This window comes from Cuculus canorus, chromosome 2, assembly GCF_017976375.1.
Source record: "Cuculus canorus isolate bCucCan1 chromosome 2, bCucCan1.pri, whole genome shotgun sequence".
In the NCBI taxonomy this organism is placed as follows: domain Eukaryota; kingdom Metazoa; phylum Chordata; class Aves; order Cuculiformes; family Cuculidae; genus Cuculus; species Cuculus canorus.
In genome coordinates, this window is record NC_071402.1 from 33631990 (window position 1) to 33704078 (window position 72089).

The window sequence follows — 72089 nt, forward strand, 5'->3', positions numbered from 1 at the left end:
CATAGTCAAAGAAATACATAAAATGGTGTGGAAGATTGCTTTCATAAAATTGTCAGTGTTGGGCACTGAATCATAGTATTTGTTAAATCTCTTAACTTTAGCCTCAACATGTAAAGAGACAAAATAGATTCATGAAGGGAGTTTTGTGTAACAGTCCTTTCATTCCTCTTATGGAGTGAGTAAGAATTCAATGATGTTTGAGTAGATAATTCATTATTATAAAAAAGAGAGGCAAAGCAACAGTTCTGTAGTTTGATTGTTCTGTCCAATCGAAATGTTCAACAGCTGCAATGAAGTGAATTCTGCTAATACTGCTCATCTTTCTTCAAGGGACAATAGAAGGACTACGGATAACTGTATTGCTTATTGAGCCCAGTAGTGCAAGCAATAAAGTTCCCCTGAATTTCACAGAGGAACTAAATCCCATCTAGAATCTTCACCTTGAAAAAATAGCACTGCTGTGTCTTGTTAGAATTTTTCTACTCCAGAGCTAGTATCCAGATGTGTACTTCAAAAAAAGTCTTTGATGTTACATCTACAATAAGTATAATGCAATTTAAACACATAGATGCCACAGAGCTTAATTTAGAAAACACTGCTTTTATTAAATTTTGCTACTTTTCTCCTGAAGCTTTATATCAATATTGACTTCAAAGTGCTAGTACCTTTCATTAAATTCAATTATTTTTTCCTGTAATTTGAAAAGTAATGAGGCAGATAATAAATGAAGCTGTTGACAAAATAAGAGCAGAGGCTATTAAAAATTATATGGCTAAGTATGGGTCGTAAACAACGATGTTTTAAAGGTGGCTTCAATTGCACAAACCTCACAAAATTAACAGTTGTCCTCAGTCATCTTCTGTGTATCTAAGAAATGTGAATTCTAACTGATTAATTCTTTTATTTCTGTTCTTTCTCAATCAGGTTCTATAACAATGTCCTGGCCGTCGTATCTGAGTGTACCCTTTGGTTGTGCATTAAGTGATACAATCAGCATTTTCTATGATTAGCACCTGTTTCATATCATTTTTTTCTTTCATTATCTTCAGAGAGAAGTGGAGTTTCCTGTTGGAGCAGCATTTTCCTTTCGGTGTGCTTTGGAATTGCCTTTCCAGAGGAAAGTCATCTTGGATGTATAGACAAACATATATATATATGCAAGGTACTATAAACTTGATTAAATAGGCTGTAACCAGTATAGGAAGCAAAGAATAAGTAGTGGCATTCTCAGTAACTGGAGTTTTCCAAATCCTAAAGGCTTTATAGCTGAAGTTGATTTTTCTTGATTTCCGTAATCCTTTGCAAAGATACAGAAATGGGAAACTAAGGCCCAGTCCTCTTTTATCAGGTTAGAAATAATTACCCACTCAAACACAACTAATTTCAGCATACTTTCCTTTGGTTCCGAGCTTTATCTCTCTCCTGCTTAGGGACAGTGTTGGTGCAAACAGCTTTTTCTTTACCTGTTAAATTGTTTTTATCTCAATCCACAAGTTTCTTCACTTTTACCCTTCCACTTCTGTCACCCATCCCACTCAAGTGGAGCAAGTGAGCAGCTGTCTTGTGTTTAGTTGCCTACTTGGGTTCAACCTCAACAAATAAAAACCAAAAATAAATTACAAAAAACAAAGAAAAAAATTATTTAGATTCACTTACTCTTTATCCATGTTCTCATCAGAATTAAAATCACAAAGAACCACCAGTGCTCAACAGCTCTGCATGTTGAGTTAATCATCCATTCACCGAAGTATGGATTCATACACCTCATTTTAGACATTGTCTTTAGAAAATATAAGGATCTGTATCTTTACATAAGAGTTTAAATTAGTGTCAGTTTCTTGATTAAAAGCAAGGATCAGCTTCTCAGCCAGCGCATTTCCATTAATCAGTGTTAACTTACCACTAAAACCTCGCAGAGCAATCAACTCCCCAGAACTGTCCCCACCCCAAGTATTCACGTCAGTCTTTAATGGCCCAATTTAGTAATTTGACTGTCACTCTGGACCACATGAAAATATTTGAACTAAATGCAGTAGCTGCTGTACTGTTAACTGACTCCCAAAGACCTTGTCCACTAAGTGAGAAACCCGTTCATGACTTCTAAGTAAACTTGCATCCCAAAAAAATCTTATTAACAGGTATTACATGTTCAACATTTGTCTGGAAAAGTTCTCTGAAACAGGCACTAAAGAAGCAATCAGTAAGTATGCTTCTTATTTGCTACACTGCAGAGAAATTTACACATGAAAAACGGTTCTTAATTCTGTGTTTCATGGCTGATAGCCAACCCTACTATACTAAAATTAACATATGTGACAATATTATTGACCGTTCTTTCCAGAAGATCGTGTTAAATGCTTAGTGTATAGCCCCAGGTTTGTAAAGGGCTATGGATCTGACAGGAATTTCAATGATTTTTCAGTAGCTGGCTTATTAGGAAGTGCAGACCAACAGGACTCAATAGGATGCCTGCTTAATGGACACTCTGCAACCTTAAATCTTTATACAGTATGTTATAGATAAAGTGTCAAAGAGAGGAAAAGAAAAACTATTAGTTAAATGTCTAATTTTTTTCCCATTTATTTTCTATTCTTTTGATAGGTCTTTCAGTGGATGTTTCATCAGGATTAGAGGGTTTTATTTTATTTTATTTTATTTTAAAGACAAGAACATAAAGTTTAAGGTCATTTTTTAGTATCTTCACTAAGATGAAAAACTACATTGAGGAAGGAATCAATGAGCACTTGAAAATTAAGACCTCTTCTGCCAGCTGAACATAACATTGACAGTAACTGGTTCACCTGAAAAACAACCTCTTGTAATAATTAACATATTTACATTCAAATAAGTAGCTGTCTCTCATGGCATAACGTATTCTGCAAAATCAAACTTTTATCATGATATGTATTGTCTCCATTTATACTGCCGTAAGTATTACTAGGCTAGAACACAGACAGAATAAAGAAGAAAGGAAGGAAAGAAGCGTATTTTTTTTTATGGAACAATATTCTAAGTCTTATGCGTAGTATGTGTAAATTTTAATAAAACACTTGGTTCAGTGCCAGAACCTTTTTCAAGGGACTTTATTATGAAATGACATTCTGTAGAAGCCATAGCAGACAGGATGAAAAAAGTAAATCTCCAAAGGTATCGCAATCGCTTTTACTGAGTAACCTCTATTAAAAACTTTCTTGTGGCAGAAAAAAAGGTTAATTTTTCTTTAAAAACAGACATGTTTTGAAACTTCTGCAGCTACTCATTAGTCTGTTGCCTTTTCTTGGTTCTCCACCTTACTGTACTTTAGGGCAGTGTCACACAGCTGCGATCTTTTCGTAGACAGCTTCGAGATCATTGCCCATGTTTACTGCTTAGACAGGATGAAAGCTGGCATGGTGCAATAACCTTTGTAACCACACTATCATCATGCCCAACCCTATTAATAAGTTTATTTTTGCTGTGTGTACAAACTTTGTAGTTTTGCTTCCATTTCACTAAGCCTAGCAATAACAAAATCAAAATTAAATTGGATTTCTTATGCATTCAAACGAAAAGGAAACACTGTCTATGGGGACAGAACTCATCATATGCTATGTAAACTACCCCTTTAAGGGCAGTTCAGGGGCTTCCAGATATTGAGGGTGCTAGAAAGATAAAAAAACTGTGGGTGATGGTATTTTAGAAAAAGCAAATGTTGGCACAGGAATATAGTTAGTAAAAAAAAGGAAAAGAAGTAAATTCTATTTAAAAAATGATCATGAGCTCGTACTTGTTTCTTAAGCATAACAATCTTTGTGTCTGATAGATGAACAAATAGTCAAATACATATTTTAATGAAAATGTTGGAAATGCTCACACAGCTCTATGTGAGACCCCACCTGGAGTATTTTTTCCAGTTCTGGAGTCCTCCACATAAGAAGGACATGGAACTGTTGGAACGCGTCCAGAGGAGGGCTACAAAGATGATCAGAGGGCTGGAGCACCTCCCATATGAGGACAGGCTGAGAGAGTTGGCGTTGTTCAACCTGGAGAAAGCTCCAGGGAGATTTATAGTGATCTTCCAGTACCTGAAGGGGGCCTTCAAGAAAGCTGGGGAGGGACTTTTTACAAGGGCATGTAGTGATAGGATGAGGAGAAAAGGCTTTAAATTAGAGAGGGCAAGATTTAGATTAGACATAAGGAAGAAATTCTTCACGATGAGGTCAATGGGGCACTGGCACAGGTTGCCCAGGGTGGTTGTGGATGCCCCATCCCTGGAGATGTTCATGGCCAGGTTGGATGGGGCCTTGGGCAGCCTGACCTTGTGGGAGGTGTCCCTGCCCAATGCAGAGGGGTTGGAACTAGATGATCTTCAAGATGTCTTCCAACCCAAACCATTCTATGATTCTGTGATTAAAAGCAAATTGAAAGGGACTTTTTTAGAAAGTTCCAGACTTATTTATTTTTATATATGTCTACTCTATTTTAAAATGCTGTATAGTGAGTTTTCTGTTGGTTGCCTTATTGTTCAAAATGCTATGGTTGTGCATGCTATGCTTGTGCTCCAGCTAGGGTTCCATAAGTCTTCTTTCACTAAAGAAAAATGTGTGTGGTTTTCCTATATTTATTTTCATCAGCAATATGAAAAAGGAAAGACAACCTAATAAGTCATAATAGTCATGTTCTGAGTAATGAATATAAACATCTGTGATAAAGGCGGTATCTCTAGTAGAACTTCTAGGACCTAATTCACCCTGCTAACTCCTGTGAAAATTAGGACTTTGTCAAAACACATCAGTGCAAGAAAAGAAAAATTAGACTTTCAATGGGCAAACTGATCTTTAAATATGTTAGATTTTTGTCCTTTATACATATCCAAAAAGGCAGATCTTTATTGCAATGTCTTCTTGTCACAGGTCAAAACATTCAAATTTTCAAATTCATATGACTGGAGGAAGCAAAATTCTAAAGGCAACTGCCAGATGTCAGAAATCAAAAGACAAAATTTGCAAGAACCGACAAATGAAAACTACCACTTTCAGGTGTTGTTTGTAAGAATAGGATCAGCCATCAGGAACCAAACTAAACTGTCAGTCTGAAACAATGTTGCAATTATGTAAGTTATTATGAGTCAAGAAGCCTCAGACTTCCCAAAATAAAACGAGACCCCAAGTGCTCCATATTCCCACCCCGACATACATCAATGGTTGTATCTGCACTGTACCCAGCAGCCTGCTTGCAACTGTGTTGTCTTTTTGGCAGTCCAAAGTTCTAAGCTGAGGCTTCCTATAAATCCCATTCTGATTTCCACGGCATGCTGTAGAAGCAGGCAGTGTCACAGAAGGTAGAAATACACTAACTCCCTTCCTTTATTCAGATTGTTTTGTCTGGCTAATGTCAGTCCCACAATAATAGCACAGAAATGAATGGGATATATGGGGCAGGACAAACAAGCCCAAGTATGTGGTTGTGCCCTGAAGTGAATCCTTCTCTCTAGATTCCCACTGAGTTTTGCCCCAGAAAACATAAGCCAGAGATGTTTTTAAATGATTCTTGTACAGGCAAACAGTATGGACAACTGGTAAAATTCATCACAAGCCTTTTCTGAACCAGACACAAGAAATACAGTGTAAATGTAGCATAAGATTCCCTGCTTTAAATTCCTAGCATGTTGGCTAAGACCTCAAACTCACTCAGTCCATCATTTGACTCAAAATACTGCAACTTCATCAACTGTTTTAACTCATTCATTCATTCCCCCAAGTTCCTCGTGGCAGGGAGGGATGGGGTGGGGGGGGAATGAGGGGGAAGATACACATAAAACAAGAGATATTTTGGATATTTTGCAGTCTTTCTACTTATTTATATTTTTCATCTCAGTAGTCGTTAAAAGAGGTAACTATTTAACTGCTTTTCAAATCCAGTAAGGGGAAGGCAGTCAGAAAAAGAAAACATGATATCCTACTCCATATGTCAACTGAGAGACTTCAGCAGCAGAAAATCAATCTACAGGATATTGAAATTATATAGTTAACTAAAGTTTGGCAGGAAGAATCCTAGGAATTGTTTAAACAGTCGTGCTGGAAAACATCTGAGGGAAAATCAATACAAAACAAATAAAAAAACCCCAACAACACCAAAACCAACAAAAGAAACAATAAAAGAAATCTGAATCAATTTAATCACATTTTTTTAAAGGGTGTGGAGACCATAGCTAAGGAACATGAGACAATTTCCTAGAGTATTTTCCACCAGTAGCATCAGGAAAGTTCAGTAAGTTAATATGTATGTATATTTTTAGTATTAGAAGTCTTTCATCTCATTATGGCAGTACTGGGAAAGTTTGAACAATAAATGAAACAAGAAATAAAATATTAGACAATGGGAGGAGGGAAAGTATGTTGATAGCAAAGGACATTATGAAAAAATACAGAATTATTTTTCAAGATAAAAAACATATGAGTCAAATTTTTGGCCATAGCCCAAATACAATCATAAATTTGGCAAAACTGTTATGAATACCATTTATATTTTGCCTTCAGATTTTAAAATCTTGTTTCCACCTTGCTTTGTGTCACCCTTGGATTGGTGCAGCCTACTTTGCTAGAGTTAAGAAAAAAAGAAATATAGAATCATAGAATAGTTTTAGTTGGAAGGGACGTTAAAGATCACCTACTTCCAACCCCCTGTGCCCTACACAGGGATATCCCACTAGATCAGGCTGCTCAAGGCCCCATCCAACCTGGCCTTGAACATCTCCAGGGATGGGGCAGCCACAGCTTCCCTGGGCAACCTGTGCCAGTGCCTCACCACCTTCAGTGCAAAGAAGTTCCTTCTTATATCTAGTCTAAATATGTCCCTCTCCAATTTATACCCACTGCCTCTTGTCCTATCACTACAAGCCTTTATGAATAGTCCCTCCCCAATTTTCTTGTAGGCTCCCTTCAGGTACTGTAAGGGTGTTATAAGATCTCCTCGGAGACTTCTCCAGGCTGAAATGTCAGAGGTTTTGTAATTTTTTTTTTTTCCCCTTGAAATTAATGGTGTCTTGTATATATTGTTTTCCACTATTTCCATTGTACGTTTACATTAAATGACTGAACACTGGCACAGATTGCCAACAGACATTGTGGAGTCTCCATTCTTTGAGATATTCATAAACAATCTGGACATTATCCTGGGCAACTGGCTCTAGATGGCCCTGCTTGAGCAGTGGGGGTGGACCATATGACCTCCAGGGATTACTTCCCACGTCAACCATCCTGTGATTCTGGGAAATGTCATGGTTAATAGTGCTTATATAAATTATGGTATACCATCTACAAAGTTATTCCTAAGATTTGAAAATCACCTCAGCAGATGACAGTATATATTTTTTTTGCAGTGGTCAAGTGGTTTGATTTAAAAGAAGTAAATGCCAGGCCAACTGTTAGGATATTTTATTTACTGTCTGATTAGAAAGTGTTTCTGCTCATTCATTCCCAAGCATCAGCAGCATTTCTGAAGTCAGGTGAAGAAAGTTAATTATCCTTAAAGGAAGTGTTAAGCTACCTCAAGTATTATGGTGCCTGAATTCTTGTGACAGAAGGAAAAGAATAAAACAAAAAATCAAAAGCCAAACAGAAAGGGAAGGCAGGTTCCCAGCTGCAGACTGCAGTCAGGAAAAGCAATGCCCAGAGGTAACATTTTGCATAACATCCATCTGTGAGAGCCACAGGAAAAGGCTGATAGTCTTTCAGTGCCATGAAATTAAGGGACAGCAGTCTGGAACTTATCAAAGGTAAAGAGAGACATAGTTTTTCTTTTTTCTTTTCATTTTTTCATATCAGTCTCTTACTCTGTCAAATACTTTGTTCATCTTTGGATTGCAGCATTCACATTTCCTTGTACCATCATTTCTGCTTGATGTTAAGGGTGACTGGCATAACCATAGACATGCTGTTCCTGGCTGAGAAGAGTCCTTTGAAACTGGCCTATAGTCTACCTAGCCCTGTCCCACACACTAGGCCTTAGCGAGACGTGGAGTGCTCTTTTCTTCTAAGCCACATGTGCCAGGTGTTATAATGCAGTGTGACATGACTCCTGATGACAAGTGTTAGCCCGAGTTTCACTGGTGTGCTGCATTTTCCCAACCTTCGTAATTCTCAGAATTAGAAAGAATCACCTGAAGAATTAGGTCAATCTTCTGTGAAGGTTATTCATGTATGTAGAACAGTATTAAAGACTCTTCACTATTCTCCTTTTCTGTTGTCCCTTTGTAAGGTAGATGAAGAGTAAAGATACAGTAAAGGGTTGGGAAAAAAAGAAAGACTAAGATTTGTTCACGAAATACTGGGAGAATTCTTGAGAGTAACAACCACTGTTACCAAAAACTCATGATCAGTTTGTGGGCAATTTACAAAAATACAAAGTGCAACAATTGTTACATGACTTTTATTACAGAAATAATATTGCCAGCACATAAAAGATGTATTTCCTTTTTTCTCTTATCCTCCTCCTTTTGTCACCTCAAAATATTTTCTGCATAGATATAGACATACTGGTTTACTACTACCAATAAAAATTATGCAATCAACAAAGGCTGATGGAAATTAACAGGAAAAAATACGACTATCCCATTGTTAGTTTTGTTACAGCAGTTTAAATGTGTTCATGGCTTAATGTAGCTATTTTTTCCCATAACAATATTATTACAATGACTAGGTTTTCAAAGGACTTCTGATCTCATCTAGTGCCTCCTACAAGAGACACGTTTTCCAAAGGACTAGGTGTTGTTAGGTGTCGTTTTATTCTGGTATTATGTCCTCATCTGTAGTGTTTACCTCTGTAGCCCAGAAACCAGACATTTTAGAAAATTTCTCCCCAAAGGTACAGATTGTGATATGCCAACAATCACATATGAATACCCATTTAAAAAAAAAACTCCACCATCTTTGCTTCATTAACATTCACTTGGGAATCTTTGCATCACTGGATTTTAGTCCTTATTAACAGAAAACAAAAGGTATGTATATTTGCCCTCTGACTGTTCCTGAAGCAGTGCTAATGATGAGAGGTTTAGGTTTTGCAATGCAATACATAATCATAGAATGTAATGTATATTCCACCTAATAATAGCAGAGAGAAATCCACACAAGTAATTTAAAGAAATCCTTGCTCAGGCTCCATAAATATTCGCATGCAAAGGAAAAATCAAAGTACTCCCATGGGCTTCAGGACAATTTTGAGGCCAGGCAAAATATCTTCAAGAACTGACTCAACATGAGTCCCTTATGTCTTTAAAAACAAGTACCTATTAGTTTGTGTGAGACTGTTCTAAACAGCTGGCTATTTACATTATCCATTATTTTTACCGTGTTTAGTTTAAATTCTGGCTCTACGTTTAGCCAGCACAAATAGGCTGTGTGCTGGGGGCTCTGCAGGGGCTGCCAAAAGAGCTCTTCTCTCACATTTAAAGAAAATTAATCACAGTAAAATTGCTCTGTGGTGCAAGCTGGAGTTTCCGTCACACCCATGCAGCAAATTCAATTCTCTCCTCCTTTGTTTCCTGAAATCTTCATGTGGGAAGAGATATGCTCCATTGTATAACCACGTATTTATGAAATATTTATTTCAACAGTAATAATTTTTTAAAATACTATCAATTTAAAGAGAGTTTTGTTCCCTTCTCGCATCAGGATTTTGTGTTGTTGGCCAGGAAATGAGACTGGGAACAGGAAATCTTGCACGCTCTGTTGTATAAATTTATGGAAGTGACCGACTATGAATACAAATTACATATCCTTTTAAGAAACTTTGCCAGTGTTTATATTCTGTTTTTGAAGAATGTAGACAATGTAGACTATACCATCAGCTTGCGTAAATTAGCAAATTTCCCTTGAAGCTGAGAGAACTGGACTAATTGACACCAGCTGAAAATCTGGCTTGAGCTTTTAAAATCACCATGATTGTTTGTGTTATTTTTCTTGAGTAATATTGTTTTCCAAAGTGGAAAATAGAGCAAAAGCTTCAGGGACAGAAAAGTTTCAGCTATGCATCTCAAAGGCAGCTGGGACAATAGGCGATTACAGGGAGTTGCTTCTTTCACAGTAAATTTAGTAGATTTTGGGTTGGTAAAGCTGTGTCCTTCAAACAAATAAACCCTGATCCTCATGCCAGGGTATAAATGCTCTGGCAGAAAGAGGTCAAGGGAGCTTTCAATTGTGTCAAACATAGAGATTGTCTGTAAGCCAAAGAAACTGGAACTTAATTCCCAAAAGATTCAGGCATGTCAAGTTTGAGATCAGCCCACATAAGAAAAAGTAGGGAATGCCAAGCTCAAGGCATATCTTGGGCTTAGAGGCCTCTTGCAATAAGACCATTCCCATCTCTGCTCTATTCCTTCATGTAAAATAAATTCTATCTTGCTTGGAAGAAGATCTATGTTTTAGTGCACTAACACTATTCACAGAACAGGGAGGTACCTGGCATCCAGAGGTACAAACCCAAGAGGATCGTGGCATAGCATCCAAAAAGATGTATGGGGATAAGACCATGGAGAATAAGTATGTAGTGGAGCAAATGGAGCAAGATCTGAGAAGACTAAGCCTACTCATGGGAGTATAAACAATCCTGCTTAGGCTGTCTGAAGTAAAATAAGGGCCAGTCATTCTTATGTGATAGAGAAGCAAATGATTTGTCTCCAAGAGAATTATTTTGAATAATCTGTATACCTCTTTGTTAGGTTTTTTCCTCTGAAATAATCTCCCATTGTTTTGAATGTTATATAATTCATGCCACTTCACATTTCTAACACGGAATGTTTCATTTCCTCTGTTCCACCAGAGCTGTTCCAGTGAAATCAAACAAAACCCATTTTCTTACATCAGTTCATTCATCACACTCAGATCTCATTGTTTAGTTTATGGGGCCAATGTAGAAAAGATTTGCTTTTTGCAGAGTATTATCATCTCATGGTATTGCAAGGCTTCCTGTTTTTAAATTAAATCGTTGGAGTTGAGACTTCAGCGGATGCAAATAGCATGAATAGACAGACACAATACTTTAGGTCTGAATAAGTCTGCCAGTAATTACAAGCCTGAATAACATCTGAAATGGCAAAACTGATCATCACTTGCAGCTGACTGTCCCATTTCAGAAAGGATATGTTCTCAGGTAGTTTTTTTGGATTCCTGGCAGTGAAAATTTGGAACATTGCTAAGAGTTAGAAGATGATTACGGACATATACCCAGTTTGAAAAGTCATATGATGAGACTAAAAGATTTTTTTTATGGAGAATAATGTAAAAACATCACTGTAGTATAACATGGAGAATAATGTTTGTGAGTGTCTGTACCCTACCCCCAACTAAAGAATGAAAACCATCAACTAATCCCTACTAATACCTGTGTTAAACTTGCTGATCCTGCAGTCACTGAGCATGTATGAGGAGATTATTTGCAGACGAGTAGGAAACACTAAAAGTAAGGCATAAAGAGGATACTTTCTGCCACTAGATCAACACTGTCACCCTTAAGATCTTCACAGAGGAGCTAATTAATTAGGACCTTCATGAGCAGACAGTGAGGCAGATTAAAAACTGGCTGAATGGCTGCACCCAGAAAGTGATGATCAATGGCACAAATCTTAGCTGGAGGCCTGTTACCAGCGGTGTAGCCCGGAGGTCTCTGATGGCTCCAAGCCTGTTTAACATCTTCATTAATGGTCTGGATAAGGGGGAGAGTGTACCCTCAGCAAGTCTGCTAATGACAGAAAATTGGGAAGAGTGACTGAGGTCCCAGAGCATTGTGCTTCTATTCATAGGGACCTCAACAGACTGAAGAAATGGGCTGAATCCCATGAAGCTCAACAATGAGAAGTGCGAAGTCCTGCTACTGAAGAGGTAGAACCTTAGGCAGCAGTATGAGCTGGAAGCCACCCATCTGGAAAGCAGCTCTGAAGAAAATGATCTGGGAGTCCTGAAGGACATCAAGTTAAACACGAGCTAGCTATGTGCAGTTGTGGCAAAGGCGGCTAATGTTATCCTGGGCTGCATTGGATAAAGTATTGCTATGTTGTTGAGGTACATGATTCTTCCCCTCTATTCAGCACTGCTGAAGCCATACACAGAGTGCTATGTCCAATTCTGGGCTCCCCACTATAGAAAAGATATGCCCATACTGAAGAGAGTCCACCAAAAGGCCACAGAGATGATTAAGAGATTATCCTGTGAGGAAAGGCTGAGAGAGGTGGGACTGTTCAGCCTGGAAAAGTCTCAGGGGGATCTTATTAATGTCTATAAATACCTGAAGGGATGGTGCAAAGAAGACAGAGCCAGGTTTCATAGAATCATAGAATCACCAGGTTGGAAAGGACCCACTGCATCATCAAGTCCAACCATTCCTAACACTCTCTTAAACCATGTCCCTAAGCACTTCATCAACCCTGCACAAACTGAAACACAAGATGATCCATCTGAACATTAGGAAGCACTTTTTTTGCGGTAAGGGTGACTGAGCATTGGCACAGGTTGTCTAGAGTGTTGTGGAGTCTCCATCCTTAGAGATATTCAAAAACTGCCTGGACACGGTCCTGAGCAGCCTGCTGTATGTGGCCTTGCTTGAACAAGAGGGGTTGCACCAGATGGCCTCCTGATGTCCCTTCCAACCTCAACCATTCTTTGATTTTATGATCACCCTAGGCTTGAATGTCCCAGGAATCGGTTAGCTACCTTTTTACAAAGATGTCTTCTTATTAAAGCACCTAGTACCAAGATAAGATAACTTTCATAACAGGCAATGCTGATCCTTCTTCCACTAAAAGCATTCAAAACACTGTCATAGCTAACACTGTCCACTGGAACAGGCTGCCCAGGGAGGTGGTCGAGTCACCTTCCCTGGAGGTGTTTAAGGAACAGGTTAATGAAGTGCTTAGGGACATGGTTTAAGGGAGTGTTAGGAATGGTTGGACTCGGTGATCCAGTGGGTCCTTTCCAACCTGGTGATTCTATGATTCTACGATTCTGTGATTAGGAAAAGTAAAGGTATCCTTACCCCAGTTTTTAAGAGGCATCACAGATATTGCTGTTTATACCAGTCTAACTGAAAAGATAGCCTAACCTTTCTTTTATCAAATTTGGAGAATTATATCTAACAATAAACAGCTTGACTGCTTAACAACACAGTTTGCTAGATTTCCTAGTGCACAAACTGAGTCTGTTGTCACTACTGCTACTGTGCTGAAGACGCCTTTGTTACCAGGCTTCCTTGTAAATGCTCATGGTACAGCAGGACTCCCTCCCTCTCTGTGATTTCACATGAACATTTCGAGTGACAGAGCCCTGTGAGGAGTCTGCCATCCCTTTAGCCCTGCTGTGCAGTGCAGTATCACTGCAGACATCTTCTCAAGATTTTCTCTTTCTTTGTAACTCCTACCTTTGACTAGGAAGGAAAAGAGGCATTTATGCTCTTGCTGAGACTCAAAGCAGCTGGGTTAGGTGGGAGGAGAGACTCTAACTCTATTACACAGTCACTTCTGTCACTAGGCATGAGTTATGAGTGAGAGTTGGGTAGCAACTTCAACTGTGCAGATACTTATAGTAATGTCAGGGTCAAACCCAGAAGTTGTACTGAATAACAAATCTTTCAGCTAACACATGTCATTTAGTCAGTAGCTTGAAAGAAGTTATTTCCCTTATTTTAGCTTTTTGGGGACACAAACTGCATTCGTAATGAACAGACTATCTTTTTTTTTTGCACTTTATATATATTATTGCATTTTTTATAACTTTTTACGAATGCACATTCTCTGCTATCATACTGCTGCCTGGGAATCTGTATATATGGAGAGTACTGCTAATCAACTAACTGGTAGAGAAACACAGTGAGCTACATATTGGAAGAAACGAGCAAAGGGAAGAGTTTTGAGTTGAGCAGACTACAGAAATTGAAGTTAATTTTTACATTCTTGGTAATTCATTCAAAATAAAATGATGTGTTGGGGCCTTTATATCTGGAAATCTAAAAAATTAAATATCTAGCTCTAGAAATTCAGAGAAATTTGATTTTCAGTTTAGAAGACACCATAAGATGTAATTGCTAACTAATCTAAGCAATTAGGGAAATCTTCTAGGGAAAAAATATAAACTAAACCACACTCCATCCTGTCTTCTGCTTAATGGATACTCTGTTCTGTTTTCGGAAGAATTTGACTTTCATGATCCATAACCTCCAGACTCTTAGGGCAGTTCTAAAACATACCAGTTTTTATTTCGTTGAAGGACACTCAGAGGTGTAGTTCTATACTATAAGCAGTTTCAATGCATAAAGATGTATTTCTGAAATATAACGAGAAGTATTTCTTATTTCACCTTACAGTTATCGCTAAAGAACTCAGTTATAGCTCTGCCGGAGTGGGGCTATCACACCCAGTACAGCAAGCACTAAATCAATTCATACAAAGTACTTCTTTGTGTACTGAACTGGGCTAAATCCCAAATCTGAGACTAAGCCCTTTTGCATAAAACGATTGCTCTGTTTCTGCGCTTGGTGCAGCCTGCAGCCCCAAAGGTCTTGGAGCCGTTCTGACACAATAAAAGAAATGCTTATTCAGAAGACATGATCTTTCAGGAGGAAAAAAAACAGCCACCACCACCAAGAAACAGACGGATTTCAACAGATAAATAAGGAATGAAGATTGAATTGACTACAGGGAGATTTATTTAGCAACTGTTTCCAGTTTATCTTTGGGATGTACAGTAGCAGCAATTTGTAAGAAGTCAAAGCCAGCTTACTATTTACATTGCATATAAACAAGCCTAAGTGAATAATTAAGCAATTCAAGTACTTGTTTTTCAAACTGTAGGTTAAGTTTGCAAGTCTTACTACCTCCTAGCACTTTTTGTTTCTTGAGCATGGTAAAAGTAATTAGTATTACTAGAAATTCTTAGGAGCCTCTCAGACTTTGGAAATAATTCCAAAAAGATATGGAAGCAAATACAATGCAAGTTCTTGTATTTACTCTAAGATGATACTCTGATACTCCTCATAAGGATATTGTCTTCATAAACAGCATTAATTCAGAAATAACTGCAAACACACCAAACAGATTTTGTTAAACATCAGAAGAAATCTTTATATTAAATAAAATTTCAAGGATATTATTGCTAAAATAGCTGGTGTTAACTACAGCAGTTTCTCTCCAGCTGAAGTAAATGGGAATTCTTTGAAAAACCGAATTTCTTACTAAGTAGCATGTGCTGACATTTTTATTTTATTATAATGCTTATGCTTTAAATGAAATTAGTGAACTTAAAAGCCCAAGAGTTATTTCCACTGGCAATTGCAGTCTTTTGTGTGCCTATTAAAAGATATAACATTGCAAACTTATTCATGTTTTTTGGCCAGTGTATCTAAGTTCTCAACCAAAAACTTTGCTGCTAGCCTTCAGACACCGCACTGTTACTAAAGACAAAACCAATATTGGATATAGTACTGGCAGCAGATGCTGAATTGAATAACTAGGATAATTATTGAAGAAATCGATGTGAATAGTAAATCTGGAGCATCATGACTCGCTCTTTTGGCTGCATGTTCTTTATTTTCCTCCTTTGGTCTCTCATATTTTCCTGTGCCTTGTTATATAGAGCTGGTCTAACTGGAGGGCTTTTGTTAGCTTCTGAAAATTTAAGACATGTTACTTTTGCAAAGTGCTACCATAGTTTAATGATGGCGAATTCATCTCCTAGCAAACAGGCTAAGAGGAACAGCACATTTAACACACATCATCGAACAGCTGAGGGCAAATTTCAGGTGTCACATTATCATCCTATGTTAGTATAGGTCAGGAATCACATTTTATTCTATTTCTGCAGCCCCCTAGTACATGACAAGGACTTCTCATTTAACATTAAATAATTATAATAATAATAATGCAAATAAGATCAAAAGTGAACACACATAAAATACTATTTCTATCATTTATTCCTCATAGCAAAGACAGGCTAAAGCTAAGGCTGATAGCATGGATTCTTTTCGCACTCGCACAATGTATGTCTTTATAAAATCACATGCAATTTTCAGAATACTGAATTATGCTATCATTGATATATCAAAAGCTCTATAAGATGCATATTATACATTGAATGAAACAAAACTCTCCAGGCTTTTCATTCCTTGTATAATTCCCCGGAGTTCCACAGATGCTATAAAAAGCCTTAAGACATAGCAGTGTCACAGTACAGTATTTCATACAGTATTTATATACATTTCCAAACAGAATATTGCACTGTATGATCAATCTTTGTAACTTCCAAATATTTACATTTCTAAATCTGACCCTTTGTATGACGACAGAAATTGAAGGAAATAAACATTCCCTTGTGTATTCACAGGAAGATGGGTTATCTGTGTTTTAAGCCAAATTCAAAACATACTTTAAAAACAATTGCTACACAGAAGATTCTGTTTATGTGTGTTACCTCTCTCTTATATGAAGTAAATTGGCATGCATTTTCCTGAGCATATGTATCAATACATACATAAAATGTGATTTTACTTTGCTTCTTTTACATCCACTGAGAATTCATAGACAGCTGACAGTCTGACATTTATATAAAACCTTAAACTGAGTACTTTGCAAGTTAAAAATCTGCAGCCTTTCACACATTATCCCAACCTGTGTTACAGCCTTGGTTCCAAAAATACTGTAAGCATAATTTCTAGATCAGACTGTCATCTATGCAAAAATCAGACACAAAGAAGTCTGTAAACTCTCTAAAATTCCTCAGTTACCACAAATTTTAGGAAATGTTTCTTAGTCTCCTTAGTTAACATTCAGCTAGTAGTATGAGCTGTCTGCTGACGTGAGCATAGGATGCAAGTTTCCTAAAACTAAACTATCCTTGTGTAGCTATCAAAATGGTGAGAAACTGCTAAACAATTATCTATTTGGATCTGACCATTTTCTTTCATATTAACTCTTGTTTAGTTATGAAATTAGCTGTCCCAGTTGGAAGGGATGGGGCACAGCAGAGAAATACTTCAATTGGTCCATACTAAAAAGCTCACTAGGCAAGTGAATTACACTTGACAAACACTCGACTCCTCTCCGAAAGAATCCTATGTTTTTCTTTCTATAAGATTCTTATGGAGCAAATCATAAAGGTAAATACCGCAGGATAATAGGAAAAGGTTTATATGTGTGCTTCCCTGCTTCAAATATACTTTCAAGGACCTACTGCATTTAGCGGGCTAAATTTCTTGGTATTTTAGCCCTTTCAGAATTAAAAATGGTGAATATTATTGTACTAAAACAGCTTTTTGTTCATTTTTGGGGGAATGCAGAGGATTGTTATATATCAATTGGCTACTTAAAGGTCTTTCCTGGGAGGCAAGCTAAATATTATACATAGCATGAATTAAACTTTACTTTCTTATTGTATATCCCCCCCCCCCTCCTTTCCCCCCCCCTTTTTTTTCACTTCAGCTTGAGTTTGGGAAGACAAATAACTCTCCACAATCTCAAATTTGACTTCTATTTCTTTTCATTAGGCTAAAACAAGTTTTCTGATACTGCTAGTTACTCACTATGGCCTTCTGTGAATCAGTTGTGACCATCTCGCATACAATTCCTGCTGTGTATCTCCCACACTACAACCGCGTGGAAATGTTTATTCATTGATTCATTACTTACAGTAAATATAGAAGACAATTTCACAAAAAGCCGATGTAAGCTGCAATAGGATAGAATCATTGCATATGGAAAAGCAACAGGACTCTAAAATGTGTGCTACATAAGATGTAAGGAGAAAGAGCTATTCACTTCCCTTTCTTCTTGTCACTGTGCTGGGTAGTAGAGCTGCTGACAGCAAGCATTGACACCCACTGGACGTAGCTCCCACTTCTCCTCCCACTAAGCACCAACTTTGTTGTTATGGCACCAAGGGTCCGCCCCTGCCCCTTTGCACAGGAACTCCCAGCAAATTTAAGTGAGACTTCACAGATGAGAGAAGAAGCAAAGATACAAAAAAGGCATCAGGAACAAAGCAAGAAAAAAGGCAGAAAATCGGTGTGGTAACTGCATTTCCACACGGCACCTGACTCTCCCATCTACACAAATGAGGAAGTCATGGTTTTGATTAAAGGTGTGAATGCCTTGTTATTTTCCTCACCCCAGGCTCTGCACTGCCCAAAGAAAGGGATGGATCCTGCTGCCTGGTCAGAGGAGCAGGGAACTAGCTCACCACCCAGGCTCTGCAGCACCAGACAGGCTTCCATGTGCTCCTGAGGCAACTGTTGGAGACCATGGTCCAGGCACAGGACATGGGAAGCTGCCAAGCTACAAGAAAGTGTCTTGCATCTGTGAAAAGTGGCACAGTTCACACTGTTTTGTTCCAAATGTCTTCCTCAGCAGTTCTGCGTGTCCTTAGTTTCAGAAATGTCCTTACTCTGTTCTGATAACCCCAGCTCTAAGTATTGCAAGGCTTTTCTGTGTTCCTGCTTTGTTGCTTTTAAGGAAAGGTGGTGCCACTTAGTCCTTTGAGTAACTTGGACTCTCATTACACAGTCTACTTGTACTTTGTTTTCAATTCTAAAAACCAGTTAATGCCAGTATTGCAACATCTATATAAAGCTTCATTCAATGGTCTCCTGCCACTGCCTGCAAAAGGGAGTTATACATCAAAGACACTTTGTCTTCTTCATCAATTACGCAGATATCCCAAATGGAATTCGCTAGTTGACCATTAGTATTATGCGGCAAAGAAAGGATGTGTAATATTAAAATCTGCTTGCTCCCAAACAAATGTAGCTAGGAACATTCATGTTAAAAACATTTACCACAACGGTAAAGTGCTGGACTGGATAAAAGGTGGTGGGCTTTTTTATAACCACTTCCTGACCCAGAGTTCCCCGTTAAAATGAGATAGCAATCTGTTCCCAAAGAAGCTGATCAGAACTTGAAAAAATAACAAGGTTTATCTATAAAACTACTGACGCAATTAATAGAAGTTGTGTGCTTGAATCACCTTCACAACTTTTATAATCTCAGATGACGTCTACTGCTTAGTCCTACACATGCAATGTAAGTTAGGGAAAGAAGTATATTTTGTGTGGGAGTTATTTTTTCTTTCCTGAGGCAAAACAAACAATTAAAAAATAAAGGCTGTCAAAGGTATTTTTACTATGTAAATTAATTTTATTCAAAACAGATTAAAAAAACTAACAAAGCTTGCCTAACTACATGAGGTAGTATATGTAGCAAAACAGAAGGCAGAATATAGTATTCTGAAATATGAAGAATACAGATAAGTTTACAAGTTGGAAGGAAATAAATTCAACAACAGAAACAAAAAATACCAAAAATAAAGTTTAACAGCTTTTCAGTCTTAAAGCACCAATACACTTTTCATAGAAAGAAACATAGTATCACCACCAAATACCATATTCAAATACCATAACATGGTAAAATCATTGCACAAGGCGGTTCACCATAAATGAATTTTTAAAAATGGTGAAAAAAACAAATGTCGTAATCATCACTGGGCTCTGTACCACTACACTTCCTGGCCTGCAGGCATATTTGCCAGGTCATGAGGACCAAAGTCAGCCTTTGTTACTCTTTTTTTTTTAACAAAAAATTTTCTTTTCAAACATTTACCCTCATACTAATGTATAGTATACGGATACCATGCACAGCTTAAGGTATCAAGCCTGTAAAATTTTAGGTATGTGTACAGCTCTACGTTTTTGCTGAAACCCAATATAGGTGAATTGAAAGAGTTACTTGGCAAAAAATAAAAAGCATGTATGTGTACAGATTTGCATTGCAGAACTGATGGCTTATTCCTTAATTTCAGGCTATTCTGCTTCTCAATAAGAAAATTTTCTCAGATCTTTCAAGGTTATATATGTCTATCTCACTCACCCATCCCAAGATAGCTGAATATCTGTGAAGGATTGGGCCATAATGAATTGATTATTTCAACTAAAGAGCTTAGCAGCATCCAACAGACATTTTATTCATTAACATTTTTTAAAAATAATAAACATGAATGGTCTAGTCTCTTAAAAGTATTTCTTTAGAGGAAAACATGTTAATATGACCCAGGTCTTTCCCATATATTTTCCATTTTACTTCAAAATAGGTATTTGTACTTTTGATTAGTGTGAAATTGAAAACAGTCTAGCTCGTCATTTATGCTTGCATGGCTAATGTTACTGTAAATCATCAAAAAGTTATATATATTTTTATTTTACTTTAAGGCATGATTTAATATATTGAATTATTGGTATGGCTTCTTTTATGTACACTGGAAATAAAATTCAGGCCTCCCTATGGTATAGTTTTAAGGTTACTGTTAGTGGCATATATATAGCACCATACAATAATATATTCAGATGAAGGAAACAAAGAACATTTATGAGCTTTGAATTAACTGTGTAGGAATAACTGCTAAGAAAATATAGCAATATTTAACACAGGATTCAAAATACTGTTATATATCATTATAGATTTTCAAATGAATTTTTCTCCCATGTTTACTTTTACAGATTTTTTTCATTAAGATATATATGTAATTTAACCATTTTGGTGGAAAGCAGTATACATCTTCTGTACAATAATGTTACAGCTTTATACAAATTTTAGTTATTATAAGCAATCGCCTTTATTATTCTCTTCCAAGAGCTCTGGTTTCACTTGCCTGTTTTACACTTTACTTGATATACTCAAACGACAGCAAATACTCTGAATGCCTTGCTTCCCGGAGGATTCTGTAAACTGAAACATAAAAACAGTCCTGTTGTTATCTTTAAGACTGCAACACTCCAAAGACAACTTTTTGAAGTTGTTTAATACAATCCTAGGATCCTGCAACTCTTCCTGTGACTACTCATAACTTTAACTATCTAAGAATGTTTTTAAAGCTGACACAAATAAAAATTACATAGATTTCAAATTTATTTTTCTTCCAAACAGCTTATTAGGAACAAAGAAGATTTCATAAATAAACTAAGTCATCCATTAAACAAAGGAAATCTGTATTTTTCAGATTTCCAGGTTTGCTGAAAGGTTTGAGGGGCAGAGGTAAGACATTCTCCCATTCCCAATTAAAAATAAGAAAAAAAAAGCTTTATCTTTTTCTGCTTCCAAGTTCTCTACAGAAACTTTCAAATTTCTTGAAAATCTTATAGTTTTAGAGGTAACAATCATTCTTAGCATTACAGGACTAAGAGAGTGGTACAAGATTTTTTTTTTTTTTTTATGGTTATTTTTCATTCTTCCTGTAGAACCTGGAGAATTTCTTCAGGGATTAAATTTAACCTGCAACACACAGCCCTGTGTTATCACCCCTGACACACAAATATACTGAGTACAACTAAATGAGCATCTCGCAGCACCTCCATGTCTTTCAGAAAAACACTTAAAACCAGTCAAAACATTAAAAAATAGAAATTAAAAAATATATTTTAATGATGTGAATTTTTATGTTTGTGAATACTTATGGTCCAGGCTCATTGGTTCAATACCACACAAATCAGTAATGACTATTTCATCATGGACCAATGAACTTGCATCGTCTGCTAGTGGCTGTCTATTGTAGACCTTCTAACTTGGAGAGAATATATAAGTAATGTTAATTTTAAAAACATCCAGAAGAATGCAAAGGCAATTTTCTTATCAAATATTGTGTTAGTTGCAACAGAAGCAGCAAAGTCAACAAGAGGATTATTTTTTTTCGTAAGCAGCTTTTTAGAGTAATGATTTATAAGCTTAGAGGAGGCAGGCAGTTCTGGTACCACAGCTTCTCCAAAGTCACCATAGCTGTTACATAAGCTCTGTAAGTTACCCATGTTGACCTACTTGTTCAGTTTCTAGCACTGCCCCAGGTACAAACAGACACAATGCAAGACTTTGTAAATCTTATCGAGGTGAAGGGTGAAGTAATCTTTGAAACTGGGCTCTGTACCTTTCAGAATATATCCCATTTTGAAAGGAAGCAATGTACACCTTTCTTTTGTCTACTGGCATAACATCAACATAACCGCCCTGGTTGCGGACTACACCAGCATGTACTGCTGCCCGGCAGATACTGGATATCTAAGAAAGAATGAGGAGAAGGTTAGTTTCCATTCATTCTCTTATTTCAAAATTGTTTAAAAGAAAACTAATAAAGGCATTTAAACCAAGTTTTAGGAAACATAAAATAATTATATTTATCAGCCCTCATTTAAACAGCAGAGGTAGTAAAACTCAAACCTCAGTCCTATTAATCATTATAGATCAGGAGATTCAGTTTAATCTCCCGCCAGAGCCAAACAGAGGAATCATAGAACAGCAAAAGCACATTGCAGTCTCAGACTGCAATAATTCCCCCTTTAGGTGCAAAATCTCAAACAGCAGTGGAATAATCCATAGACAAAAGAAACACAATCCTTTCCTATTTAGGCATGGGCAAATATTAAAATGACACTTGATTAATGGAAGACCAATGGTTTTAGCTCATTAAATCTGAGTGAGGAAATAAAATTAGGAGGAAAAGACTTCAAAATTTATTGAAAAAAAAGAATTTTTAAACCAGGATCTAATTCTACAAATTATACACAGGCAAAATTCTCTGTGAAGTTAGCAGATTCATCTGAGCAAAACCTACATTCTTTGGCCACTGATTCTTCTTATGAACCCAAGTAGCATAAATAATAACTACAGAAGGATTGCTCAGTGACAATCTTGATAATATTGATTTAAATAAATGATTTAAACTTGCAGTTGTCTATTACTCTTTCAGCATTTTAAAAATTAATTGATAGAAAAATTAAACCTCTTAGAAACTAGAGAATGTAGGTCTCAATCTTCAATACACGGCAAAGAAATCTTCAATACACTGTAGCTCCAGCTACAGTGAATATCCACTTTAAGCCAAACTGTTTTGTGGAAAAAGTCTTCACTGCAACAGGTCTCCTCAACCAACCTTAAAAGTTTAGCCAATATAAATATCAATAGTCGGTCACAAAGATCACTATTAAAACAAGAATTGCGTTTCTTTCAGTTACAATTGGAATAACTTTTTATCGTCTACCATAGATATTTTGTAATCTCAATATATATAAAATCAGGAATTTAAAATAGCAATGATTTTCCTACTCTCAATCCAAGCATGGAACTTGCTAGTTTCACTGTTAAGTAGTTTTTCTTTTAATGATACAATATTTCTAGGAGCAAAGATTTGAAATTGTCTGTGCAAGGAATCTTCTGCGAAGATGCTTCAGAGTTTTTGTCATCACACTGCTGGCTGCAGTTTTTGAACACACCAGAAGGGATGCAATTTATGTTCCCCTGTACTTACACCCCTCTTCCTAGGGTTACTAGGCATTTGTCATACCCTGAACACCAATAGTCACTTTATTTTTAGGATTATAGTGTTCTTTATGTACTCATAGTATGGGAGTGACTTCAGATCAGATTGACTGCACGCAATTATACAAAGGGAAAAATGGCCTCTGCAATACAGGATTACAATCTACAGAAACAAGAGATTCACAAGCAATTAACTACAGTGAGGAACTAGAAGAACAGTATTAATTATCAGTATTATATATAGTAGGAAATTGGTTTTAGTTCTCCTTGGGGATATTAAAAAAGCTAGAGGTACTATTGGGGAAAAGAAAGATCAAGGCTTGTCACCTCTGTAGCAGTAACCAATTTTGTATATGTCCAATTTATGTATATTAGATAGGTAGATACCTTCATAATTGCATTTGAGGGTAGCTAAGATACTGACTGGTCAAATGTTATTTACAAGTTTCTAGTCGAGCAAAAAAGAAAGGAAAAGTCAAGGGATAGAAATTCTGACAGAAGACTGTTTGACTATTTGTTGGAAGCTATTTCCAGAAAAGGATGGGTTCATTGTTAGAGTTGGTAGCACAACTGATTACTGGATAAATGAAGTACAGCTAGGTTAATGCACAACATTTTAAAGCTAAAGGCAAGATAATTCTGTGGGATACGTGAAAAAAGAGAGGTTAGAAGAACAGCATTGAAGAGGCCAACTCTGAGACTATTTTCAGAGGAAAACTAAACTGATATCCTGATGCTGCTTTCCAGATGAGACTGGAGACCAAGTATGCATATTTTTTGAAGGTGTGAATAATTAAGATTATATTCATAATGATGAACTAGGTCATAAGATACAGATTAATAAATGCATATAGTTTTATTAATATATACAGAATGTATCAATAGACGTAGAACATAACTTTTTTGAGAAAGTATTATCTCCTTTGAGCTTTCAAGAACTACTCATTGGGTTGTCAATCTTCATCTAAATAGAATCAGATTTCAGTACTAATGCTATTCTATTTCCTATATTTAATAATATTATGTCATCCTGATCAGATTTCCTTGAACTGTAAAGGTGAGCCTCTTAAGCTCTATTTCACACTTAAATCCACCACAAATTCCAGCATGTTATTCATAAGTTAATTTTACATCAGCAGCTTTATTCCACTTTCTGGAATTCTTCATCAGAGATTTGGGATGGTTTCCTTAATTTTGATGATCTCACTCCAAAAGATGCATAAGGAAGTATTTTTAAGTTAATATAAACATTTCATGCAGCATTATATGACCTGCTTTGTTGCTGTGCTGTGAACCTTCAGAAATTTGCTAATATTTAACAGCTCATAGAATCTGAATACCAAGCTGCTTAATTATTTTCCTTCTTCAGCTACTCGGCAAAAACATAACACAATTCTGAAATTCCAGAAATAAGACTCAAAAAGTTTTACACAAAATGAAATAAACAAAGCTGAAAGGTGGAACTAACTCTTCAGCAAAACACAGGAAGAAACTTTCTTTGTTTCCTAGTCTCCCAAGAAGACAAAGCATTGCCATCTGGAAACTTAGCAGTGGGACAAAAAGCACAAAGGTGACAAAGCATTTGGACCATATGAATAATGAGTAATTTGTACTTCCTTCTGATGAGTTTTTATTCATATGATAATAGCTCTATTCATATAAGAAACTAATCATACCATAAATTCAGAATAAGAGATACTTTCGTTTTAAAGAGCTTGCAATCTAACCTGAGATAAGTGAATTTTAAAAAAATAGAAATTATAGAGCACAGGAGGGTTGAGTATTATGTGAAAACTACCCTCCTACACACCCCGGCCCCAAATTTATAGATGCTGGCTGCATGAACCGTGGCCGTGATTTATCTGCCACAGACAAAGAGACAATAGCTGGCAGACTGGAAGAATGGAGGATGAAATAATGAGGGGTAGGGCTGTGTGTGTGGGGGTGTTTCAGTCAAGTTAGGAACACTGATTGCAATGTCACAGTTAAAAAAGAAAGGGAGGGAAAAAAGGGTGACAATTCTGTGGCGCATTACTGACAAACCAGAGAACAACCCTTCCCAGAAATAGGGAGGTAAAGAAGTTATAAAATATAAAAGGAGTTTAAGAAGACCAAAGGCAGAAAAGGAAAGGTTTATGATTCTCATAAATACTACAAAAATGGTTTTGTAAACACATCTCTGTGCATTAGTGACATCTGTTACTGTTATTTGCTTTTCTTCTTAATATCTCTGCAAAATCTTTTTCATTTACTGATTTTAAGTGGCCTAAACAGTAGTGCAAATTAATAGTTATATGCATATATGCATACATCCATATACATATATATGCATTTTTGAAACAAAAGAATTTGCAGGAATGTCACAAAACCCCCACCTGTTCTGTGGAATCAAGTAGATCATGGACTGAAATTTCAAATACATGTGCTATGACAAGTGGGCAAATGAATTCTCTGTGATCAAATATGTGTGTGAATACATGAAAAACTGCAAGAGGACACACTTATTAAACAGATTATCCCCTATAAATACTTCACCTGGAACTAGTACAGTAATATATTACAATGCAGAAAATACCCAATCATATTATTCAGTAAAAATGACAATTAAAAACATCTTAGTTTTAAATAATATACACGTTGGCAACAAAGAAATGTTGCAGAAAATCGCCTGTCAGTCTGATCTTGGTACTGGGAAGATCGTGGAGCTATTCATCTTGAATGCATTCACCAGGCATGTGCAGGGCAACTAGGGGATCAGGAGCAGCTAGTATGGGTTCATGAAAAGCAAGTCCTGCTTAATCAGCCTGATCTTTTTCCACAACCAGGTGACCCACCTAGCTGAAGAGGGAAAGTGGATGCTATCTACCTGGACTTCAGTTAAGCTTTTGATGCTATTTCCCACAGCACTCTCCTAGAGAAGCTGGCAGCTCATGACAGGTGAACTCTTCACTGGGTTAAGAGCAGGCTGGATGGGAGATCCCAGAGAATTGTGATGAATAGAGTTAAATCCGGCTGGTGGTTGGTCACAAATAGTGTCCCCCAGGGCTCAGCACTGGGGCCGGTTCTGTTTAATCTCTTTATCAACGATGTGGATGAGGGGATTGAGTGCTCCCTCAGTAAGTTTGCAGATGACACAAAATAGGGTGGGACTGTTCATCTGCTCAAAGACACGAAGGCTCTACAGAGGGATCTGGTCAGGCTGGATTGGTGGGCCAAGGCCAGTTGTATGAAGTTTAACAAGGCCAAGTGCCAGGTGCTGCACTTGGGTCACAATAACTCCATGGAATGCTACAGACTTGGGGAAGAGTGGCTGGGAAGCTGCCTGGAGGAAAAGGTCTTGAGAGTGCTGGTTGACAGCCACGTGAACATGAGCCAGCAGTGTGCTGAGGTGGCCAAGAAGGCCAAGCATCCTAGCTTTATCAGAAATTGTGTGGACAGCAGGACCACAGAAGTGATCTTACCCTTGTACTTGGCACTGGTGAGGCTGCACCTCAAATACTGTGTTCAGTTTTCAGTCCCTCACTACACTGAAGACATTGGAGTGCTGGAGCACGTACAAAGAGCAAAGAAGCTGGTGAAGGGTCTAGAGCAGAAGTCTTATGAGGAGTGGCTGGGGGAACAGGGTTTGTTCAGTCTGGAGAAGAGAAGGCTGAGGGGAGACCCTATTTCTCTCTACAACTGCCTGAAAGGAGGCTGTAGTGAGTTGTGTGTTGGTCTTTTCTACCGAGTAACAAGTAATAGGACGGAGAAAATGGCCTCAATTTGTATCAGGGGAGGTTTAGATTGAGTATTAGGAAAAATTTCCTTAATGAAAGAGTGGTCAAGCTTTGGAATAGGCTGCCCAGGGAAGTGGTGGACTCATCATACCCTGGATGTGTTAAAAAAATGTGTAGACGTGGTTCTTTGGGATGTGGCTTAGTAGGCATGGGGGTGCTGGGCTGACAGTGAGACTCTATGATCTACAGAGGTTTTTTCCAGCCTTAATGATCACATGTTGCTATAATGCTTATACCACTGAAGGGAACATCCATATGAATACAGGTAGGACACATCTGTTTACATCTGAGCTAGATGCCCTAGAATCCTTCTGCAGAAAATGGAAACAATCAGATTTCTATATTAGGCAACTAATTTCATACTGATGTAGACATTATGAAAAAGTCAAATTAATTCTGTTCTGCATCTGTCTATTTATCTCCTTTACCCCTACACTGTATGCACTACAAACTACTATAAACATAACCTCGAATAGCACCTTCAGTGTAGATATCTACCCTGACAGCATCTGAAGTTGATGAGAAGACTCCCATCCCTGTTTTCTGACCTGTTTTTATGTCATTTCTTTTTCCTTAAAGCAGTACAGCTGCACACATTTCTATACAATGGAGATGGATAATGAGATAACACATCTAAAATAGTTTTAAAGCATCTGGGACTTCTCCAACAGAAACATATAGATATTCTGAGATGCTCTCCTACATAGGCTAAACAGAAATGAGTCTTCTTTGTCCTACAACAAAGTCTTTTCTAATTCCCTGGGAAACTTTGGCTGTAGCCTTTCATTGCAACCACAGAAGTGAAAGTAAATCATCTTTTTACAAAACGAACTTTCACTGAATCCATTTTCATTGTCCATCTTATATTCATTAGGGACCTAGTTGCAAATGCACAAATCCATTTAGTTCCTGAACTGGAAGTACTTCTCACACAAGTAACACTATTTATGGACAGGAGTGTTTTCAGAACAAGTTACTCAGGTAATCTAATGGATATTAGTTGGTTTCAAGGTAATGATTAATAAATATTTGTATATTATTTTCACACATTTCAAAGTGCTGGAAAGTAGTGAAAATCATTATCTGACTCAGCTGTTTGCCATACTGTTCCTTATGACATCTAAAAGGCAGTTAAAACAAAGAGCTTACTGGCAAAAATGTAAACTGTTTTCTCTGTCACTACACCCTGACTTCTCCATAGCAAGATGACAAAAAGGGGCCTAAAAGAGAACGTTTTACTTCTTTCTATCCCCTTTTGAACTAAACATGAAAAGACAGAAAATAAAAGTTGACTAGGAAACAGAATGACAAAAACAAATACAATATTAGTCTGTTGAAATAACAGGTGAGATACTTTAAACAATTATATCACAATACTGCTGCAAAGATTTAGCTGTATGCACAGATAAGAAATATCCAAATTAATGAGACTGTGGACATTTATTTTCAGAATAAATTTTTTTGGTTAGTTTAATCTGACAGAAGTTATGGTCGCATCAGAGTCCAAAGAGCAAAAATGAACAAATTGGTTGGAATTTTGATTAAAAATTGAAAATAAGGGCCCAGAAACTACTCAGGTCTACACTGAGTTTTCAGATAGCCTTCTCTATCTTCAGCAGCTGAGTACTACTGACTTAAATGGAAGCCTTTGAAAAAGATCTTTTGAAGAATATGCAAAAAATAAACATATACAGGAAAATTTGATATCTATATTGTATCTTATCTATACTTCAGAGCTTTTCACAGGATTTTATATTTCATTATATAATGCAATGTAAATCACTATACTTACATCAGAATAAATTCGTGTTCCAATTACACGAGCATAGTGTGGATTTGCTTGCATACAGTTGTGAGGACAATACACCCTGAAGTATCAAAAATAAATCATAAACAGTTAGGAGGAATTATATCAGAATATTACTATATCATATTTGACACCAGTGTTACTGAACATAAGCCAGTTCGATGATGCATACATATGAGTCCATACTTATACCAAAAGGCAGTCAGGTTTTGAGGTTTTGGCAAATATGAGTGAAAGCATTGCTGATTTAAGTTGTGGTTCCTAATGAAGTACTTGAAAACATACTTCAACGGGTCTGCTCTTCTTCCCTTTGGATAAGCAGATGAAGCTCTTCAACATATCTGAGACCAGTAGGAAAGCCAATGAGAAGAGGGACCGTTCACTCATATTATTATCTGTTTCTACAGCATCCTGTACAAACTATTTTATTGAATGCCTTCTCAGGAGAGGCAGATCTGAATGAGAATCTGCTATGATTATGATGACCTAGAGACGCAAGACAATTTAACAACTTACAATGAAGGTGAGCGTTTGGCATCTCTGGCTAAAATGATAAACTTTGGAAAGCAATGAGACTCCTAGCTGATTCTAGGAGATCAGAAAGCTACTGAAACAATGACTGTCTTTATTCAACTGCATTTTGTTAACCTTTGAGAAAAACTCTGTCATTTGTGCTAGCTACAGTTCCAAAATTCTCAGGAAATCCATGTGGAAAGCTAACAGTGGTATAGAAGGTACAAAGTTTCTTGTTTGCTAACTGTCAAATGCTACAAGGAAGAAGTGTCAGTCAGCTCCAGGTCTACACTGTGCTATTTCATTTAAAATACGTGTCATGTCCTAATGGCTTTGGAAACACCCTACACAGGGCAGCCCTGGGCAGACATTTTTCTCTGGGATGCCATCCGTGCTCTAATCGATATTCAGCATGATATACCATTTGGGCATGCTAGTCTTACCAGATGGGAAATCAAAACTGTCTGATGCAGCAAGGAATGAGACTTTCGTCTGAAGGAAGCAAGATGTTCAAGAGGCCTTTTGAAGACACGCTGATTTATTATCAGGGCATCAGAGGGAAAAATGAGGTTGTGCAATCAGTGTACTAGCTGATTACTACTTGTAATTCTTGAAACTATGTTTTCAGATTTAAGTTAAGAGCATCCACAAAGTCTTGAATGAATCACTGCTGTTGTGCAGTTCCTTAAGTTGATGCATCAAAATTAATAGGTCATTTTTAACCTTATTTTTATTTTTAAATTTTCTTAAAGACAGACCCTATTTTTAGTTTTTAGTAATGAAGAAAAGAAGAAAAAGATCGAGGTATGATATTGTACCCATCCGTTCCTGCATTCCACTCCTTCACTTACTTCTCCACATCTTCCATCTAGAAAACCAGGAGTCACAGCCAAACACCAAACAAGTCCATGGACCCAAGTGCTACATGAAGGGATGTTTTTCTAGCAGTTCTGGCTTTGTACTGGCTTCCTGTATTGGCTGTAGGACTGCTATGAAAGTAATCCTGTGGATATCTCCAGCTTAGCTTGCGGTAAATCATGCTACAGTGTATTTACCTTTGACTCATCTATGGTTTTAAGAACTGTTACCTATTTAATTCCTCAAAATATTGCAGCACAGGCTCTTTTTGAAGAGTTAAAACATAGTCTTCAAATAAATGGCACATCTATTTAAAGTTGTTAACTGAAATGTAGATCACACCTTACCTTCACAGAATCACAGAATCACAAGGTTGGAAAGGACCCATTGGATCATCGAGTCCAACCATTCCTAACACTCCCTAAACCATGTCCCTAAGCACTTCATCCACCCGTTCCTTAAACACCTCCAGGGAAGGCGACTCGACCACCTCCCTGGGCAGCCTGCTCCAGTACCCAATGACTCTTACTGTGAAGAATTTTTTTCTGATATCCAACCTGAACCTCCCCTGACGGAGCTTCAGGCCATTCCCTCTTGTCCTGTCCCCTGTCACTTGGGAGAAGAGGCCAGCTCCCTCCTCTCCACAACCTCCTTTCAGGTAGTTGTAGAGAGTAAAGAGTAATAAGGTCTCAATTAACAACACATATTTCAATTTTTTGCAAACATATTTGTTCACTCTGTCCTCCGAAATTCCCCAACAAGTTGGTAACTTCTACAATAAATATCATATTTTTTTTTTATTGTATCTGCTCTACAGGCAAATAAACTGAAATAAAGTATATTTTGCCCAAGGTGCATAGGTTTAGTAGTGAATAATGGAAAAAAAATGCATTTTACTTCACACTCTTTGGTCTAACCAACAACGATTTCACTAAGATTTGCCAAGGGACTGAAGAAAGATCTTTATGGGCAAAACAAATTGAGACTCTCCTAACGAAAAAGCCTGTAGATCATCTTCACTTACCTTAGACCAAAGACTAAAATATCAATAAAATATTTCTGGCTTCACTTTTACTGCTACTATTGTTACCTTTATCAATGACAACCAAAGGCACTTAGTAACTGACAGAAAATATGGCAATAATTTGAATTAATAAGACTCAAAGAATTTTACCTTGGGCAGTGTGAGGCTGGTTTTTGAAATGGGCACAACTGTTCCACTGTTGTTTCACAGGTGATAGCTTGAACTGAAGAAAGGAAAACAGAAATGAATAAATGTGTACTTTTTAGATAAAAACATAACTCAACATAGTACTGAGTTTATAGGAAATAAATGCTAACCTGTTACTTTAGAGACAGTGAAGGAGTTAGCAGACTGGTATTTTCTGAAAAAGAAATAATAGAAATAGTCACCAAACATCTCTCAGTGATTTCTTCTAGCTAGGAGAATTGTTATTAGATAATTTGGAAAAAAAAAAATAAAGACATTGTCCTAAAGCAATTTTCAACCTGCATCCTTCTCCCCAGTTATGAATCTATTTATTGCAATAACACATTCGCTGGGTACTCCCAGTGAATCAGTTTAAAAATCAGCAATGCATCTTAAAGGCCTTCATTCATGTAATTTGCTAAGAGAATAAGTGCGCTAGGAACAAATTATGCAATTTATTTGTCCCTCAAAATGTAGCATCTATGGTTGAGAATTACTCAGAAGCATCCATTTAGTAGCAGAGATTATTCGCGTCCCCTGAAATATTCATACCTACAAACAGCTCGAACACTGAAAAGAGTTTCTCGTGGCAGCCTTTTTGAAAAGTTTCATTAGATTTTACTTTTGGATTTTTTTCTCTGTTAAGTTATCAACAGTATCACTAGAAACTCAGTAACATGTAACAGTCTGTTTTTCTCAATAATTATATGGCACTTATATGTATCTGTTTCCTGTTATTACATAAAGTCAAGTATATACATTCTGCTGTTACATTACAATAGAGAAACATTTCTATTTTACTCCTCTTTTAACTAATTTGGTATGTCTTCATTTGTAACAAAGAAGCTGATGGTGCTTTCACACCCATGAAGTTATTTATTATTTAAAAAAACAGGGAAATGATTCCCTGTTCATCTTCGAGGCAAATTATTGCTGTGTACTCCATAGCACTGCAATTTCTATTCAGAAACTGTTTGCTTGCAATTGTTTGCTTAGTTGTATAGTTCATCAATTTCACATTTGCTCATTTATTGGATTCCAATTTGCTTTCTCGGAGTTAGCTCACACACCTGTCGCCCTCGCATTGTCAAGCGCTGATCTGGGAATAATTCACTGTATTCTGTTGTTGATTAGCTTGCTGAGATATAGTTAAAAATTATATTCTATACCACAAAAATGCAACAGCTGAAAAAAAAATCTGTTAGCAATCCTGATTGTAAATCAAAGCAGTTGAAATTTGGAAATGTGATGTATGTTGTTCCGACACCCCGTTTTCTGCCTTTCTGTTTCACAATATGCAGTAGAAGTGAGATCCACTTGATTTTGTCTATTCCTTGAATAGATACATAGTTTTTGCAAGTTTTTTCTCTCCAACTAGACACTCTGGTGGGAACCAAATAGCTGCAAATTATGCACGGCTTTATTGATGGGCTTTTTGAAGGCTGGAACTTTGGTAAATTATCTTTATTTAGTGCAAAGACTTTGAATTACAGCCTGACTTTGGAAGCTGATGCCTGATCACAGTCTTTGTAAATTCACTCTAAAAGGTCCTAAATAGTATAGGACATTAATGAAGAATTATATCATCTGTTGCAATGAGAGTTTCCTGAATATACCTCTAGATAGGAAGATATAGATTTAGTCCTTTAACGGGTTTCTATCTACAAGTCATCTAACTTATTTTAGGAAATCTCAGTAACAAAATAAAAACAGCCATAACTGCTCAGCAATGAATTGATTATCCCTGCCCACAGCAAATAAAAACAAGTGTTACTACCTCGCTCTTAGTTCTGATTCTCGGAGGACAGGTGCTAAATACACTGTGTAGACTGGACACTGATACAGTTTTCTTTCAGTTGGCATAGAAACACAGAGATTCCAAGTGATGTGAAATCAATTCATTCTAGTTTAAAGATTTTCTACACTTTAACTACTGCTACATTTGTAAGAAAGCTGGCTTCTAATATGTTAATATCAATATAATCAAGATTTACTTCTCTCTTTGTCTCAAACCATTTAAAAAGGAGCTATCTGTCTTCATCTTTATATTTATGGGTCATAACTTAAACTACAGTCAGATCTTCAGATGACCCAAAGAAGCACGTTGATGTAAGTTCCTTAAGTGCTACCCAGGTAGCCCAAATTACAGGCCATTGAATTCATTCTACCTGGTCAGCGTTTCTTTCTATCTTAGATTAGATAAATCTGTTGAAAAGAAAAATTATGAAAGGTATCACAGTACATGGCATTTGTTGGCACATCATAGAATGAGAACACAGCCTCTAATGATGACATATGTCCTTACCCTTGGGTTCACACCTGAGCCAAACATATCACTCAGATAAATTCTATTTTCTTTCAGTTTGATATACATGAACTGTTACATATACTACTATTACAATATCATAAAAAACTTGTGGAATTTTGATGAAACTATCAAGCATACAGGAAGGGTTTTATTTTCCACTTAGTTCATATCGTTTCTATGCACAGTACAAGAGAATCATTTCCAAACACAAACTTGAAAGAGTATTGCTTTGTTAGCTGTCATAGATCAGGGTGTCCAACTTGGAATTACTACCAGCTTTTTCCATAACGTGTGAAACAATCTAGTTAAGAGCCAGTATGTACCACAGTTTTTACAAGAAATATGTACACTTACAAGTAAATTAATGGAATATTCCAAACATTGAGAGTATTAAACCAGAAATACTAACTCACTGCTCAAGTGATTTTGTAAGTTATTTCATCTTCTTTCACGTCACTATTGCATCAGTTTTCTTTTCATCATTAGACACAGGCTAAAGTTTCAGAACGGATACAGTTCTTGTATACCTGCATATATTTTTAAATACAGTACTTGTATACCTGCATATATTTTTAAAGCATTTTCATATTCTTTATCATAAAAAGTATGAACAAAATGTTTATATTGTGATATACTTTGTATGAAAAAAAAAAAACAGGTGAAAAACTTTCCACAAATTTAAAGAAAACTTACCCAATTGACTGAATGCCATTTCTGTAAGACTTGATAAAGTAATTTTTCCTTCCTTGCCTAGTGACATCAACCCAACCACCTTCATTGTCTAGAATGCCATAATGTATGGCAGCTTTACAAATACTGGATTGCTGAAAAATAGAGCAGAAAAAGCAGTTCCACATTAGACAAAACCACTATTTCACATTTGTAATTTATTTGTGATAAAGTCAGGTTTTAATTACAATGTGTCACTAAAAACTTGGTAGATAGTATATTAAGTTTGGTATGATCTACGTAGGTATTATTTCAAATGAAGAAAACATCACCTTATTCACAAACTACACTCACTTATAGTATACTTATTCACAGTAGCTGTTATATCCCACACTTTTTCAGTTACACAGATTAAATTATTTATTTTCAGCTGGCATTAAGCTTACACAAGTACGCCTGCTTTGGTGAAACAATTTATGGGATGTACCCACAAACTGCTGTACTTACTCCTTAAGTCACACTTTTACATATTTACACCCAAATATGTGGACAGAAAAATTCTACTTCTGCTCATCCATAAGAAGTATGAAGTGCATTCAGACAGAACAGCAGATGTAAATTTAAGATTGCCTGATGCTGTCTTAAATATTCAATGTAGGCTTTTATTTTTGGTGAATATTGTTTTCTTCATAACCCATCTTCATAATCCAATATGATTTTAACTAGTATTCCAACAGAAAAGACATTTCATTAAACAATCTACTGGTAAAAAAGCCTAATTTAAAAATCTTTACCATTTCATAATGTACACTTCCAATAACTTTGGCTTTGCTATCCAAACAGCCAGCAGGACATTCATACCTAAGAAAATAAAATGCAACTTGATCTTAAATCCTAGGATTACAAAAAGAGAAAATACTCCAGCTCACATACAAATATAGCCTTTTATAACAATTTCAGAATGACAACTGTAAAATTTCCCATACCTATTGCAAGTTGTTCCTTTGCACTGATCTCTTAGCCTTACTTCACATGAAACAATCTGAGCTAAAACAAGCAAAAAGCAATTTTACTGCAATGAATTTGATACTATATAATTTAAATTTATTGGCCACTTGCAAATCAGGTAAATTCCTTACACATTTGCTGAGTGCTTATTACTTCATTTTTCTCACTGTCATCACTGCCTGTTGAGCCTGAAGGTGAATGAGTTCTTGAACGGCTTTGCACGGTTGTATCCTGGGCTTTGGATCTCTGCCGTTCAATCTCATTGGTTTCCTCTTCTGGTTCATGGGGAGAATAAGGCCTTTCTGAATCCTCTGTTTCAGAAAACAGACAAAAGTAATCTCTCAGGAAAAAAAAAATCAGTATTTGTGCAATGTAAATCCCTTACCATATTTTGACAACATGGCTTTATTCTCACAAAATGGTGTATGAATATAAGCAAGAAAGCAAGGAAAACTTTCCACTGCTTCATAAGATGATGACCTCAACCTTAATAATACATCTCAAGTATCCTTCTGATCCTGAGAGAAGGTCAAATTTTTCTAGTACAGGCAGCACAACTGAGGTACAAAGTGCTGTTAACAATCCTGGTTTGGTATCTTCTTTATGCCATCAGAAAACCATAGAAAAAATGTGATATTTATCTTCTACATTGGAAGAGTTTTAGCAATTCATAGGTAACTTGTAATTAAAGATGATTTCATAAAAACGTGCACCTGAAAATGAGACCTTTCTATTGATATATAATGTAAAAAAATTAAAATATTCATTACTGAATCTACATTTCTTACTTAAGCAACGAAGGTATTTGGGCACACTGTTGCAGCTTTTATGGCCTATCGGAACAGACAAAAACTTTCAAAAGTTACTAACAAAAATTTCTAGATTACTTGTACATAGAGAAAACCAAAAATAAACAGCAGTTTCATAATATGCTATAAAAAATGAATAGCATTATCAGGATTATGACAAGTTAATACTCATCCTATTTGACATTTTGTTCAATTAGTAATGGCTTTTTAGTCTTGATCTTGATTTTTCTGCTAGCAAAGCACATGGCTACATCACTGAAATAATGTTTCCCTATAAATAAACAGCTGCGTAGACTTCAACTTTAATTAGAGGAAGGCATACAAATAGCAAACAGTCACAATTCACAACCTTGTGTACTAAAAACCCTGGCTCAGCACTTATATCAGCAGGAGTTCATACAGTTCATTCCATCGTCTGAAGCTCCGCCTCACGTATCGTAAGTACATGACCTCATTCATCATAGTAAAGTCCTACCAGGTCTTTGGGTGTGCATAATATGTTCTATTCCATTATGTTAAAACATAATGAGGAAAGAAAGCTAAAGAATATTTACATTTCTCTGCCCATTTATAGTTGCACTGTTGAAGTAGTACATACCTCTGTAACAAAGATTTTCTCTGCAACCTCCTCCAAAACTAGGGGGACATGCAGAACAAGGGCGGCCAGGTTTATAAGGAGCATGACCCCACCAATTACCCCTTTATAAAAAATAAAAAAAAAAAAAACTAGCAAAATGTGCCTTAATACATGAATATTTTAACATCCAATAGTATTTAGTCTGTGTACAAATAAATGATGGAAAATAGCAAACACTTAGACTACAATATTGTTTCAATATGCCAAATGCACAGAAAGTAATTGAAAAGATCATAATGAGAAACACTGAAGTAGTTCCACAAGCTACTGTACAATCCTTTTAGACTGGCACAGCACCATAAGATTAAATTCCTCAGCTACATGAGAACAGGCTCCGCTCTCCTATATGGATTATTCCATAGAATTTGATCTTAACCATGGGCTTTATTTTACACATTCTTTACAGTCACAATGGGGATATACATGTATTTTTCAGGCAAATATCACAATACAACAAAGATCTCTGATTTTGTATGCTAAAACACAGGCCAAAAAACTAACGCTCTAGAAAATCACAAGAATATTTGTCCAGCCAAAGGCTGCCTTGGGAACAATGCTCTACTTTGTAATAGTATAAAAAAAAAGGAAACCCATACCGATTTCCTTTCAGATTATTTCCTGGATTATTATAAAGTATCTTGCCCACTCAAGATATTATTGGGTGTCAGCAGACTTACTTAGGAGAATAATTGCATACAAGATAGACTGCTTTTGGCCAAATCTGTCCCCAGATGTTCATGTTATGACACAAATTAATTGCACAACCAATTCTGCTACTTGTAGCCCAAACAACCTATGGAAAAAGAAAGAGAAAGGCATTTGAAAACCAAAGCTGATTAATATAAAATCAAAATTGTCTCTAAACTTCAACATATAAAACTCAAATCTCTGTTACAAAGGAGTTGAAGTGACCTAATTACAGCTGTCAAAAGGCTATTTAATTATATCATTAATAGAAAGAAAAGCCTTACATTGATACAAATCATATAGCTCTCATTTTATATAAATGTATTTCAAAGTGTAGCAAAATATTTATAAGGCATGATCTGAAGAACTAATTCTTTGAATTACAATTAATAGATAACTGTGAGTTAGAAGAAGTTAGGTTCCTGTGCCCTGGAGTTCTCAACACAACCTAAGGACCCAGAGGAGTTCAGACTGGCTAGATAGATGTCAGCAGAGAAGAGAGGTAGCATAAATAATAAAACTACTCCCAAAAAACTCATACACCAAAAAAAAGCTCAAGTAATGGATTTTAAATGCATGTTTTCATGCCACTGCAATTTAAGGAAGCTGTACTCGTTTATTCATCTGCAGAAACCCTTTTCATTGCAGAGCTCGAGAAAGACTGGAATGTTTAAATTAAACAAATGGAGGTCTTGACCACTCTTTTCAATAGCTGACAAAAATCAAAACCACCTACATACCTGTGTGTAATGTGTACAAACAGGACCAGAGCATTTGTAAGGACAGTATGGGTTGCATTCATGAGGATGGGGATATGTGAAATCCTTCACTTCATCATACCATGCTTGGACGTGAAATGTTGGAGGTCTGTACCTATGAAAGGCAGTAGCAGTCTATTAGATCATTCAAAAGGTGTAATTTTGATAATTCTACCTTTACGCAAGTTTTGTGAGATTTAAAAAACCCATTATGGAATATAAAACAGTATCTTAAACTACCTTCCCCAATGTGCCCCCAAATTCTGCCCAATTGAGGGAAGAAGACTTGCAGGCCCATGTTCCCATAAACAGGTTTCAGCCCACGACTCTGCAGATCTCTCCAGTTCTGTGTCCCATGTCTGAAATTTGAAAGAAAAGAAATGCTCTATTTGTGTTACATTAACAAACAAACAAACAAACAAATACACCAGAAGAAAAAAAAAGTTTCAGTTCTTGCACAACATTCTCTTTAAAAGCATGTGCAGCCGTGCTGCAGTGAATAAAAGACAACCATGAAACTGAAAGGCTTAGTTCAACTTTTCAAGCTAAATTAAGTGCATTTTCTATCCTGTAAAATTTCTTTTTAGTAAGCCACTTTCCTTGACTAAAAGGGTATTATCCAACACACTTCCAATGTAAGGCTTTAGTTCCTCTATACCAATAGTTTCTTGAAAGTGCTTTTTTTCTCCCTTTTCTGTAATCAGCTTTTGTTGAAACAATACACAGTGCAAACACAAAATATAGAAACTAGAGTAAGGTTGCCATTCATTGTTTTTATGGCTTGGTTGGCAAAAAAGGAAGTATTCATGTTTGTAAGAGGCATGCTTACGACAAGTTAAAGGAAAAAAAAAGATTATGAATTACTGTTTATCACAATTGTTTATCCTTATTTTCTATTCTTTATGGAACAGAATCATAAGCTTGTAAGTGAAAGGCAAATTCAAGTTTTTCTTTCAAAAGCACAATAAATCCTATTATTCTTGAAAGAAATATTATACTATGTAAGCATAGTTTTAACTGCATTAAGCTGGGGTTTGTGCAAAGTGGTCTCTCTTGTGCAATGTTTCCCTACTGGTACTCGACTTCTAAAATTTCCTGGTAGTTGCAGAAGTAGTTTCCAGATACCTAACCTCCAATACCAATGTTCAGGTTGGGAAACTGACATATTTCGAGGAAGAATACATATTTCTTGATAATAGCTTAATTACTTAATCATAAGTTTACACTAAGTTTCTTAGAGTGAGATTGTGTTATCTAAATAACAGTACTTCAGTATTTCCTAACCCAAATTCCCTTGAGGGCACTAGAGATCATGTCTACAAATTTTTGGCATAGATTAAAGGTAAAAAACTCCTTAATATAGCCAAAGAATGCAGAAATATAACAGACAGATTCCATGTGCTAGAATTTATTTTTCCATTGATTTTGAGACGCAGTTTTTACCGTATTAATCATAGTACATATTAAAAATAAATACATCCTTGGTTATGCAAGGTCATGCTTATATAAAGACTTTAATTAATCACCTAGTTTAATCCTGGAATATCTATTTTTTTTCTCTTTTTCCTAAGCCTTTAATGTATTGAAGTCCATTTTCTCTGTTATTAATATTATCAGCAAATAAGAAATGTACGGGGTACTTTTTGATTAGCAACACTCCCAGCTGCTGCTGTGTACGGACTGAATTCACCCAGCTATACTGGCTAACCCAAATGCATGGTAGGCTGATCAATCAACAGATAACCTCAACTTCAAAATGTTATTAGATATGTGGCATGAATCGGATGTCAAAAACCTGCATATATATTTTGGTTTTGCAGCAAATGATGCCACGTGTCTTGCTTTTCTCCCTAATGCATGTAGCACACAATAAAGTCACTTCAGAACAGTGAGCTGTTCAGGAAACTCTCTGTGTGTGCCATAGAAGAAAGGATTCATTCATTTGGTTCTCAACCTTTAACACCTAAATCCCTTATTTCTAAAGCTATCCACGAAAAGTAGCTGGCATGGATATAATGCACAGATAGCTAACGTATTTTATTGTCAGAAACCCTCTTATCCTGCCAGGTAATGTTTAGTTTGATCCAGGGTTTTCTGGGATGAAAAGAAGGTCATGAAGAAATATTGATCTAGAGTACAACTTAAGATTGCTTCTTCTTCATCAAGATCATATTTGAGTTCAAATGTGCTCAAATACACAATGGTTATTGTTGCTAATGGAGCCAGTTATTTCAAAGCTACTTCAGGTATCTCAGTGTCGAATTGAATTCCACAGTATGCAGGGTACACCAAGTAGACTACCCAGAAACAGCTTAATTTACTCTTTATTTTAATCATTTAAGTATTGTTTTGGGGTGATGGAATAAATCTCAAAACCGTTAAGCTATTCAGATGTCAAAAATCTGTGAGTGTAAACAACATAGTGGAAATAACCTCTTTAATTGCAGTATTCATCATCCAACTGCCTCATTTTCTCATGAAAGCCACTGCTTCCTTAAGTGTCTACAACAAAGTTAGTATTAAAATAAAACTTCTCCTAAATTACATCGAATTTACAAAATATTCCAGAAGAAATGACCCAAGTCCCAGCTCCAAAGAATTTCCTAGAGATCCAAGTCACCTTCCTGATTGCCAGGGAGTTGCAAAAGAAAATTAAAAGGGGATAGACACCAATAACGTCCTAAAGCCAGTAATAAAAGTTAGAAGGCATTTTAAGTCACAGGGCCTCCAACCTCTACCAAGACAGAAGAAACACAACACAATGCCACAACATAGAAATTAGAGTTTTCTCAATCTCATTCTAATGATTTTTAATTAAAAAAAATAAGAAACTGATAGCCTAATTTCTGATGTAATTCGTGAGAAGACTTTATCTTAAATTTATATCTGACAACTCCAGTGATGCAAAAAATTATACACAGGTGTTAATAACATGAACAGTTATGGTATTTCTCAAAACAAACTAAAAACTTACAAAAGAAATCTGACTGACTGGAACACCATATTGCAACTAACAGAGGAAATTAGCTTAAAGGTACTTTTAAAGCTCATGTTTTCAGTTACATGTATTTGGAACTTAATTCAAAGTTTCCTACTGCTTTGCCAACATGCCTAATCATTGCTTCAGAAACTGGTTCAAGAACAGGAAGAAGCTACTTTACATCAGTGATGCCACCTTCAGTTTTGTCCTTCACTTCCAGTAGTTGAAAAAAAGAACCGAGCATGTTTATTTTAAGGACTAGAGGACTGTTAATTTTAAGGTATTTTCATACCGGTCCAGTCAGATAAGCTCTAATATTGGTTCTGTGTTTGCCCATATAGCAGGCTAAATGAAACAGACTCATAAAATCAACTATATGAGTATATAAAACCTACCTCTTTACTGCAATAGGAGTTTTATTCTTGTGCTCTTTATAGCATTCCTTTATTTCATTTACGTGATGGCAAGCTTTTGCCTTCAAACAACGAAAGCATATCCATATAAAAAGAAAGATAAATACATACATTTGCATGTTTCATTGCATAAAATTCAAAAGGCTTTCTTTTCCTAGTGTTCCCTTCCTCAAAGCAGTGAAGAAAAAAAGATAAAGGCAGGTAAGCAAACGTGTATGGAAATGTTTCCAAAAACACAAGGAAATGTACAAACATTACAAATTACACAACAAAGAACTTCAAACAAATATACAATAATTAGTGAATCTTTAGACTCTCCAGGTGCTTAGTATTTTCAAAAAAGCAAGAAAGAAAATGGAAAAACATGAAGAATCACAGCAACACAGGTATTTTACATCCTATCAGAAGCAAGTTTTAACACAATGTCACTCATGATATAAAAATCTTGGTACTGAAATATATGCTGAGCTGACGTAGTTCTGATGCTTTAAAATTAACTCAAAAAGTTCTTCCACAACATTCATCAACATCAGCTGCTACTTTACATATTTCAACTAAGGATGCTTCTAAGACAGCTTAACTCTCTGAAACAAATGGTACAGGATAAATTTAAATAAATCTCTCCATAGCTATAGGCAAGGATCCTTTTGCTTGACGAAGGATGAATACCCTTCAAACACAATGACTTAAAAAACCCCAGGAAATTTTTGTGTTTCATAAAAAGAGTGACCATGGTCTTCTGACGTGTAGGTGTGTGCATGTGCAGCACCTGAATCCTCATCTGCTAGTTCCCTAATTCATGCTCTGACATGACTTGATTTCAGTGAATTTGCATTATCACATTTCTTTGGTAAATACAGGATACTGATGGGAGGACAAGACGATGGAAGTGCAATGAGGCAGCTGACTCTCAGGTCTGACAAGCATTTTGACTGGCAATAGTTTGGTGCTATGTGCAAGGTAATGCAACTTATTTATGAAGAAAAAGTATTGCTCACATTGTTGGAAAACTACATGTGGTCTACCTTTCAGAGAAGGGATCACCATCAGGGTTGGGTTTCCACATTAAGATAGAGAGATAGGTAGATACTGAACATATCACCAGCTGCTCAGCAACACAAATCTTCTTGAAGCTAGTCCTCTTGTTTCACAGGACTCTGTTAGAGTAGCAACAAATGAGAAATGAGCAGCTAGCGTGTCTTAAATTGAAAAAATCCTTCTACTTTTCTACTTTCCAAAAACTTCTGTATTTTTACTTCCAAGAGAAAATCACTCAGTGATGCTAATTTGAAAGACCAAAAGATGCTACCTAGGAATGAGAAGATGCAGTGCTGCTGCAGACATTGGAAGAAACTAAAATGGATTTTTGCCATCTTATCTATCCATCAATAGTCACAACATCGAAGTATCAGGTTCACACCTGCACCCAGCTTGAGAAATGCATGTTAGATTTTTGTGCTTCAAACATAAGAAGACAAGACATGGGAAAATCAACACATACTCAAGTCTAAGAAAATGGTAAGATTTTGTACTCCACAATCTGTTCAGTGACATAGTTTCTTCCCTGAGACTACTGAACACAGGGTTTTCATGACAAGCACAGCTTTCCAGCTCATAAACTACATTTCCCTAGAGTGAAATTTTTACGATGGCCTTTGGTTCAGTGCTTTCTAACCTTCTGCATACACAAATAAGCATGAAACAAAACTCCAGGAAGTGAGCGATCATCCTTTGAAATGTTAAATTTCAGACTGTGAAAACTTCATCCTGTTATAAGATCACAGAATCATCGAATGGTTTGGGTTGGAGGCAACATTCATCTTTCACATTTTCTATATTATTCTCTTTCTTCTTTTCTATAACATACTTAGGCATTGAATCCTTGCTAATTTCAGCTTTCACAGACAACTGTTTGTATCAATTTAACTCCTTTACAACTGCAGTCCTGCAGACTTTATCAACTTTTACAAGTCATGTACTAGTTTTATGAGTTCATGAACCTAGCTTCAACTAGAAGGACATTAATCTCTCATATTCCAGTCTGTATCTGATATTTTATCTCTGAAATTTTTCTTTGGTTTTTGTCCATGTCTGCTTTAAGGATGGACCATAACTTTTTTTAAAAAAAATTATTTTAATTCAGCTACAGACAATAGTACCACCACAGGTTTACATTTGCTCTGTGGCCATACGTGTATACATTTCTTCTGACTCACACAACTAATTTAGACATCTAGTACATCAAATGGTCCTAAGAGCCAAAGGGGTTTGGGTACTGGTATGCCGATAGCTGGCAGATGGAGCACTGAACACACACGTATTACTGAAGACTGCAACAAAAAGTGACTTTAGAGATCTAGGTTTTTATGAAGGCAAAGTATGATATTCCTACCTTCTCCATTACTGCCTACTGGTCTAAGTTCTAAGTGGTGGACAGATTCACTATTTTGAGACCTTCCTCTACAAAAACAAATAATGGCTTTATTATTCTAATGATGTGTGTGTGTGTGTGTGTGATTCACAAAAGCATGTCTATGCTTTGTTGAATAAAATGAAAAACTGAAATATTTGGCAGAGACTGATGAGTTCTAGGGTAGTGATGTTGATTGTAATTTTAGAGATGCTCATTGTGCTTCAATTTTTCATATAAAAAGTTCTAAATTCAGGAGAGGACCAAAACCCAACAAAACAGGCATAGGTAATATTGCATCTGCTGGTACTCAAGATCAAGACACTGCAAGACACACATCTTCAAGCAAGTGCTATCCAAAACTTAACAAAGATAGTCTCTTAGCTTTTAACCTTGCCAGATGTACTTTACCAAAAATGCCTAGGTCATGCAGACATGACCAAGTTCTCAACAAATACTCCTCTCTATGACAAACAATCTTTTCTTCTAATGAACAGAAGATCCATATGCTGGAAACTAGCTTCTTAGCCATCTGAAAGGACTTATCTTTCTCTGTAGCCATCCAAGAGGGCATATCTTTCTCTGCAGAAAGTTACCAGCATAACTACTACCCTTTCACTCTTGTATTCCTCTGTGTGACAGAAATGGTCTACATTAACTTTTTAGGCACCGCTACAGTGAAGTGTGTTCCTCACATGGTATAATTCATCCACACACAAACCCCCTTAGTTTAAGGTTCAGTGCTGCTCTGGACTTGATTTCATCATCTACTCTGAATAGTAGATGATGGCATGCTTCTGCTATACAAAACAGTATACCCACACAGAAAAACAGATATTTCAAACTCATATTTGAGACACTATATAGAGCAGGAGCATTGGCTAAACTTCCAGCCTCTGCAAGCACCTATTTTACAGTAAGAGAAGAAAGCATCTAACTTTACATGCTTCAGCCTTACTATCTCATTAGGGTTGTATACTTTATCTAGTGTCTTCCTGTTTCAACTTTGGAAAACAACTTGCATACCATCTGAGTATCATGAAGTATTTATGGTATTTATGCAGCACATCTTAGAGTTCACACAGATCTGCTATGTAAAACATTCCCTTTCATGTAGCCAGCAGTCAGGAAACAATGGTTATCTTTTGCTTATCAGACTGGGTTGCAATACCACCATGACTGAACTCAAAACGGATTAGCATTTTGTTTTGTTTTGTTTTTAATTTACATCAGGAATGTCCTTGAAACATGTCAATGTTTCACAGATGTTGCACCTATGTTAGACTAGTTGAGGCTAAAACCCAGGTGGCAGATTAAACTGAAAGGTAGTGGCAGTTATTGACTCCCGCTGCCAACTTTTCTTCTACCTTGGAAGGCTACAAGTTTTGCAGCAGAGACGCTGCATGCAATATGGACATTCTGAATGCTTATGGTTTACAACACATCACATTAAAATAAACCACAACTAACACCACTTTAACTTTACAGACTGGACTACAAATTGTGGTATTTAACCTCTGTCAACATGGGGTTCAAGTAGCATGTAGACTGAAACCAATGTTCTGCTTATAGAGGAACGGATGTTTCAGTGAGGATACCGCAGTTTAAATTACAATTCATCAACAGCCAAACTAATCACAAACTTATCCGCTGAATTTAAACAGCCTCAAAGCAGATACCTACATCTGAGCTAATCATCTAAATTACCTTTGCAGTTATATAGGCAAATAAACATCTATAGAGGGAGATAATTTTCGCTACCCACCTTTAATTAGGATAAACTGTATGTTGGAAATTCTCATTTTTCTCTACTAATTATAAAGGAGACTGGTTCAAATGCAGACATCTCCACCACAGACATCAAAAGCTTGCTGAGATGAATCCCACCATTTGTGTTGTGTGAGGGTTAAATCAAAAGCGTACATTCACACACAAGGCAGGTCAGCATAAGTGAGTCCACCAACTATACCACTGATATTCCAAAAGAATAGGCAAGCCCAGTAGCACAAAAAACGCTGTCCAGTAAAATACAAAAAATACATGGATAACAATTAAATTGGGGAAGTTTTCATATATGTAGGAAGGCAGAAAAAATAATATGGGATAGGACTGTATGGAAAGAAAAAAAGAGCTAAAATGTAAGATCAGTAAAGATGGAAAAGTACAGTGGGCACCACTGAAAGTAAACATTTACCATGGCATAGTATAAATATCTCATTTCTTTATACATTCTAAACATAGAGAAAGTGGTAAAGCAAATACCACAGTACAGTATGGGTATTTATCTACTTGTTAATAGAATACACTGTATTCTTTAAGACTAATGACACTGAGAAGGAAAAAAAAAAGGAAAAATGAAACATAGAATGAGAAATGTCATAAGCAAACAAGTCAGAAATACAGTTAAGAAGTAGAAATCAACAACATGGCACCAGTATAGAATGACAGAAAGGTATATCAGAAAATTACTTCAAGAGCCTTATCTTGACTGTAGTCTATCTAGCCTCTTCCACTGAGCCAGAATTAAATATATGTGCATTACCCACATTTTTTAAATTAAAATTAGTAACTGTAGTTTAAGAATATTTACTGTAATTCTTTCCTGGAGTTTTATGACTGTAAAAGTAGCAAGGATTTCCTTGGTATGCAACCTAAACCTCCTGCTCTGCAATGCTAGCTAATGTTTTATTGCCAAGAAAAAGGAAATCACTCTCTTTCCTGTAACAACCTTTACTTTTTTCCCAGATTAAAGAAATTCAACTGTTTCATTCCTTCAATCTTCCTCATAAATCATATATTCAGTGTTTATAATCAATCCCATTAATCTCTTTCGTTCCCTCTAGAATGTCTAGACCGTTCTTAAAAAATGATCAAACTAGACATAGCATTTCAGACAAGGTCTCACCAGTTTCTCACACAGTGAAGTCTCCTTTCAAGGACTGTTGTCTCATACTAGTTTTTAAGTCAGTGCAATCTCTGCATCTTTTTATTGCAGTGTTACCTGTACGTTTTGTTCCTTGCATTTTACCTGTTTGATTTACCTTTTTCCATACCCTGCAGTTAAATTCATCATGTTGCTTCCTGGCCATTACTTCCACTTGTCAAGTTCTTCTATTTTTGATCATGTTGTCTAAAACAACACCAACCTGTGCCCACGTTAATGTATTCTGAAGTTTACGAGTGTATTCTTTACTCACACAAGTCATAATTGAAATGTTTAAATAAAAAGGGATAGGCTTCAACAGCATCAACACCTTCAGTCTTCTGGCAGTGCTTTTATTCACAAAAATATCAAGGTAGAAAGTGTCAAAAACTTTCCAGAGTCGAAAATATGATGCCTACGGCTTCCCTATGATACACTAAGCAGGTTAATTAATCAAAAAAAAAAGTAATATAGATTGGTTTGACATGATGAACAGGCATCGGCAGTTTTCATCAGGTTAGCTTTCTGTTACACTTCAGTGAGGCATTTTCATCTGTACCAAGGCTGCTTAAGGAAGTCTTAAAGGTGCCTTCTAACCTAAACGATTCTATGATTCTGTGACTATTGCTTGTCTAGAAATGAAATGGTAAGGACTTTACATGCTGCCATGAGGTAGACAGAAGTTTATAGTGCTTGAAACCGGGCAGAGATCCCTGAATAGACCTTGAGGTTTCAGCCACTCTTTTGGAAAAGAGTAAACGGCAGGAAAACTGCGGCTTTTACCTGGAAACAGGAAAGCAGTACGAGGCCAAAAATATTGTTCCTGAACACTGAATAAACTGCACCAATATTTAGAAGTATCTTCCTATTACAGTTTCATGTGTTTGAGCTTTTTGTGTTCAAAAAGTAAAACCAGGAATAGGAACCAGCAGACATGACTAATCACATTTAATTCTATGTGTACTCTAAGCACGTTAAAAAAACCTTGCTGGAATATTCAGCTTTCCAAGGTGTTCTGAAACAGTGCATTTACTTTCCTACTTCTTAAAAGCAGTGCACAAAGACTTTCTATTAGAACATGGCTAAAAATCATCTATTCACTTCTATATTCTGAAACGAATGGAAAATAAGCAAGAGTGATGTGAAAGCTAATCTTGATTTCTGTGATTTGTCCATTGTCAAAGTATGAATTACACACATTCACTAAAAACAGTATTCATAAATATTTATAGCTAATTACAAATTGACCAGAGCATGGGTCCTTACCTCAAATCCTAGTAGTGATTACCACGATAAACTAGCTGTAACTGATTGCTTTCATAGAGCAGTTTTAGAGATGCTGCAGAACTTCCTGGACTTTGAACATGAATTAACCACAATATCTCAAATATGTGTCACAGTGAATGTTTGCTTTTAAAAAATGAACACTGTGATTTGACATAAGTGAATTGAACTTGCTGTCAGAGAGCACCCATTGATCATATATGACTTGGCACAACTGTTAGAAATATGTTTAAATAAAATCTAAAAAAAGATTTGGAAAATGTATTAAAGAACTTCCTGACTGTTTGAAGATCCAACAGGCAATTCCAGACAAATATATTGTGATACATATCAGGCAGCCAAAATTCTAGATTTAATGAGTGAAACAGCCTCATTTTAAGAAACTGCTATCTTCCTTCATAATAAAGTAAAAGCTGTCCTTCTCTATGTGGACAGAAGATATCCTTCTCCATGAATCGCACTTTTCTGCTTATGACAGACAATCTACTTATGCCAAATCTTATAGATAACAGGAAAAAATCATAACTAGGATTTCAATGAAGTTATGTTAATCTTTTTTCCTCAATTAAATCTTAAGTTAAAGCAAGTTCCCAGGCAGATATCATGAAGATGACAGGCTACGTGGAGTTACTTTTATAATTGATTCTTTCTAAGTTCAGTTTGTATTTCGCATTTAAGCTCTGATTCTGCTACTACTAATTAATTTTTAATAATCTTTTTGACATGAGTAATGAAGAAGTTCTCTGACAACAAAAATAAAAGATGCCTTGTGTTGTTCATTATTTAATTTTGAGAAGTCTCCCTTAGACTTTGAGACAGTAAGCCTTTCTGGTACTTTCCACTTTCAGTTTCTTTACTTGCAGTTGCTTAGTTGTTGTTGGCATTACATCAATAGTCATAACGTGGACTTATCCACTTGCTTTCTCGGCCAATTCACATTGCTCAATCCTTTGCTAAAACTGCCAGAGAGAATAAGAGGATAAGTCAACGTCACTGTGTTCTTTGATGCAGTGTCATAGGCTTTGAGCACCAGCAAAGGAGCTGAAGCACTTCCACCAACCTTTGAAGTGGAGCAGAAAAGTGGAAAACCAGAGGGAAAGCAGGCAGTTTCACTCTGAAAAGAGCTGTTCTGTTCTTGGCACCCAAAGTACTCTCCAGCCACTTAAGGGATTCCACAAACCAAAGTCCTCTGCTTGAAAGGAATGGGAATTGTTTTAACCAAGCATCCCTAATGAGTTTTGACAATACGGACAAGACACACTAAAGAGAGACATAAAGTTTTGTCAGAAAGGTATATTTAATTTAACAGGGCACTTCTATTCAGCACCAAAAAATTCACCAAAATGTGTAAGATCACTCCAAGGCCTTCCTTTATGTTTCCTAATGCTGCTTCAATTCTCTTATGTATAGTACAGACAAAAAAAATCACAGCTGGGAGCTGACAGATACACACAGAAAGAGAAACTGCAACATCCAGTTTTACACAGGTCATAGGACCTAAAAGCATCACATAATAGCCAAAAATGTATTCCAATCCCTATTCATCACTACATGAACAACCCATTAGTGAGTTCTTATGATCTGAAATCCAATGATCTGTATTTAAAAACAGTAGGAATTTGCCTGAGGAAAAAATAAAGAAAAATCTAAATGAAAATATTGACAGTCATTCTTAGTTTTCTTCTTCTGAAGTCTTCGTGAAGTTACCGAAATAGAGAAGCAAACTTTCAAGCCTCCCAAAATATAAGGCTCCACAGCAGTCAGGAGTCAGTCACAGTTTTGAAAGGAATGACATGGTATCAACACTTTCAACACGTCGCTATCAAGGTTTTCAAATTTAAGACCTTCAGTGGTCCCAACACAAAGTATGAATGAATGAAGTTCTTTTTCCCCCCATACAAACAAAATAGGTATTCAATACTGCTGTTAAATACACAACCATAATTCTCCCTAAGAACTATGCAGCTATACCAAATTATTCTAATGTGAACTTTAAAACACCGTATTTTCTTCACAAAGTTTGCAAAATAAAACTTTATGGAAGAAAGGCATGGGCTTTGTGGTGCCACCTCTAGCATGTATCAGCAGGTTCTGGACAAAAGGAGACTAAAAATAATTAAACAAGAAAATACTTCTTTGCCCTAGAGGACACTCATGTTCTCCAATTATTGCTATTGTCAAGCTGGGAATCTAAACTCATTTTAGTACAGGAAAGGCACATGCATGGTATGAGGATCTCACGTGAGCTGTTTGACTTACTCATTTGTTTGGGAAAATATGTATGAAATCAAGGAATAAATACTAATAGAATGGTTTAAAAGAGAATACATTAAAAATTCATTAATCAAAATTGCTCCTGTAAATTTTATTCTTGGTGGGCCCTGTTAGTCTGCAGCATATAACAGTTTGGAATATAAAGGACCAACAATTTCCACTATCCAAATAATGACTACTTTTAAAGTGTTGACTGCAATAATCATGAAAAAAAATCTCCGTTTTCATTAATATGTTCGGATTTATTAAGGTGCAATAATCTCAATGGAATTATCAGCGGGGAAAAAAGGCTCTTGCAAATTCAGTTTACTATACTCAAATAACGCTTACCAAAAAAAAAATATACCTTTTCTAACTGAATAACATAGAATAAGGTCTTTCACATCAGTCTGGTAGGAACAATAAAACAATGTACTAATTTTCTGATTTGGTCACAGTCTCTTGAATGATACTTTTTTAAGGGTGAGAGTGATGGCAGTAGAGTGCATAAGGTTGTCTAAAGTCAATATGACTTTAGCCACAGAAAGAAGCCTCATATATTCCAAGATTATTACATACATTGACAAGTATATAACAGAACACGATGGTTCTCGTTGTTTTAAATGCTACATCTTCACCAGGGGAGGCTGAGCAGGCACAGACAGCTCAAGCACAGTAGAGGAATAGGCAGAGACACCAGAGCAGCTGCATAGCAGCAGAGCCACAACAGCACACTGCCCTGGTCAGACTGACTACTGCGGTTGGCTTCAGTTTCCAGCACTAGCTCAGATATCTCTTCCATACAGATGTACCCCAAATGTGTGAAAGCCACGCTGGTGTCAATGGCCTATGGTGGGAAATGTCAAAAGCGTGATATCTTATCTTATACAATGCTTCTATAAGCGTTCTTTGGGTGCACTGGAAGGGCAGCAGGGAAACATCATCCCTCTCTGCTCTCTTTCCAGCACTGTTAAATTCTTGTGCAAGCAAAAAATAAAAAGTTCCTTACTCCTTTCTTTCTGGGAAAGAATTGTGTACAGGATATGGCAGGACAAACATATATACAGCATGCTCCTGCTATACATTTTCATAACAAACTGTTCATCGTGACCTCAAGAAATATTTTTTTTTCTATTAAAGTCATAATGTAGTCAATTCAAAAGCTCTTACAGCACTGAAGGAAGAGGTCTAGAAAAGATTGATCTAACATGCAGTCATAAAGTCATATAAAGCCACTGCAGAGGAGTTAATTTGTTGGACTATCGGAATGTTGTTGGAGGATCCATACCAGACTTAAGAAACATTAGATGAAATTAAAAATATCAACAGCATTGAATTGCTAGGACTAGACAATACGCTTCAAGAACTTGGTCACGGAACTTCTGAATTACTGTGTGGTGCACAATCTCTCTTAAAATGAGATATACTTCTCTTAAAATGAGAAAATACTTGGCCTCATTACCACAGTAACAATTAACAGTGGATGACTGTTAAAGTTTTAAAAGTTTCCAGTAGATCCTGAAAACACACAGACTAAAAACTGACTTCCATTGGGATGATTTCATAGGACAAATTAAAAAAATATTAAATATACAGATAATATGAATTCCTCCCAAATATATCAGACTTTGAAGTTGTTAACATGTGGAAAAGGACTAAGTGCAGTTAAGCTTTCCACAAAGTTCCTAAGTTATTAATAAATTAATAAAATTAAGCTATCACGAGATAAAGAAAAAGTTGCTAAAAGACAGGAAACAGCTTTAAGAATATGACATCCATTTTCTAAATTCCCTGCAAGGTGTGACCGTGGTTCCCTGCTGCATACCTTCTTCACAATACCCCAAGAAAAGGGAACGTGAGATGGTATTAATACTTGAGGCAGTTAAAAACAAGATAGGAAAATAAAGCTAGAGATAGGAAAATAAAAGCCAGAAATAGGAAACTTGATAAGTGATTGGAAGACAAAATGATAGATAGCATTCAATGTGAACATATACAAAATAATGAGCACATTGCTAGGGATTATGGCCAACCATACATATACTGTACTGTAGTAAATAACCTCAGCACATTGGAAAGATCTTGGAGCCATCGTGAATCACTCTGACAATGCTGGCTTTAGTTTAGCCACATTCAAAATGTAAAGGAATGTTAGAAATTACTAGGAAGTGAAAGAAAGAAACAAAATACAACTATATCAAATTGCAGTATGCCATAACTACCAACAGCTTGGTTTGTCCCCTTCAGATTAGAAGGAAAACAGTAGAACCATGGCAGATAGAGAAGGAAAACAAAATGGAATAGCTTTTCAGATAGAAATCTTTTCAAGTAAGAGGACTAAGGCTCTTCAGTTGAAAAAGATGAGACCACCCACAAAATTATTATTTCTCACTATAAAGAAAAACAAAGTGTCAAAGAAAAGAACAGGTTTAAAGCTGTTCATAATTAAATTTATAGTGCTCTGCAACTTGATGCTATGGATTCAAAGAGTACAAATGGACTCAGAAGTGTTCAAATTCATCCATCAAAGATTATTGGTCACAAAACATAGAACAGCAGATTTAGGAAGTCCCTAAGCTGTAGTTTGCTGGAAGCTGGAGGGTTTCACTGCAGAAGTTTCTCTGTTCACACGCTCTGTTCTTACCCTCTTGCCCTAGGAAGCCATTACTGCTCACCATCAGAGTCACAGTATTTGGGAAGATGAACTTTTCATCCAGAAAGTTCAGCCAGACAACCATGAGAACGTTCTGTTCATCAGAGGTATCTACTGTGAATCTTGGCGCAGTTAGTAACTTTAGGCCTCTGAATTGTGATAGCCCTGTACACTTCTTTGTTTTCAGGGCATAAGAAGAGAGCGTACAGCTGTACAGAAAATCAGTAATCCAACCTTTTCATTTTCCTTTTTCTTTAGATAGTCAAGATCGTATATGAGGATCACCCTCAAAAGCCTTTCTCCTCTGCACAACTCACACCAAAATGAGGCATTAGTCCTGTAGTCCTCTCAAAGGTAAGGCCAGACTTGGCAAGTAAGGCATATAACCAACAGCTCCTACCCTACGTGTGGTTGTTCATCTCTCCCATTCCTTAGCTATGTATTCCCACCCTTTTTTATCAGAGTGGTACTCATCAGATTCAGCCATGTTTCATGACTCAGGCTGAAAAAAAAAAAAAGAAAGAAAAAATATGTTTAAAAAAATAAAATCTGATTCTTTAAGCACTTGGGTCAATTTCATCCTCAACTCATGTAGGTGGCAGTAGCAGGAGCTGGACAGAGGCATTTCAGCCAGAGCAGCCTGTTGAGTTAGCTTAGTTCTTACACACCAACAGTGCCATGAGAGCACACAGACAACCTATACCTTCTCCCAGCTCCTAGCACACTTGCGGATCTTAAACTTCTCAGCTATACAGAATCACAGAATCTTTTAGGTTGGAAAAAAACCTTTAAGATCATCAAGTCCAACTGCAAAACTAACCCTCCCAAGTCCACCACTAAACCATGTCCCTAAGCACCACCTCTAGACATCTTTTAAATACCTCCAGGGATGACAATTCAACCATTTCCCTGGACAGCCTCTTCCAATGCTTGCAATCCTTTTGGTGAAGTAATATTTCCTAATAACTAATCTAAACCTCCGCTGGTGCAACTTGAGGCCATTTCCTCTCATCCTATTGCTATATGACAGACTTCTAGAGATACAGGTGTACCAGTGAGACACCTGGACCTTGATCACTTCCATTCATATTCAGGAAGACACAAAACTTGACTTCCACAAGCAGAGCTAGCTATGTTTACAAGTAAAAGTTTTACTTGTGTAAGGAGCAGTTTATAGTGACATGACTGTGCCCATAGAAAGGGATTTTTTTACCAGCATGTCTATACTAATAAAACATCACAAAAGTAGACCAAAGTATTTGGTCTATTATTATCTAGTATTATCTAGTATTATCAAAGTATTATCTAGTTCACTAAATATCAGGCAAATATTTAGAGGCATTGTTTCCCTAGCCTAGAGTACTGGAACTCACCTCTGGTAAGAGGAAATCCATAGGGATTTTTTTTTTTAGATCTATCTGCTATTTTTTTTTAATGACACCTCCCTGTTTATCCCAATCCTTTATTTTACAAAAAATAACCATGTACAGTTTTCATCTGTCAATACTTGAACATTTGAACTTTCTGTCGTTAACAAAATGGACCCAGAGGTCACATACCCTTGAAAAAAACCAGATCTAAGAATGCTTGTTTCTTTATCTGGAAAAGTGGAAACTGTATTTGCATCTTGAAAAGTGCAACTAAGAGTCAAAGCAGGCATTCATTTTGATTATGGACAAAATGCTAGTGGTGCTAGTTATACAACTCTATCTGTCAAAAGTTATGAAATTATAGAGTAGTGTTTGCATCTGTAATTTATTTCTTGCATACAAGTACTATGATAATGACCACACAGTAGTTTTTCCAAAGGAATCTCTTTCCACAAAATAAATCATGTTCCTTAATGAGCTATTGTTCCTTCTTTGCTGTTCCATCTGTGACTTCATGCTAAATTTACAATTTTTGACTCAAATTTCACTCCTAATAAACAAACAGCCCCGATTCCTTCATGACACTCTATATAGAAAAGAAGGTGGACAACGGCAGAAACTGTAACATAAAAACATATGTGCGAAAAGTCACAAACCCCATAATTTTCTCTTTCTGTTCAAGCAGCGGAGGGCTCCCACTGTCTCCTAAACCATCATCTCTTGATTCCCAATATTGACCTTCTCCTGCTTTCTCCATGTTCAATCTCTCTTGCCACTCACACTCAGGCTTAGTCTTTTAAATAGTCTCTTAGTAACTTTCTGTGCTCCATAAAGTTCTGCTCCCAATTTTTCTCTGCCCAGAGTCACAGTTCTTTCCCTAACCACATCTATTCATCAAACGTTCTTTCCTGCCATCCCACTGATTTTTCAGCACCTTCTTAACCACAGTCTCAGCCTCTCTTGATGCCCTTCTCAAGGCTCCCTGTCCCTGAACATGTATCCATCTGCCTTTGACCAGACACTTTACACAGATCCCAAATTCTTGCCCATCTCAATCCCTGATTCCCTTGCATATGATGCCAAAATTGAATTCCACTCTCTTGGTGTGTCCTATTCTGAACAATGGGATATAAGAATATCTCCTCAACATTAAAATTGGGTAATCTCTTTTCCATGCTATTTGTTCACTGGGTCAGGGCTCATTGAGGAGCACAGAAAACAACAAAACCAAAACAAATCTGTTCTAGATGTAGACCTAACACAAAGTCTAGGCCAAAATGTGTGTAGTGCAGGCAGAATCTTTGAAGAACACACCTGTCAAAGATATAACTTCAATCACTATATCCAAATTCTTCTTTTTAAGATGTATCACAAAGGCAAATGTAGAACAATGTTAGGAACAGAAAAAGGTACGTAATTAAAAATAAAAGCTACCCTTTTGTAGAATCTTGGGAAAAAGTTTTGTGATATTTTAACATGTGGAAAAGCTAAAGCCTTCTCTATTCTTGTTTTACAAAATGGCTGGACAGCTCTTTCTTAAGTTTTCCAGAAATAAATCAACCTGAGTTATTTGGAACAAAAAATTAACCTGTATTATAACAACATGTGAAAAAGTCACAACAGAAAACAAAGGTTAAGGATACATGCAGACAACTGTAACTGAGAGGGCTAAAGAGGTTTCAGACATTACCATCCCTTTGTTTGGAGATTAAATGTGGTAAGTAATTTTCTGGTGGCTCTTAGCCCAATACAGTAATGCTTACATAGGTAAACTTAGGTTAAACCACCTTTATTGATGGTATAAGCAAGCATGGTTTCTCCAGGACACATACATGCTCAGTTCAATTAGATCTCCAAGTTGAGAGACATCACTCCAAGCTAGGAAAGATATCTACATCTTGAAATGTGTTAAAATGATCTCCTATTATAACCTGTCATAAAGTGTCAGGAAACCTGTGTAATATTTGGTATAAACAACCTAATCTATAGTAATGCTTTCTCTGCTGCCCGGGCAGATACATAAATAATACACAGCGTGGACAAAGGAAAAAGATTCAAGATTTTTTGCAGAAACAAGAATACAGAAGAAAAGTTGTGCATTCTTGTCAGACCTTTGGACTTCTTAAAAACGTTTAAAAAATGACCTGATTTGATATCATTAGCAACGAGAGATAGACTTAGGCTTGAATTCTGACATAAAATCAAAGCTCAAAATATGAGAGATTTAAGTCTACTAATAACAAACCAAATATAGAGGCTCCATAAGGGAAAAATACAAATACAAATTATGTATTGCTGTATTAATCTGTTAAACACAGGAACATGGTCTCCAGTCCAGTCCAGCAACACATGCCAAGTTAAATAGAAGACTTTCTTGTTATAGGAGCCTCATTTTGCTGAGAAATTCCATCCAGCCTAGAAGCATGGGAGAGAATTCATATTACTTTGAACCTTCACAGTTCAGTACTCTTCTTATATGGTAAGTTCTTAGGCCACAATGAACTATTTTGAGTTATGCAGTTTTGGAAATTGCCCCACAACACTGAGGAATTGACATTTAAATTCAGGAGGGCGATAAGAGATTAAACCTATTAATATCAGTAGAACATGATACTTGATCCACAAATGGGCATTTTTATCTCAAAGTCCCCGCCTGTACAATAAAAAAAAAGACAAACAAGTAACAAGTGCTTTAATTGAGCAAACAAGCAAGCTAAGACTGAAAGTATGCTATTTTATAAAGTGACAGTAACTATTCTAAGAACATTTCTTTCTGCATGTTGCTATCAGTTTTTCCTTACCATATATTCCATATTGGAAGCTGGTGGATACACCTGACCCCGTAATTTATTATGAAGATCCAAGATACTTTGCATATCACTGTCTGTGATAGCCCTTTTCCCTCTCTGCTTGGCGATCCACCACTCACCATCTTCATCCATGTACTTTTCCAAAAGTTCCTCTAAGAGCGTGGCATTGGGAAGAACCATTGCAGAAACTGCTTGAGCTATGAATAGCAAAGTAGTTACTCTGAGCCATTTCTGTACTACATACTTCATGATGAATGATCTCAAAATGCTCAGGAGTTAGCTCCAAGACAAGTCTTTCTTCCAGGTTTGTTGGCTGTAAATGCATAAGAGAGAGTAATGTAATTTGGAGGCTGAAATACTGGCCTGTATGAACTTACTAACCAATAAAACCTGTAGTTTATGCAGAATTTGCCACTTTTGTTTAGGAGGAAAAAACAGGACACTGCTCTATTTTACTCTAATAAGTATTCACTGTTACTTTGGGAAGATAACTTCTATTCAACCTTACCAACTAGTTTGTTCAAATGGTTTTACACAGTACACGGGCATGCACATGTCATTCCCAGCACGCAAGAAAGCACGCTTTCCATGTCTACTTAAAAGAAGGCAGACATCAACGAAGGTTAGACTGTAGATAAGGTCCTCCAGTATTGGAATTTAAGAAGAAAAGAAAGTTTAAAGGCTGGAGTTCACTGTCAAATTGTGACCTGAAATACATAGGAAAACTGATACAAAATATCCCCCCTTCGCGCATTTCAACATAGGACTTTGACAATAAAGTTGACTGAAAATACCCCCTCTTGGTGCATTACAAAATAGGACTTTGATTAAAGTTTTTGCTTTACGATTTCCAAAAAACTTAATAAATGGAAAGGTATTCAAATCGGCCCAGAAAACGGGGGGGAGACGGGATTATTGCATTCACCAAACAAAGGAAATCACCGGTAGCTCTCAGGAAAAGCACTTCCAAGAACAGAGTATTCCAACACCACCTACTCCGCGACTGACTGCTTTAGGCAGGCAAACCACGGTTCTGTCCCGGGGTGAAAAAGCGCGACCGAGCGCCGGGAGGGAGACACAAAGAGGCGAGGGGGCAGAGCCGCTCTCCGCAGCCCGCGGGGAGGCTGCCGCGGGTCCCGCCGAGCCCTTACCGCTGCTCCGCCGCCTCTGCCCGCAGCCAGCTCCGCTCCGGCGCCCGCCGCCCGGGGGCCGGCTCCGAGGGGCGCAGGCACCTCGCCGGCGGAGCTGCGGCCGGTGGCGCTGCCGCTGAGCGAGGAGGAGCTGCTGCCGCCTCCGCGTCCCGGCCGCCCCGAGGAGCTCCAAGCTTTTCCTGCGGGCTCCCGCCCCGCCGGGCATTTATCGCGGGCGGCGGTGACGTGAGGCGGACAGCCCTCCCCGGCACCCGCCCCGGCCCGGGCCGTGCCGCGAGCAGGGGGAGGGTCAGGGTAGGGATGAGGGGGGAAAAAGTCTTTACTAGAAGGGTGGTGAAGTAAAGGTTGGGACGGGCTGCGCAGGGAAGTGGGGGAGTCTCCATCTCTGAAGATTCAAGAAACGTGTAGATGTGGCTCTTCAGGACATGGTTTCATAGGGGTGTTTGTGTTGAATCATAGAATCACCAGGTTGGAAGAGACCTCTTGGATCGTCGAGTCCAACCATTCTTATCTGCCGCTAAACCATGTTCCTGAGCACCTCGTCTACGTGTCTTTTAAATACCTCCAGGGATGGTGACTCAACCGCCTCCCTGGGCAGCCTCTGCCGGTGCCTGATGACCCTTTCTGTGAAAATCTTTCTCCTGACATCCAGTCTGAACCTCCCCTGGGGCAGCTTGAGACCATTCCCCCTTGTCCTATCACCTGTCACTTGGGAGAAGAAGCCTTCTTTCAGGTAGTTATAGAGAGCAATAAGGTCTCCCCTCAGCCTCCTCTTCTCCAGGCTAAACAACCCCAGTTCCGTCAGTTGCTCCTCACAAGACTTGCTCTCCAGCGCCCTCACCATCTTCATTGCTCTTCTCTGGACACAATCCAGCACCTCAACATCCTTCTTGTGGTGAGGGGCCCAGAACTGAATACAGTATTCGAGGTGCGGTCTCACCAGTGCCGAGTACAGGGTCAGAATAACCTCTCAGGTCCTGCTGGCCACGCCATTTCTGATGCAAGCCAAGATGCTATTGGCCTTCTTGGTCACCTGGGCACACTGCTGGCTCATGTTCAGTTGTGTTGATGACTTGACGACCTTGGAGGTCTTTTCTAACCTGAATGATTCTACGATTCTGTGTTTCGGATGGACTTAAGCCTCCTGCCAGAAACCAGCCTCGGTCTTGCAAAAGCTGTCACCCCTAAAAGGCAGACAGGGTTCCCGTCCCCTGCTGCCCACATCTGCTGGTAGCTGGCAAGAGGATGCTAAGACAGCCTGCCCCTGCCAAGACACAGCAAAGCGAAAAAGCTGCATGTTCACATGTGAGCTCCACAGAAGTCCAGAACATGTGAATATAGCTGGAGGTATCAGGATAAGAATTTTATGGTGGATTCAAACCAGCCCCGTGAGACTTCTTGTTATGAAGCAGAATTCAAAACTTTGTAACTACTCATTTCTTTCTGCAGTAGGACTAGACATCAAAAATGTGGATCTTTATTGTATTGTATTAGAATCTTCTGGCCTGATTTTTTTACGCAAGATGATCAGGACAATGTTTCATTTATTTAATATCATTTGGTACCTTGACCTAACTTCAAGACTGACCAGCTTCCAGTCTTCACAGGACCGCTGTACGAGTTTGCGAAGGTTTTCTGTATTTTCATTTTCATAAACTGAGAGGCTGAGGTTAAAATTCAACAGAATCCAGCTGGCTTCAGATCAGCTATATAAATGCTTCCAAATTTCATGAGCCCAAGAGAAACAATGCCATGCAAGTAACACACTGCTTCTTATTGTACTCTGTTTCAGTTATAATTTCTCTAAAGTCTTTGAACCTAACTTGTCTTGCAGGATGCTATGGGGACTCTGTCACTTACACACCGCAACATGCAAAAATTATTATGGTCTATACTGGGTGATCATGACTTCTTCTTTGTGATGCTGAGATATGGATTTCTGTACTCAAGTATTAGGCACTATACTTTTTTCTTAGCAAAACTGTGAAAGTTAAAGTGCCACTGTACAGCTGGATACACAAATTAAATGCAAATGTTTTCAGGGTTTATGCACCAAGATGCCTTAACATCTGTCATTTTTGGCATGGAAAAATGAGCCTTATTTGTAGTCTGGCCATTCCAGAGTTTGAAAGGAAAGGAAGCCAAAAATTAGAACTTGCTGGAGTCCTCATGTCAGATCTGTAGTTTTATAATACACACATCCCATATGTCTCACTAGAGGAACTTAACATCCTCTTTAGACCTCTGGAGGCCAAGATGTAGATTCTAGCAAGATGTAGATACCATCAAGACACTCCTTCACCGTCATCACCTAGAAGACAATATGTGTTGTAGTGAAACATTTATCCAGTGTACAAGAGCTATTTCATTATAAAGCAACAGAAAAGGTTTGCTGTTAAAGTCATTAATGGCTGCACACAAGAAACTGAGTAATTCTACAGGATTGAAGGTATCTGTGGAGTTTCCAGCAGTAGCTGCTGCTTTCTATCAGCACTGGACATGTATTGGCTTCAAATAGAATATAGAGCAAGCATCACCTTCCATCTTTCATACTGAATATTCAAACATACGTTTTTAGAAAGCACTTGATCATGTTTGGTGTTTGTCAGATTGAAGATCTTATTGTATTGTAATGAAGGTTTTGCATTCAATGAAATAAATACTAGGACAAAAAGAGATAGACCTCACTCAAATTGATTTTTTAAAAATGTTCATAATTTTTTTTATGAGCAAGAGAACAAATTCGTAATACTCTGTGACTGTACTCTTTGTATTGCTTATGACTGTAAGATATGTGATCACGTAAAAGTGCTTTGGCTTTGACAAATGATCTTTTGACCAATTCTCTACCATTGCATATATAATCAAACATAATTCCCTGGATTTGTTGTTTTAATGAGCTTGGGAGAGACCCTTTTCTCCTTTTTTTATTATTCTGATTGGTTTCAATCTCTGTCATTGAGGCTATAATTGCAATCCATAATCAAAAATTGTTACAATAAACAGTTAAGCACTATTACATTTCCTCAAACTGAGACTAGCTATTCTCTTTTCCCAAAGGCACATGCAGACAGGGTGTGTTCAGGCAGACAGATTCGGTAACTGTTTTCTGAATAGCTGTAGCAGCAATAAAAATTGCAACAAAAAAACTCACTTGAAAGAAGTAACTAGGGGGTCACCAGGTATATGCTGGAGAAGTATTGATAATTTGGCCCTGAGAAAATTCTAGAAAGGAAGATTTTTAGCCTAAACATTTCCTAAAATAATTTTAAAGTTTGAGGGGAAAAAGTATCTAAAATTCGAGGGACAGAGTCTCTTCTGCTGTTTGAGTCTTCCTGGCTTTGAGAAGACAGAATTCCAGCAGCCATTGTAAATAAACAAGGGCCTGAATGAAAGATATTTTACTTCATCCGCAATTTGTTTTCCTAATAGAAACAATACACAGGGGCCCGAAGTGTGTGTAATTCTGTTAAGAAAGGATGACACCACCAAGTAAGAAAGACAGAGAGAAAGACTTTAATACATATAAACACATATTTAGCGGATCTGCTAAATTATAAGAGCTGGACTTTTAATTGAAAACAGAAGGAAAAAGAAAAAACGAGGCCATCTTTCTGTTGATTTTAAACATCTTTAGTTAATATACCTTTTGGGTTGCTGTATGACATTATAGTATCACAACACCACATTGACTAACAAAGAACTATTAAAAAGTTTTATCCATTAGAGGACTTTGGTGGCACTTTTTATTTCCCAAAAATTAGACCCACAAAAACAGTGTTTAGTTGTTGTCTAGTCCTGTAGACAGCTATAATCATGGAAACGGTTTTTGCAAGAAAATCCCACTGTACACATAAAGTTCAGCCCCTGAGGTGCACATTACAGTGTATATCACAAACCTGCTATCAGCCACCTAAATTCCAGTGACTTTCTCAAATCAAGGGACCCCCCTGTCTACCTCTCTTAACAATGTGGTAAATTGCTGTAGACTTCCAGAAAAATGGCCAAGCAGGACACATTTCCGGACACGTCTGGAAGGTAGAAGACCAGTTTTCAAGTTTTAAGCTCTTCCTGATGTGGAACAGGCTCTTGAATGCTCTTGCTAGAATGTGCCCACCATGTTGCTGAGCTGTCTGATTTGATTTTGTTTCTTGTGTCTCTCTGTTCCATTTTATAATTAAATAGACATAACACTAAAAAACCCACAAATATATGTATCTGTAAGTTGGTGGCTAAAATGTGCTCCAAGGAGGAACTGTGCTCACAGCCATACTCTAAGCTTTCACCTAAACTGCCTCTACAGTTTTTTGATTTTCTGCTTGGTCAGATTTAAAAAAAAAAACTGTCACAAAAGGCTTCTGGCAAGGATAAAAAAATGAAATAAAGAGATGATGGGTGTTGGTATTGTGCTGTTCTGGGTGTGGTAGGAAACCTTTATCCAAACCAAATTATTTCAATGTTGCAATATCTTTTGATAGATGGATGCCTTCAGCTGAAAATATCTTGGCCACCTCTATTGTTGAAGGCTTCATGAACTGTTTCATGCTCAAAGAGCACAGCTATATTGGTAATTTGGAAACAGAATTCAACCAAAACAAAGCAATGGGATACGGCTTTCCTATAGCCAAATTAACCAGGGTAAAAGGATGCATGAAGATCCCATATCATCTATCAGAAGTAATTCGAGCGCTTGGACACTTTGTGTGTACCACGTAGCATTTCCAGGCATTTCCTTTTATCAACAGGCATCACTATGCATTCTTTTGCAGCTTGTGCAACACGCTGTTCATTGTAAACCTGATCATCTTTAGACATCATAGAGAAAATTGTATCTATTGCCTTTGATATTGCACCAGCAGAGTTAACAAAAATAAAAGTTTCCCATTGTCTCTCTGAGAAGCCTGAAAAATACTTAAAAGAAAGGGACATTACAAACAGACTTGTAACTCTCCACAGTTTCTGGCCTTTGGAAAAAGGAGCTGTACCTATTACTTTGTATTGTCCATCACTTGAGTGAAGAGTAATATTGGCAGAAACATTTTTCTGCACCATCTTCACCTGCTATTTTGCACAAGTTGCTGAAAATGAGCACAAAGGTCTGTAAAAATAAATAGTCAAATAGAAATTCAGTTATAAAGATACAAGGAGCACATGAAATGAAGTCATACAATGATTTCTAGAACAATTATTTCAACATGACTTTTTATACTGAAGTTACGAATAGATGGCATGAAGACTTTACTGTTGTATTACTAGTTTTAGAAGTTTCATTTTAGAATTTTAAATCAATGATTGCATGAGGATATACCAATAAATTTATTATCATTGTATTACTTTGAAAAAAATCATTCTTGTGTACTTACAGTCATTGGAAGCAAGCTTCCACATTGCTTCCACTTGAGATGAATAACAATAATTTTTTTAGTTTAATTTTTCCCAATATCAGCAATAAACAGAGGTTTTCACCAATTAACATTCTGCAACTAATATGAAATCCAAGGAAGATTTTAACCAATGGAGAAACATCAGAGCTGCAGGCCATTGGGGAGCTAGGATGAATGGAAGGTGGGTTATTAAAAAGAAAAATTTCATGATTTAAATTATTTTGATGATACATTTTAGAAGATAGAGTAAATTGTTCTGAACTGTTGTTTATTATAAAAATGGTTAGTTTGCTACCCTTGCCTCTTAAGTGTACAAAGATCAAAAAGTATATTTTCCAACCAAAACACTCCTGAAATTAAGAACAGTTGAACTCTCACGGAAATAGTCTCTGACGTTTGGAATTTAGCACATATAGTCATTGTTTCAATATGGCTGTTCACAAAATATAAGACAAGACAAATCCATGCTCCCTTTTCTTTTACTCATTACCAGAAGAGATAATCAGTCAGCATCTGAAAGGGTAGGTTTGCATTTCTACCCCGCTCTAAAACGATTTGAGCCTGATTGTCCTTGATTAATTCCCCCAGCCTGTACATAACACTGAGCCAGGATGGCATTCTCTCTGTCACTTCTATTTCACTAAATAATCAAGTATACTTTGAGCCAGGAAGATATGCAGTAATGCTTTTGTAACCCAGTGAGGGCGTTTCTGGTAAAACAAAATTACACTGAAAACTGATATTTATGGTTAATCTACTTGAAATAAAGAACTAATTGGAGGAGGTATATGGTAACATATATTCTCATTGATTCAGTCTCCTTTTTCTGCTCTCTCTCAAGCTCATAACTATATGCTTCTCTTTTTTCTGTTGCTTTTTTGTTTTGGAGAGCTAGGGGAATTACGAGCATGCTGTTTTTTTCTGCCTGAATAGATATACCCAGACAGCTCCAACAAACCCAGGCCTTAAGCACAAAAAGACTTTGTTCTAAGTCCCCTTGCTGCTGATTGATTTGGAATAGGACTGAGAACTTTGTCGGTGGTTTTTATTGTCTATGGACCTATTTGCCCCATAAAATAATTTAACTGAGTTAAATTTTGCTCTTGTGCTCAGTGTTGCTGCAGAGATAAAATTGGAGCATTTTGCCCAAAACCAACTTTTCCTTGAAGACAGGTGAGTTTTCTTCAAGATAAGTTTTGAATAAAGCCTAGTAGTGAACTGTGTGTATTTTTATCATGGTGATGTTGGTTTTTTTATGGCTGACAATTTCTTTATAAGACATAAATGTTTGACTTCCTTGCTGACAGAAATGCACATGTATTTGTTGTTATGTAAGCATTTGTTTGGGTTTTTTAAATCAAACACAAATGAAAAGGGATCTATGGAACTGCTTCTACGGAGGCTGCTCTTCTTTACTCACAGTTTCCTGCAGCTTAATCAGAGTACTTCAGATATCTTGACTGTCCTGGATCAATCTAGCTCTAAGAAACCCATTTCTGGGTTTCTGGCTGGAACAGCCTCTGCCATGATTGTGCCCCTGTCTTCAACTCAGCCCCTGCTTCCCACACCATCCTGGGTTTTCAAAGCTGTGTGCCACATTGAGAATGAGCTGTGAGGGAGAAGGACCGCTCTGCTTACTTACACCATACTTCTTATGACTGGAAGAGAACAACTAGTGGGGTTGACAGTGACACTAGTAGAGCATCTTCATCTGAGAAACATGTTTATGGAAACTTTGTGGTTGGTGTATACTACAGGCCACCCAATCAAGGAGAGACAACTGACAAAGTCTTCTTCCTCCAGCTACAGGAGGCTTCATTCTGGCAAGCTCTCATCCTACTCAGGGACTTCAACCACCCAGACATATACTGGAAAAGTAACACAGCAAGCTGCAGGCAATTCAGGAGACTCCTGGAGTGCATTGAGGATAATTTCTTAGTCCAGCTGATAGAGACCCCACCTGAGGAGAAGAAATACTGGACTTTATGGTCACTACTATAAGCAAACTCGTCAGTGACGATTAGGATCGGAGGCAGCCTGGGCTGCAGTGATCATGCACTCATGGAGTTAAAGGTCTAGAGGGATATGGGACAGGTGAGGAGTATAGTCAGGACACTAAATTTCAGGAAAGCAGACTTCCAGCTCTTCAATGAATTACTCGGTAGGACCCACTGGGATGTGGTCCTCCGAGACAAGGAAGCAGAACAGAGCTGGAAAATATTTAAGGATGCTTTCCATAAAGCACAAGAGCGCTCAGTCCCCCCATGTAGAAAATCAGGCAGGAAAGGGAGGAGACCAGCATGGCTGAGTCAAGACCTGCTGGTTAAACTGAAAACCTCATGAGGTTCAACAGGGCCAAGTGTAAGATCTTGCACTTGGGTCGGGGCTATCCCCATTTTCAATACACGATGGGGGATGATGTGCTTGAGAGCAGCACTGCAGAGAAGGACTTGGAGGTGCTGGTCGATGAGAAGCTCAACATGAGCCAGCAATGTGCATGCGCAGCCCATATCCTGGGCTGCATTAAAAGAAGCGTGGCCAGCAGATTGAGGGAAGTGATTCTGCCCCTCTATTCCTCTCTTGTGAGACTTCATCTGGAATACTGTGTCCAGTTCTGGAATCCTTAACGTAAGAAGGATATGGAGCTGTTGGAACAGGTCCAGAGGAGGGCTACAAAGATGATCAGAGGGCTGGAGCACCTTCCCTATGAAGACAGGCTGAGAGAGTTTGGCTTGTTCAGCCTGGAGAAGAGAAGGCTCAGAGGAGATCTTATAGTGGCCTTCCAGTACCTGAAGGGAGCCTACAGAAAAGCTGGAGAGGGGCAATTCACAAAGATTTGTGGTGATAGGAGGAGGGGAAATGGGTACAAACTGGAGAGGGTCAGATTTAGGCTAGACATGAGGAAAAATTTCTTCACCATGAAAGTGGTGAGACACTGGAACAGATTGCCCGGGGAAGCTGTGGATGCCCCATCCCTGGAGGTGTTCAAGGCCAGGTTGAATGGGGTCCCGGGCAGCCTGATCTAGTGGGATGTCCCTGCCCATGGCAGGGTGGGTTGGAACTAGATGATCTTTAAGGTCCCTTCCAACACTAACTATTCTATGATTCTACGATTCTACGATTCTATGATTCTATGATTCTATGATTCTATGTTCAGGTGCCAATATAGAATCATCTGTATCAGTATCTGTAACTTCTCACACTCTCTGTGTCATGCTGGTATGTGACCTTTTGACAGCAACATTTCTTCTAGAGATCTGGTACATCCAACACTTTTGCATAGGGAAAGATGTTCAGTGTCAGATCCTGCAGTGAAATAGAGAATGACGTACCACTCTCAGGCCTTGCTTCAGCTGAATCATATCTGTAATACGGACAAAACCAGACCAAGGCATCATAATTCCACTGATAATAGGTAGAGAAAGCCTTATGCTTTTAAGGGATTTGGGGCACAGAAGCCCCCAGGAACACCAGAAGCCAAAGGAATGAAGGAGGTACTGGAAATTATGCTTGTAGTACAAAAATGTATTATTTAGCTATGAGAATTCTGAGTTGGTGCTGGGAGTCCATTATTGTCTTATGATACCATAGCCTAAAGGTAGGTGAAATTACCTTTATCCATATATTGATAGTGCAACTGGAACATCCTAAAATAGGACTGTTCAATGATCAATAAGGATATTTAGTTCTGATTTTATGTTGTCATGATTAAGTATGTTAATTCTTCTATTATGCTTTTTTCTTCTATATAAATCATTAGTTCACTCCTGTGCAAAACAGAGTCTTTATATTTTACCAGCATGGACAGTTATGATTCACTTATGAAGACTGAATTTATTTCATCCTGCATATCACCTGAGTTTTCAACGGCAACTCTTTCTAGATAGCAAAAATCAACACAATGTTTAAAACAAAGATGTTAAGATTATTGATTTTTATTATTCTTATATTTCATGTAAATTTCCAGATAAATGTAATTAAATATATGGTTCCGCAAGCACATGAAAGGAAGGAATGGTTTAAAAATTGATTCATAGAGGAAGATTTAATTAGAATTACAAAGGACAATGAAAGAGATGAACTTTGTCAATTGGAATATGACTCTTTCATAAGTAGATCTTTGAAGAAGGTGCTCATTAGCATATTTCTATACTTCACCCAGGAGCAATTCGGCCAGACTTATTCAAGTTTCATTAATATTTTAAAATTTGTGGCAAAAAATGTAACTTTAATTATAGGGTTGGATTATTTGAAAATTAAAATGCTGCCTTTAGCTGTACCAAAAGAGCACTCAGAAAGGACCTTGTGAGAATCTTATTTCTTCTTAAATCCCACAAGATGGAATCAATTTCTATTTTAATTAATAGCTTATTTGCCAGTCATTTACAATTCAGTGCATAGCCTTGACTTTTAGCACCTCTAAATACTCATTCCTCTCACTGGATAAATTATTTTCCAGTATCAGGAAAAGGTCTGTGTTACAGGTTTTTATTTTGGTTTGGTTTGTTTTTTTGAGGCAGTGGTGGCTTTGGGAATTTATCCATGTGGCACATTTGGTGGCATCAAGATAGAATGGATATGATCATGGAAGAGTAAGACCATCAAAGGTTACCATGATGTGGATGAGCTGACATTCTCAGCACCAGCAGCAGCTTCCAGCTCTGTGCTTACAATGCAGGCAGTGCAGGAAGAACCATTCTTTCCTCATTTCTTCTTTAAACTTAATGATATTAAATGTTGATTGAATGAGATCAGCCAGGCACTGAATTCTTCTCCCTGCTTCGTTCTGTCCTGGTCCCGTGCTTCCCCCCATCCCTCTGCACTTCTGCTGTGTCTGGCCACCAACAAGCCACACAAACCCATACTCCCTCTCTCACAGCAAGGCCCAGCCCTTTATTTTTTGTCTCTTCAACTTTGTTATTTCATGCACTTAACCTGCCTAACACAGGGACCTCTGAATCCTCCTCAGGAACAATCTCTTTATCATTCCTTAACTTCCTACCTCACCTCTCATAATAACTGGGCACGTATTTCTAGAGTAGGTAATACATTTATTTATCACATTTTTGCTTGTGTAATGAGGCTTATGCATGAAAAAATCCTATATTTGGTAGCAGTATGGGAATGGGCGTACATATAGCTGAAAAATATAAAGGGATGTTTATTAGAAAACTTCTTTTTCCTAGGAATCTCCCATTTCACCAGTCTTTCATACCCTGCTGTTCTGCATCCAGTAATCCCAACCCTCTTTCCTGTGACCCACATTTAAAACAGAGCACTTCTGCCAAAGTCTGGGGAATATGCTGCATCCGCAGCTGCTAGAGTGGATGGCAAACCGACACAGCTACAGCTAAAGGAGGGTATGTGAGGATTTGAGTTGCTGTTTTGAAGGAGTGGCACCTTTAAAGGAGTGCAGGTTATACATATCAAAACACTAACCTGTTCTCTGAGTGTGTTATAAAACATACTTAATTTCTTACAGAATATGGGGGCCCGAAAAAGGAAGTTCAAGCAAGCAGTATAGTAAACGTTTTGCAAAGAAGCTTTTAGGTTTGAAAAGTCTGTTGGCGCTTTCTGAAATGGTGTGGCCAACGTCAGCCAGGTAGGTGCCATTGAAAACACCACCAGGGTAAATAGTGAAAGGTCAGCTTCCCTTTTGTGCCAGTTGTGTGTGCCTGTTCTTCAGCCTTCTTGCTCTAAACAGACTGATATCTGTATGGGAGCAAATACTAAACCATACATTCTTACACTGGTGCCAGTCTGTTTTTCTTGAAGAAGCAATATTTATATATGCAAACAAGACAGTTACAGAGAGTATGGACCACAATATTTTCACACCACAATTCCTTTTTGACCTGAAAATAAAAAGGGAAAGGGACAGGTCTTTCCTGATGGGGATTAGAGCTTTGTGATCTTGGCATCTTTGCAGAAGGATTGGTACCTGACCAATCTGAGGATAAACTTTGTGAGCCATATGGTCTTTTGTGACTGATCCTCCTTAGCATGCTATAAAATTTAGTGCAGCTGAGTGGAAGCAACAACATTTACTCAAAGTTTGCTTCCTTTGGAAAAGAAATTTGATGTGGCTTCATTTTCGTTAGTTTGTACCATGCAAGAAATACAGAGACTACAGAGGAGGTGCGAAATGTTCAAAATGCAGTAGGGCTGCTGGAATCACAGTCTGGATCTTGCCGGGGAAAAGGGAATTGGAAGGCTTCCTCAGTATTTTTGGCACACATCAAAGAGAACGCCAGGGAGTCTGTGGCTGGCACGGTATCAGTGTGCAATTCAGACGTATACCTGGTAGGCTCAGTGAGATGAACACTTGTGCTACATGGGAGAGGTATCACTGTCTGCTTCCATTATCAATAACGAACTAGACCTGCAACTTCCCCTTATGTGGTGGGCATGGCCAGAAAGGGAAGATTTTGACTCCTTCATTTCCTCCGTGCAAATCATATTAATTCAGTAATGGAGGATGTACCTCTCAAATATTGCTGATAGTCTGTATGTCCTTTGTAGTTAGAAAATTGAAATACTGCTGTGTATGATCTCTGCTATTGCTTGTCAGTGCTGTAAAGGAATAGCACATAATTATGATCTCTAGTCTAGCATTAGGGAAGTTAATTTTTAATATTAGACTATTTGGCTGTTTGTACTATATTCTGTAATTGATTCAATAAGTGTACAGCAGTTTGTTTGTTTGTTTTTAAATCTCATTACAGCACTTTGAAAAACAGTAAAATGGTAAAATAATACCACTTATGTGCAAACCTGTCAGGGTGCGTAGTACGGAGGTTTTATTAAAAAGTGCTTGTGCCTGGGGTAAATATTTCTCAAAAAATATTCAGAGGTTTAAAGTTTTTTTTGAAGATTGTGAAACCTGATACTTGTGGTTTCAGTGAAAACTTGTGGATGATAATGTTTAAGTATTGTGGCATTTTTCTCCTAAGTATTTCATATCAGATGAATTTACAACTGAATTACTATGTGTGAATGATAACATATCACATACTAAAAATAAAATTATCATGATAAAAAACTACACAGAATTAATGTGGAGACCCACCTGACACTGGGCAAATTTTAACTCTATACACGTTCTGCCTTCAGCTAAGTTTCCCCTTCAAAATCACTTTCTGACATCAGGACCACCCGCTCACTGACATATGATAAGGTTTTGAAAAATGACCTGTCAGCAAGACTCACATCTATACTTAACTAATCATGATAAAAATAACTGAAATTTCTAAGGTTCCCAAAATATACATAAGAAAAATGCTCTGCGGGACCTATATAATGCATTATTTCCAGATGTAAAATAAATAGCATATTTCTTTAAAAAATGCAAAGAAAGCAGTTTCTTCCAACTTTTAAGACAGTTAAGGGACAAAGACACATAAAGGAAACAGTGTTAAGTGCAGGAAAGATGGTTTGGCGTTGGTAATGTGTATAGAGATTTCTGTAAGGAACCTACAGGCCGAAGTCTTTCTAATTTTAAAGCTTTTTTTTAAAATAATAATCTTTAATTACAATGTATATATTTCCATGTGTAGAAGAGTGATTTAAAACATCCAAGGGAAAATATTTCTGTTACATTTCACAATTCCTGTATCCAACTGCTTATCCAACTACCACAATTTGCCAGACTGCTGCACTAGACTGTGTCTTCATCATTTCTTAGAGGTATCTCCTTGCCTATTCCCAGCCTTCCCTTCCACGTAAGACGGTACTGCCAAATCTGTTTGGGAAGCCTTTATTCTCTCTTGGACTGCAGAAATTCTTCAAACTAGGCTTTGGACCTTTGGTGATTCAACATTTCCCTAATCTCACGGTACATTTGGTAGCACAAACCAAGGCAAGCTGCAGACATCACACAAGTGGAAAGTATCCAGTAGTCCTGGGGAACCTTCAAGAATGCCAGCTGGCAGTTCAGATGTTATGAACAACCATCTATTCTTGATAGAGCCTAAAAAAATTCCTAACCTGGACCAATACATTTTGAAGAATTTCCAGAAGACTTGTATAAATAACCCATGAACAGTTCCATACCATCTACTGAATATAAGGAGTCCTCTAAGTTTAACTGGAATGTATTGAAATTTGT

General features: G+C 37.3%; 1 protein-coding gene across 2 annotated transcripts; it reads right to left on the reverse strand.

The window, feature by feature from the left end:
* Positions 1-19161: 19161 nt before the first annotated feature.
* On the reverse strand, positions 19162-58791 carry CRISPLD1 (cysteine rich secretory protein LCCL domain containing 1). 2 transcript variants are annotated; one of them, XM_054060457.1, is made up of 15 exons: positions 58599-58791; positions 57439-57760; positions 38592-38710; positions 38334-38466; positions 37584-37699; positions 36868-36968; positions 35592-35771; positions 35439-35499; positions 35247-35313; positions 34477-34607; positions 31607-31650; positions 31440-31512; positions 28880-28955; positions 21924-22054; positions 19162-20734 (listed from the first exon to the last, which is right to left on the reverse strand). In XM_054060457.1, the coding sequence occupies exons 2-15, from the start codon at positions 57694-57696 to the stop codon at positions 20683-20685; spliced, it is 1542 nt and encodes a 513-aa protein (XP_053916432.1). In that variant the 5' UTR covers positions 57697-57760; positions 58599-58791; the 3' UTR covers positions 19162-20682. The 2 variants fall into 2 exon arrangements, with proteins under 2 accessions (XP_053916432.1, XP_053916433.1); XM_054060458.1 differs by lacking the exon at positions 58599-58791 and having other exon boundaries at positions 57567-57707.
* Between the last annotated feature and the right edge of the window lie 13298 nt (positions 58792-72089).

Coding starts and splice junctions, on each gene's coding strand:
- CRISPLD1 (XM_054060457.1), bottom strand. CDS start 57,696: ATGAAGTATGTAGTACAGAAATGGCTCAGAGTAACTACTTTGCTATTC. Junction 35,500..35,591: donor AATAAGCACTCAGCAAATGT/GTAAGGAATTTA, acceptor TGCTTGTTTTAG/CTCAGATTGTTTCATGTGAA. Junction 28,956..31,439: donor CCAGCCTCACACTGCCCAAG/GTAAAATTCTTT, acceptor TTGATACTTCAG/GGTGTATTGTCCTCACAACT.